Below are 60,948 nucleotides of genomic sequence, written 5' to 3' on the forward strand. Positions count from 1 at the left end.
GCCACGGGTTTCAGAGCCGCATCTTGAATATTTTAAAGAATATTGAAGTTCAAAGTCGGTCATTTTTGACCAACAGAACAGCAGGGTTAAGGTGGATGATGATGGTGGGGAGTCACTGGAGGATGGGCGACTGGAGATGACTAGCCAATTTAAGTACCTTGGAATATGGGTATCTATGCCTGTTACTGACTATATACATAGAAATCTGACTCCAATCTTAGGTGTTCTTAAAGCGAAAGCGGATGCTTGGCTTAAACTGCATTTATCTGTGGTAGGTAGGGTGAATCTTATTAAAATGATTTTGATGCCAAAAATACTGTATATTTTTCATAATGCGCCAGTTTGGATCCCACGTGGGAGATTTAGACAGATTAAGTCTCTGTTCAGGAATTTGATATGGGGGAGACAGCATCCGCGTATCAAACTGGAGACACTTCAGCGACCCAAGGAAGATGGGGGATTGGCATTGCCTAACCCTGAAATATATTTTCCTGCAGCCCAGAGTCAGCATTTAAAAGGCTGGGCGCATGAAGGGTCATCTGGGGCGGTACAGCGGCTGATGGAGGTGGTGACAAAAAGAAGGCCAGTGGTACAATGTTTGGAGGATGGATCCCTGGGGGCTCTGGGAAAATTATACCCGACTGTGTTGTTGATACGCAGGCTGTGGGGTAGGCTGAGACATATACGGGGGGTTACGGATTTGACTAGATTCTCACCGCTATGGCATAACAGCAACTTACAGGAGTTTGAGGCACTGGGGGTACTGACAGAATGGCAAGTCAAAGGGATTCAATACGTGTATCAAATAATTGAGCAAGGTGAATTGAAATCATTTTCCCAATTACAGGCGGAATTTGGTCTTGGGACTGTGGGGGAATTTCAGTATTTGCGGATGAGGCATGCTTTTGGAGCTCAGAGTAGAAACGGAGGTATTGGAATTCAGAGGGATATAGTACTGGAGTATGTGTGTAATGAAGGCACTACTGGGGGAGTCATATCTACTTTGTATAAAGATCTGTTGCACACTTTCCTATTGGGGTTTCCAATAATGGCGAGAGCTAAGTGGGAGAGGGATCTGCGTCCAATGGAGAATGAGACTTGGGAGTCGGTGTTGGAATGGGTCCCACGATTGTCACTGAGCGAACCGTATAGACTGTCACAGCTCTATGTGATACACAGGGTTTATAAGTCATCGATGGTGCTATATAAGGCTAGTTTGCGTGATGATTCTGAATGCCCGAGGTGTAAAACTGCAGATGCTGATATACTCCATATGATGTGGACGTGTCCGAGACTGGCTGCTTTTTGGGTGGTAGTTTTGAGTCGTATGGAAGGTGCGTATGGCTGTAAGGTGCCAAGGGATCCTATAGTGTGCTTGTTGGGATGTGTGGATGAGATTGGAGTGGATAACAACCTAAAGATAGCTATTGCCAGATTGTTATACATGGCTAGGAAGGTAATAGCTCGAAATTGGATTAGGGAAGAACCGCCGTCAAGAGGAGAGTTCCTCCAGTATGTGAAGCAGGGCCTGACACTAGAAAAGGGGTTTTATAAAAAAAGAGGGAAAATCGAAATGTTCAATAAAATGTGGTCTCCGCGGATTGCTATGGGATAGGGGTATTATAGAGGGAGAGTTAATTAAGGTTCCTAATTAATGGTAATGTTAAATGTGGCTTATATTATTGGCCGAGGGATTAGATAGTATATTGGTCTAATGATGGAAGTGCTAAGCAAGGTGAGCTGCTTTGTTGGGTGGGGTTGGGGGGTGGTGGGATTGAAGGGGAATGTTTGAAGGGGGAGAAAAAAGCTTTGTATTGAAAATGAGAATGTAACATGTCATTTATCTTGTTATTCTTAATAAAAATTTATTTGAATAAAAAAAAGAGGGAGCAGGAGGAGAGGTGGGAGGACAGTTCAAGATGGACATGCTGTTCCAGTAGTTTTGAGGCATAAGGGAGAAGGGATATCGGGCAATAGCTGGACACAGAGGATGGGTCGAGGGAGGGTTTTTTGAGGATAGGTGTGATTGATGTGTGTTTGAAGGATGAGGGGAAGACACCGTTTGTAAGTGAGAGGTTGAAGAGTTGTGTTAGGGTTGGGATGAAGACTTTTGCGAGGTTAGGGATGAGGTGGGACGGGAGCGGGTCAAGGGTGCAAGTGGTGAGATGTGATCTTGATAGAAGGATGGAGAGCTGATCGTCTGTCATGGTGGAGGAGCTGGCTTTGGAACAGGGCTGAGAAGTCAAGAGGAGGGGCATTGGGGGCTGCGGGCCAAAGCTTTGTCTGATGTTATCCATCTTCTGCTTAAAGAAAGAGGCCAATTCTTCAGCTGAAATGAGAGGGGAGGGAGGAGATGCTGGGGGACGGAGTAGAGAATTGAAAGTGTTGAAGAGCTGTTTAGGGCTGTGAGTCAGGGAGGATATGAGAGATGAGAAGTTTGTTTTGCGGCAGTGAGCGCGGACTTGAAGCTGGCAAGGGACTGCTTGTATGCAGTGAAGTGCTCAGCAGAACGAGATCTCTTCCATCGCCGTTCAGCGATCCTGGAAGCCCGTCTCAGTTCTTTGGCCAGGCTGGTCAGCCAAGGCTGCCTGTTAATTCTACGTGTTTTGCTATGCATGAGTGTTGCTGTTATTGTGGTGTTATAAAATCGATCATCCGAAAGCTACACACAGTGGTACAGTACTGCTATGAATAGCGAAAATCATGGTCTCCTGTGAACGGTCAGCTACAGGCAGGCTTTCACAGAAGAGCGGTCATGACAGGCAAATGTACGAGAAGAAGAAAAGATGGCTGACAGCACTCACAGGCAAATGTACGATTCTCGGAAGAAAAGGAAAATAAATAAAGCCAGTCATGAGGTAGTTATAAAGGATATAAAATGCCACCAATACTTACTAATGCAGTTGATTAGCTTTATTACCATGGTCCTATGGACATCTTTTTGCCGCTGCATTATGAAAATGAACCCAGACCCCTGCATGTACAGTATGCAAATGACCTAATTGGAGTCATGGAGGCGGAGACTGTTGCCTGAGTAGTCACAGGACATGCTCCCTACACACGCCTCATTTTCCAGAGGACGATGCACTGTCCTGAGGCTGGAAGATGTAAGGCAGTGGTGGGATTTAGTCTCCCTTAAGGAACCCAATTTCCGGCAGGTTATTAATTTTTGCCTCTCACTGACAGCGGCTGAACTGCACATGGTTTGTCACTTTTTACCATCCACATCCTTAAGCACATCGATCCTTCGAAAGTCCTGAGTGAACAGATTCGTAGTGAGCACGCGCGACCACTGCTCTGGCTGTAGGAACGCATGTCGCCCACAATCACGAGCACCCCGTTCACACAGGAGGATGGCGGCCTTCGTTCTCAAAATTGTGGGAGAAGGGTCTCACCATGTGGATATACATGGTTTATTGAGGCAGTTCCATATCAGTTGCCAAACCTTTAAAACCTCACAATCTGTCGCTGAACAGCCCTTAACCATAGAGATGTGGACACCACACGGCCTGTGGGGGGCGCCCTGTTAGTATCGGATACAAAACGTTCGCAGCAGATGCGGTAAGTATGCTCAGTGCGGCCCCCATGGATCGACACGTCTTCCCAACACATCCCAAAGATGACCGACCAGATTGAAATCTGGGGATTCAGAGACCTTGATCTGTGTCACCTTGCTGGGCAGTTTTTGCAATGTGGCCGGGGGGCAGCCTCCTGCTAAATGGGCACTGCCATTAGTGACTTCGTGGATTACCAGGTCTATAGCATGGTTATGTAGGTGGAACATGCCACGACAAGGTTTTGCAGCACAACGATGACATCACTCTACCACCACCGGCAAGGTCTTCTTCTCATACTGCATCCTGGTGCCATCTGTACACAAGGTCATACAGCCCTCCACGTATGAAGACATGATTCATCAGACCAGGCTGCCCCTTCTGTTTCTCCATGGTCCAGGTCTGGTGTCCATTGTAGGCACCTTCGGCCGATAGCAGCAGGGTGCGATACGTTACGTGTTCTGTCAATTTTCCATCAAACACTGCAGGAACAGTTTCAGCAATGTTTGCGACAGTAGCTTTTTTATGGGTTCAGACCGGACAGGTTAAATCCTCACTTTGGGCACCCACGCCATTACTGTCCGGTCACCAGTTGACCTTCCTCGGACCACTTTTGGTAGGCACGAGTCAGGACGGCTGTACAAGCTCTGATTGAGCCATCATGTCTCTTGTTAGTCCCTCAAATCCTGACATTTCCTCATTTTTCCAGCTTCCGACACCTCAAGCTCAAGAAGTGACAATGCCCGTTCTGCTCCCGGGAGCCATCGGCACGAGATAATCAATGTCAGGCCAGGAGGGCGCCGCAGAATCGCGTTTATCTTCTTATTCTCCATTCACATCCATCACTGAGTCGTAGAAAGCGACGTATCAGAAGATCAGATTCCTGACACGTCACGTTTAGTGCAAGGAGGGGGCTCCGGAGCCGATACGGTGGGCGACCGTTGCGTCTCATAACAGTCACCGCAGTTGGTGCTCACCGGTTTAACCCCTTTTGCAGCAGTGGAATCAAAGCCAACCCCCCCATCTGAATAAATAGGCGTTGATGCCTTGTCATCGCAGCTGGGGATCTAGTGAAGACCCCCATCCTCCACATTTCTTACATTTTCTGCTGCCTTTTACAGTTCTTGAAAAATATGCTGAAGAACTCAAAATAAAAAAAGAGGGAACATGGCCTAAAACAAACTCAAACTAAGATTTGGTATTGCCTCAGCCGTGCTCATCCCCAGAATATCAGGTGGAGGAAAAAAAAAAAGAAACAAACAAAAGAATGATTAAAAAAAAATTATTTTAATTTTTTTTTTTCATTGCACCCCACAAATAATTTATTTTCTGCATTTCAGTACAGGATTTGGTAAATTAAAAACTTCAACTTAATGAAAAAAAAAAAAAAAAAGAATTAAAATAAATAAAAACAAACAAAAAAAAAAAAACAGTTTGGGTATGTGCACACGTGATGTATTTGCAGCAGAAATTTCAGCATCTCTAGGCAGAAAAAAGTGCAGAGTAAAATACGTGCGTTTTTTTTGTGCAGATTGTTGCCCACTTGCTGGTAGGGGTGAAATCAGCAGAAAAAACGAGGAAAAGAATTAACATTTAAATATGCAAGGAAAAAAAAAATAAGCAAAGTGCGCATGGGACTGCAGGAATCACATTCACTTTGCTGGAGCTATGAAATCCTTCGGGTTTGGTGACAGAAGTAAAACTAAAAACGCAGCGTGTGCGCACGGCCTTGTAGTTGGAGAAATACAAAGCTAGGATTCCTGAAAAAGGAAATAAATAAAAACCTGGCTGCGGAGGTAAGGGGTGATAGTGACTCTAGTTTTGGACACGACCGGATGCATGATCACGAAGACATGACTGACAGCCGCGCCGGAGGAATCCATCCACGGCTCTGCATCGAGCCGGTAAAGCCCAGCGATTCAAAGCAAAAAAATCGGAATCTGCAGCTTTGGATGTGACTAGAGGATAAGACACAATATAAGGCAACATCAATATGTGACACCCTCTCCAATGTTCCTTTCTATGGGGAAAAAAAAAAGATGAACACTACAACTGCTGCATGGCAGAGCGGTGACCATCTGCAGTCCGCGGAGGCCGGATGGTACCGGAAAGTCCAATTAAATATGGTTTTAATAAACAAATCTCAGGTTGTTGTTTTTTTTTTTTTATTCCTTAACAACGTTGGAAGGAACAGTTTTGTGATCTGCAGTCCGACCCCATCTGCTGACACAGGAGCCTGCAGAGCCTCGCACAGGAGTGAGTCCGCCCTGCGCCCAAGTGAAGGATCTACTGATGTAAATCATCGCCGCCCCTTTAAGAACACTTTGCTGACGTCGCTCCCCTTTTGGCAGGGAGATTACAAGATTTGAGATGGAGGCGGCGGCGCCGTGTCAGCAGTCTCTCTCTCTCTCTCTCCTGTGTTGTCGGATTTTCTGTAAAAGTTCACAGTTCATAAAGTTATAAAGAAAAGATTTAAAAAAAAGAAAAAAAGTTCAGTATCACATGGGGGACCTCATTGGTCGCCCAACCGAAATCCTTGACCCCAGTTGTGTCGTCCCCCGCCTCCTGCTTGATCGTCTGCTGCTCGTCTGGCACTTGCTGGTGGCACGCCGAATCCCGAGACGCCGCCTCTCCGGCTGGGGAACCAACGGTATCTGAGAAAAAGAACAAAAGATCGGTCATCCTGTAATTAATGTGACTGTCGATCACAGACTCTCCGGATCCCGACTGCGTGGCTGTGACTGCACGAGCAGGGATGACGCTCCGCTGCCTGCAGTCTGGCCGTGTGTGACATCCCGGACCTCACGTGATCATCAGGACGGATAGAGCCCACAAGGGGCGCTAAGGGGTTAAGAAGGATTACGCTTCTACTTTCAGTTTCATTTTTAGCGGATAATTAATGAAGGCTGAATTTTAGGTGAAGGTAGCGAGTTAACTCACAAAAACTGCGGTGTGGAGAGGAAGCTCCTGCCCCCGAGGTCCATTGGATATTTGAACATTAAGAAAAAGAAAAGATGTCCGACCAAATTCCCGATCAGCTCATTGACGATCCTGCAACAGAGAAGGAAAAACAACAGATTCTTGTTACTAGGAGCTGCACTCCATTATGGTCGGTTCACATCTAGGACATCCCTGCCACGTCTAACAAATCCTCCTCATCATTTATGTCTGGGGTGAGTGAGAATCACCGGAGGAACCTGTGCAGAGAAAAGCTGGGAGATTTCAGCTCCGAGGTCTGCAGAACAGAGAGCACAGCTCAGGATTACAAGACAGGATGTAACTCAGGATCAGTAATGTAATGTATGTACACAGTGATTGCACCAGCAGAATAGTGAGTGCAGCTCTGGAGTATAATACAGGATGTAACTCAGGATCAGTAATGTAATGTATGTACTCAGTGACTGCACCAGCAGAATTGTGAGTGCAGCTCTGGGGTATAATACAGGATGTAACTCAGGATCAGTAATGTAATGTATGTACACAGTGACTACACCAGCAGAATAGTGAGTGCAGCTCTGGGGTATAATACAGGATGTAACTCAGGATCAGTAATGTAATGTATGTACTCAGTGACTGCACCAGCAGAATTGTGAGTGCAGCTCTGGGGTATAATACAGGATGTAACTCAGGATCAGTAATGTAATGTATGTACACAGTGACTGCACCAGCAGAATAGTGAGTGCAGCTCTGGGGTATAATACAGGATGTAACTCAGGATCAGTAATGTAATGTATGTACACAGTGACTGCACCAGCAGAATAGTGAGTGCAGCTCTGGGGTATAATACAGGATGTAACTGAGGATCAGTAATGTAATGTATGTACACAGTGACTGCACCAGCAGAATAGTGAGTGCAACTCTGGAGTATAATACAGGATGTAACTCAGGCTCAGTAATGTAATGTATGTACACAGTGACTGCACCAGCAGAATAGTGAGTGCAGCTCTGGGGTATAATACAGGATGTAACTCAGGATCAGTAATGTAATGTATGTACACAGTGACTGCACCAGCAGAATAGTGAGTGCGGCTCTGGGGTATAATACAGGATGTAACTCAGGATCAGTAATGTAATGTATGTACACAGTGACTGCACCAGCAGAATAGTGAGTGCAGCTCTGGAGTATAATGCAGGATGTAACTCAGGATCAGTAATGTAATGTATGTACACAGTGACTGCACCAGCAGAATAGTGAGTGCAGCTCTGGAGTATAATGCAGGATGTAACTCAGGATCAGTAATGTAATGTATGTACACAGTGACTGCACCAGCAGAATAGTGAGTGCAGCTCTGGGGTATAATACAGGATGTAACTCAGGATCAGTAATGTAATGTATGTACACAGTGACTGCACCAGCAGAATAGTGAGTGCAGCTCTGGAGTATAATGCAGGATGTAACTCAGGATCAGTAATGTAATGTATGTACACAGTGACTGCACCAGCAGAATAGTGAGTGCAGCTCTGGGGTATAATACAGGATGTAACTCAGGATCAGTAATGTAATGTATGTACACAGTGACTGCACCAGCAGAATAGTGAGTGCAGCTCTGGAGTATAATGCAGGATGTAACTGAGGATCAGTAATGTAATGTATGTACACAGTGACTGCACCAGCAGAATAGTGAGTACAGCTCTGGGGTATAATACAGGATGTAACTCAGGATCAGTAATGTAATGTATGTACACAGTGACTGCACCAGCAGAATAGTGAGTGCAGCTCTGGAGTATAATACAGGATGTAACTCAGGATCAGTAATGTAATGTATGTACACAGTGACTGCACCAGCAGAATAGTGAGTGCAGCTCTGGAGTATAATGCAGGATGTAACTCAGGATCAGTAATGTAATGTATGTACACAGTGACTGCACCAGCAGAATAGTGAGTGCAGCTCTGGGGTATAATACAGGATATAACTCAGGATCAGTAATGTAATGTATGTACACAGTGACTGCACCAGCAGAATAGTGAGTGCAGCTCTGGAGTATAATGCAGGATGTAACTCAGGATCAGTAATGTAATGTATGTACACAGTGACTGCACCAGCAGAATAGTGAGTGCAGCTCTGGAGTATAATACAGGATGTAACTCAGGATCAGTAATGTAATGTATGTACACAGTGACTGCACCAGCAGAATAGTGAGTGCAGCTCTGGAGTATAATGCAGGATGTAACTCAGGATCAGTAATGTAATGTATGTACACAGTGACTGCACCAGCAGAATAGTGAGTGCAGCTCTGGGGTATAATACAGGATGTAACTCAGGATCAGTAATGTAATGTATGTACACAGTGACTGCACCAGCAGAATAGTGAGTGCAGCTCTGGGGTATAATACAGGATGTAACTCAGGATCAGTAATGTATGTACACAGTGACTGCACCAGCAGAATAGTGAGTGCAGCTCTGGGGTATAATACAGGATGTAACTCAGGATCAGTAATGTAATGTATGTACACAGTAACTGCACCAGCAGAATAGTGAGTGCAGCTCTGGGGTATAATACAGGATGTAACTCAGGATCAGTAATGTAATGTATGTACATAGTGACTGCACCAGCAGAATAGTGAGTGCAGCTCTGGGGTATAATACAGGATGTAACTCAGGATCAGTAATGTAATGTATGTACACAGTGACTGCACCAGCAGAATAGTGAGTGCAGCTCTGGGGTATAATACAGGATGTAACTCAGGATCAGTAATGTAATGTATGTACACAGTGACTGCACCAGCAGAATAGTGAGTGCAGCTCTGGGGTATAATACAGGATGTAACTCCCTATTAGCTTAGAATAAAACAAAAATGTGTCCACATACAATTTCCTTTACAGACCAGGAGAGCATGATGTGATACTTACGATCCTCCAATAATGTAGTTGAATCCAAGTATGACCCAGGGTAGATAGCACGCCTAAGATACAGACACACAGTGTGAGCAGTGCGGTGAGATTCCTCCATTACATCTGCATTTGTGTGTGTCGCCGGAATCACACTTGCAGGTGCAATGCGAGAAACTTGCGCATCAATACCCGGCACTGCCGCAGACACTCGGGACTGGAGTGTGCGGAGTACATAGAAACACATGCAGCTGAACGTGTCGGTCCTGAGTGTCTGCGGCAGTGCCGGGTGTTGATGCGCAAGTTTCTTGCATTGCACCTGCAAGTGTGACCCCGGCCTTAACGAGAGGACAATGGGCACAACATATACACTAATAAGAAGGAATATTCCTTACAGTAACACCTATTTGAATAATTGTTTTTTTTTTTTTATTTGAAGATCTAACTTTTAGGGTTGTGGTCTGTATGTTTAGGGGGCTTGTTATAGGGTCTTTGTATTTTTGTGGATCTGGGGTCTTAATTCAACAAATGGTTGAAAAAAAAAAAAATTATATATCTATATATCTATCTCTCGGGCAATTCATTTTGAGTTTTATTTTACAGCATTGAGTGATTCTCCAGGTCGATACGATGACGGCGGAACTATATAAGCGTTCTTTTTGTTTTTACATGATGAGAAAAATTCTAACCTTTGTAATAATTTGGTTTGTGTTCCCATTTTCTAGCGCAACTGTTTTATTTTGCCGGTCGATGGAGCCGTGTGAAAGCTTGGGGTTTTTTTTTTTTTCTGTTGCAAGGCGAGCCGTAGCTTTTATTTCTGCATTATTGGGGATAGATTGTGCGTTTTGATCGCTGTTTGTTGTATTTTCTAGGAGGGAGGGGGACGATGAGGTAATGGAAAAACGGCAATTGCAGCAGTTGGATTTTTTTTTTCATGACGCCATTTACCAAAAGGGTTCATTTAATAATTTTTGGATCAGACACATAAATTCTAAATAAAGTTTTAAATTTTTTATTTTTTTTGTATTGTTTATCATTTCTTTATTTTCACGTTGGAAAAGAGCAGAGGGGATTTATTTATTTTTTTATTATTCTCTTATTATTTTTAACTCCCCTTGGAGGACTTTAATTGGCGATCATTTGATTACTTGTACTGAATATGGCAAATAATGTCATGGCAGCACATCTGCCCCTCATTGGAATAGGGGTGGAGGTTATAAAGGCATGAAAAAAAAAAAAAAACAGAAAAAAAAAGCCCAACATAAAAACCTCTGACAGAGACCGACGGTGGCTAAACAGCAGTGATTGGAGCCGGCTCTGATTGCTGCGGTTAGAAACAGATGCCGGCTGTATACTACAACTGGAGTCGGCTTATCTCCTAATCCCGCATACCAGTATATCCTTCACAGGAAGGGGTTACCGTATTTTGCGGACTATAAGACGCACCCCAAATTTTGAGAAGGAAAATGGGGAAAAAATTCATGCATCAAATGGGGGTCCGTCTTACAGGCCTGAATTCAGCTTACTGGGAAGGGGGGGGGGGGAAATCGGCAGTGCTGGTGGAGCGTGGTCACAGGGGGTGTTTGGTGGTCTGGCGATATGGCCCAGACTGGTGCGCAGGTTCAACGGTGTGGGGGGCTATGGCAACATTTTCTGAAAGCCCAGAGGGCCCCCACTTCTATTATCTCTATGCTGTGGCCTCGAAATCTCGGAGCTGTGATGTCAATCTGCGCATGCGCCGTCTCCGGCTGCCATTTTCCTGGAGACCACAGTATCGAGGCATTAAAAGTGCGGGGACTCCAGGATTTCACAAAATGTCGCAACACCGAGCACCGCCAAACCTGCCGCACCAGGATGGGAGTGAGATCATCGCCCTGCAGCGTCGGACCACCGGAAGAGTCGCCCGACTCCTGCTGCCGTCACGCTAACGGTAAGTACATTCCGACTGTAAGACGCATCCCCCGTTTTCCCCCCAAAAATGGGGAAAGAAGTGCATCTTATAGTCCGAAAAATGGTAATAAAAAAAAAAAAAAAATTCTGAACCAAACACATCTGTAAAGTAAGGCAGACACAGATCATTAATTATATGGCCGCCTGCAGATAGATCTACAACCCACGTACCTTGAATCTTGTGCCGAACCAAAAAGACACGATCATATCCCGATTCAGCTGCGACCAGACGTACAGGACGGACATGATCAGGGGGATCATCAGCAGCTGGAAGGCAAAAGGGACGGTTACATTTTACTTGCAGCTTCCCATTTACTGAAAACAATTGTTTTCTTAGATGAGGCGTATAGCAAAACATTGCAAAAAAATAATCATTATTTAAAATAATAAATATATATATTTAAAAATTATTATTAAAATTAGTTATAAATTATATAGAATTGTGTGTTTATAAACACATATACATATTATTCTTAAAAACACAGCGTAAGGCTCTGATCTTACCTGCATGTCCATTATTACTCCCGTTATCTACCAAAGCGAATGTTAAGAAAATTCGGCTTAGAGAAGGTTTCATCAGTCACTTCCCTTTTAAATCAAATCTGTTCTGAAAGAGAGGAGGCCGACCAGAAGAAGGAATTTACTGCATTTACAGCTACTTCCATGCCGGCATCATTCACAGACTCAGGAGCATCTGAACGTCCAACTTTACTTATAAATCCACTTAGAAGAGACATCCAGACGCGCTCGCTGAGGGATCCCCCGGTGACTCCTCCAGCAGTCTGCCATGTACTGTGGTAAGTTTAGACTGCAGAGCAGCCAAATGAGCAAAGATTCTGGATGAAAACTGCAAACATTATTTCTAACCAAAAATACAGTAAATTAAAAGAAAACCAAATAAGTAAAAAAAAAAAGCGCCAATAAATGTCAAAACCTGAGTCTGCATTACTGATGGCAGATCCGCTGCGGATTCCTGTCCAGCGCAAAGTCATCATGGAGATAGATCCAAACCATCATCCACATTGATATTCCCACAGGGCGCTGTCTATGCTCCGCATCAATCCCCCTCCCCAGGTCCAGCACTGATTCCCCACCAGTCTTGGTTTGTCTACAATGCTGATGCCACGATTAAAGCGCTGCAGCCAATCGCGCCGCTTAGTAATCTGCCTGTGTAGACTCAGGGCTTGGCCCGGGGAGGGTGATTAACACTCAATGTGCTTTTATTTTCTGCCGCAGTTTTCTGAAAGTGGACAAGCCCTTTAACACATTTAATAGGGATAACTCAATTTCAATCCGTACTCCCAGGATCAGCGGGGGTCCAACAATGGAGAGGTTTCTCTATTTTCCCCCCATGGGGCAGAGCACATCGCCATCTAAATGCAGAGCCCTATGCACAACCCAGGACACGTCGGAGTGTGGGACACAAATGGTGCACTGCGCCTTTAAAGGATACAACAATACAGATCCAGTTGAAGAGGAGCATGAACACATAATCTGCGGGCCGCCCGTCAAAGGCACCTGGAAGATACAAGTGGAAAAAGGAGAAAAAAAGACATTAGATGGAGTTCCTACATCACAGAGTGGTATAGCAATTACGTGACATTGCTACTGGGGGCCACCACTACAGACCACGGCTCCGGTGCCACATGCCCCCTCCACCAGGGCGCGCCCCCTCCACCAGGGCGCGCCCCCTCCACCAGGACGCGCCCCCTCCACCAGGACGCGCCCCCTCCACCAGGACGCGCCCCCTCCACCAGGACGCGCCCCCTCCACCAGGACGCGCCCCCTCCACCAGGACGCGCCCCCTCCACCAGGACGCGCCCCCTCCACCAGGGCGCGCCCCCTCCACCAGGGCGCGCCCCCTCCACCAGGGCGCGCCCCCTCCACCAGGGCGCGCCCCCTCCACCAGGACGCGCCCCCTCCACCAGGACGCGCCCCCTCCACCAGGACGCGCCCCCTCCACCGGTCACGCACCCCCCCTCCACCAGGACGCGCCCCCTCCACCAGGACGCGCCCCCTCCACCAGGACGCGCCCCCTCCACCGGTCACGCACCCCCCTCCACCAGGACGCGCCCCCTCCACCAGGGCGCGCCCCCCTCCACCAGGGCGCGCCCCCTCCACCAGGGCGCGCCCCCTCCACCAGGGCGCGCCCCCTCCACCAGGACGCGCCCCCTCCACCAGGACGCGCCCCCTCCACCAGGACGCGCCCCCTCCACCGGTCACGCACCCCCCTCCACCAGGACGCGCCCCCTCCACCAGGACGCGCCCCCTCCACCAGGACGCGCCCCCTCCACCGGTCACGCACCCCCCTCCACCAGGACGCGCCCCCTCCACCGGTCACACACCCCCCTCCACCAGGACGCGCCCCCTCCACCAGGACGCGCCCCCTCCACCAGGACGCGCCCCCTCCACCAGGACGCGCCCCCTCCACCAGGACGCGCCCCCACCACCGGACACGCACCCCCCTCCACCAGGACGTGCTTCTTACCTGTCTCCAGTCTGCTGGAATACTGATATAGGAAATACAGGTTCACCATGTAGAGGAATCCAGAGCCGGGACCGACCGGGAAATAAAACGTGGCGGTGACCGGTCTCCATATCTGTGCAAATAAAGAGATTATACCTCGTATACCGCTCCCCGGATGTCCGCGAGAACCACCAACACCACGATACGGGGCCCGGGCCACACAGTCTGGCTCCACAGTCCCCCCAGTAGTCAGAACAGCCGCCCCTCTAACGGTGATGTGGTGTCACCCGTGTAGGCCTCTCGCATGTGCCCCATCAATATCTCCCCAGTAGTAACAGCAGTTCACACATCCACAAGAATAAGAGCAGTCCTCCCCCCAGCAGTCACAACAGAGCTCATCTTGTACCCCATTAGTCACATTACATCTCTCCCTACTTTCCATACTCAAAGCAGCTCTCCCACCTCCCTAAGAATCAGAGCAGTCTTCCCCCTAGCAGTCATAGCAGATCTCATCTTGTACCTTATTAATCACAGAACTACTTTCCCAGTAGTCACAGTAGCTCACCACATCCTTAAAGAGGAACCCTCCACTAATCAAAAGTCGGCCTAACATGTAGCCCAACTAATAGAGGAGGCCTCTACGACAACCCTGTGTGACATCTCTCCAGCGACGCTGCAGCGATCGGGATCGTTGTCTAGATCGCTGCAGCGTCGCTAAATGTGACGGTACCTTAAGAGTCAGAGTCGGCAGCCACCCCACCCCCCCAAGGATTTCCAGTAAATCTCACCTTCATGTCCCAGTAATCAGAGCAGGTCACTTCCCCTTGTTTCCACTAGTCACAGCAACTCCCCACATCTGCCAGCAGTTAATTTCCCTTAGTAGTCATAGCAGGCTGCAAGTGACGACCCCCAATAATCACAGCAGGTCTCTACCTACTTTCCAACTATTCACATCAGCCTTTGCAAACCTGAAGAGTCAGAGATGAACCCCAGAATCTCCTCCTCACTAGTCACAGCAGGAGCTCCCCTCTACCCCAGCAGGTATTTACTTTTTTCCCCCAGTGGTCATAGCTTCCCCAGATCCTCAAGAGTCGGAGCATGCTACCCTTTCCCCCAGCAGTCAAAGCAGGATTGTAGACCCTTCCCAACAGTAACAACAAGACATCCCAAGCCAACCCCCCAGTGGTCACAGCAGGATCTCCCCCTGATGTATTGTGCTTCCTGCACTGACGTCTATCGACAGAAACAACCGCTGACGGTCAGGGCCCTGAACATTCACTTCTAGAATAAAGTCACCATATGAAGACAGTGTCAGCAAATCTCTGCCATCAAGAAAGAAGAACGTTCACATTTACATCCAGAAACCCTGATTTGTCACAGCTGAGGGTTTGGTACACTTGCAGCCAGTCTGGAGAATCCTAATCACCATCAGCACAAATCACTTTCCTGTCCTGACAGTTTGCTACAATGTATCAGGACCGTTAGGTAACGACTTTCACCACTATGTCCTCGTCCAGCTCAGGGGGCAGGGGTGACCAATAAGTTCCCAAATCATCCAAACTATTAAGAGTCTAGAAAAATCGCCTTCCCCCAGCTACAGAAGACTCCTCATTCTATTGGATGTTGGAATCGCAACAAGCTGTAAAGAAAGTCTTACTTTCCAAGACAAATTATCTGCCAGACTGACATCTAGTGGTCAGAATGAAAACTGCACTGTATGATGATTCACAAAAACACAGAATTATTATTTTTTCTTTTATGGATGTCTCTTTTAAAATGATCGTTTTCCTTTAGAGAAAACATAAAAATGATTTTTTTTTTTTAATTGTACAGTAAGTGACATCACCTGCTGCCCTGCGGCCCCCTGGGAGCTTTGCGGAGAGAAGCATCGCAGGTGCAGGCTTCCAGATATGCAAATCACCGGGGGAGGGGGCTGCGTCACATGTCCTCGTATCCGGAATTATAATACAGGGATACCGAACAGTTGTGACGGTCCGTCCACTCCTGTGCTGCCCCCTGCTTATGCTGCGGGGAGGATCACATACCTGTAACCCTTAAAGGGGCGCTCCGAGGGAGAAAAAAAATAACAATGGTTTCTAAACCAACAGAAATTGATAAAAAATAATAATTAACTTCTATTAAAAATCCTCGATTATTCTAGAGGTTTGTATCCTGCCAGCAGCCGGAGACGCAGGACTGAGCTGCCACTGCACCATGTGAACCAGCCCCTGTACGCCCCGGCCCCCCACAAGACGCCCGCTGCAGTCATGTGACTACGAGATGTGTCTAATGGGGGGGGGGGGGGGAATCGTCAAGGATAATGTATAAAAGGACTGCCAGCGATGGCGGCGGGAGCTATGGACGCCTGGGCACATGGTACCGCAAAATATGTATTTACGGACGCCTGGAAATCCAATGGAGCCATCTTGCGTCTGGTTGCCATGTCAACCCACGGTCACTGTGCGGGCTGGTGGCCATGGGCACTGAAGAGGATGCCCGGGAAGGATGGAGACACGTAAATGCTGCTGAAAGCGACGGACGCTGGCATGTAAGTGGTTAAACAGCAGCGATCGGAGGAAACTCTGATTACAACTGTTAAAGTGGCGCCTGCCCCCGTACAATGCAACCAGCACCGCCCCTGGTTAAAGATCACTGTCAGCTGCTACTCCCTGCATCGCCCCTTTAAAGCTCTAGTCACATGATCGCCATAAGGAAGAAACGCTCAGGGCGAGCTCAATACAAGGTCTATGGCGGCGGGGGTCTTCAGTGTGCGCCGTGCGTTCAGCCCCCGGATCTCACTGGTCTCCATTATCTGCACTTTCTCCATTTACTACGTATTAACGTTTGCTCCGTTCCTGAGATAGTAGCACATTCCATCATAGCTCGTTGCCTAGGAGACCGACCACCGCCGACATGTGGCTTGTACGCACCGCAGCAGAAACGGGCCGGGATTAGGGGGCAACAACGTGCAGATCTATAGAAAATAGCTCATCAGCACACGTTCTCACATGACAGGAGGTGGTCGGTCTCCAAGGCAACGAGCTGTAAACAAAACAGGAGCTAATGTCTCAAGAACGGCTGGAAATGCGAATAGGAAGCAAACAGCGAAACCCTGTACGTGGGACCACGTGACCAGGTTTCCATGGAAACGGGAAATGTGTCCAATGAAGTGATACAATGTAACAAAGCGATGGACGGGCTCACAGTCCGGGGGGAGGCAGGGGACACCCCTATAGTATGGAGCAGCCAGGCACTCGGGGCATGCTGGGAGTTGTAGTTCCCACGGGTCACTGCGGGCGGCAGCGGGGACGTTACCTGGAACTTGTGCAGGAAATACTCCGGCCACAGGATCAGGTACATGGGGTTGATGAGGCCGAGCTTCCCCAGTAAGGGAACAGCTATAGAGGTGGCGAACCAGTACCGGGTGATGAGCGGGATGCTCCGGAACCAGTCCCCGAGGTCCGACATGGTGAGAACGGCGGCAGCAGAGACACCGGGCCCGGTACCTGCGCCCAGCACTGACGTGTCCGCTCACAGTTCGCCTGCCGAGTGACGTCACCGCCGTTTCCTGTCAGCTGTCATCGCCAGACCACGCCCAGACGGCAGTTCTCGGAGCGAGTCGTCACGTGGTGTTTCAGGCGCCTCACGTGACCAGATCAGACTGAAAGAGTCACGTGCTGGTTGCGGGGCCTCCTGGGAGTTGTAGTTTATTATTATTACTTCTCAGATGTCTCCGCACTAGAGAAGAGCAGACAAGGAAAGAAAGCGTCAGCTTCACCCCCAGGTCACTGACACCAGCCTCACACTACGATGCTGAAGTTGGTTTCTTATTCAGCAGTTTCTTATTCGGCTATTTTTTATTTTCTGTTTTTTTCAGGTTTTGGTATAAAAATAAACCATTCTGAGTATATAATAATATTCGGTCATGTGTCCTTTTGTGAATACACTTAAAAACAGCTACAAAATTTAGAAGGCTGGCACAAAAATGGGCATCAAAGTGGGCACTGAGGTATGGTATTGAAGGGGTTAAATGCCTTTGTGCCACTAATCTAACACCTGATTTACATACCTAGTGATGCCCCACATCAAAGTCAAATCACTTCAGCCTGGCACAAATGGGTTCTGGGCATCAAAACTGGCATCAAAGGGGGCAAATCGCCCATTTTCACAGATTTGAATAAGTAACAGCTATTTTTAAGGGGTTAAATGCCTTTGTGCCACTGATATAACACCTGATTTACATACCTATTGATGCCCCACATGAAATCCATGTCACTCGAGCCTGGCACAAATGGGTTCTGGGCATCAGAACTGGCATCAAAGTGGGCAAATCGCACATTTTCACAGATTTGAATAAGTAACTGATGTTTTTAAGGGGTTAAATGCCTTTGGGCCACTGATAAGACACATAAAATACACAGATATTGATGTCCTGCATCAAACCCAGGTCCTTTCAGCCTGGCAGAAATGGGTTCTGGGCACCAGAACTGGCATCAAAGTGGGCAAACAGCCCATTTTCACATATTTGAATAAGTAACTGATGTTTTTAAGGGGTTAAATGCCTTTGGGCCACTGATATGACACTTAAAATACACATAAAGTGATGCCCTGCATCAAACCCAGGTCCAATCAGCCTGGCCCAAATGGGTTCTGGGCACCAGAACTGACATCAAAGTGGGCAAACAGCCCATTTCCACAGATTTGAATAAGTAACTGATGTTTTTAAGGGGTTAAATGCCTTTGGGCCACTGATACAACACGTAAAACTCACAGACAGTGATACCCTGCATCAAACCCAGGTCCCTTCAGCCTGGCCCAAATGGGTTCTGGGCACCAGAACTGGCATCAAAGTGGGCAAACAGCCCATTGTCACAGATTTGAATAAGTAACTGATGTTTTTATGGGGTTAAATGCCTTTGGGCCACTGATATGACACTTACAATACACAGAAAGTGATGCCCTGCATCAAACCCAGATCCCTTTAGCCTGGCCCAAATGGGTTCTGGGCACCAGAACTGGCATCAAAGTGGGCAAACAGCCAATTGTCACAGATTTGAATAAGTAACTGATGTTTTTAAGGGGTTAAATGCCTTTGGGCCACTGATACGACACTTAAAATACACACATAGTGATGCCCTGCATCAAACCCAGGTCCTTTCAGCCTGGCCCAAATGAGTTCTGGGCACCAGAACTGTCATCAAAGTGGGCAAACAGCCCATTTTCACAGATTTGAATAAGTAACTGATATTTTTAAGGGGGTTAAATGCCTTTGAGCCACTGATACCACAGTGCATATGTCAGGAAACAGGAAGAAGTCCTGATTACTTCAATTACACATACAGCGCTCTGAGCTGCAATTTCCTCTGCCTGCCCACACAAGGCTGGAATTCTAAGCCACTCTTTCTCCCTCCCCCCCGCTATACAGCCGTAATGTACGACGAGCCTGCCAGCGTCATTGAAGAATTTATATGGCCCTGTGCTGCTGTCACGATGATGCCAAAAAATGTCTTATTGTGAGTGTAGTTTCAGAAGGACATGGCTAACTACACACACACACTCACAATGCAGCTGCGACCCCTTTCTCTTCCCCCCACCCCTCAGCTTCACTCCTACCCGAAACAAAGCCTATGATAGAGACTGGGCAACCTGATACTAATGGTGGGCAGGGTGTGGCTTTAAACTGCAGGTGACCAATCCGGCAAAGCCACCCGTTGTCCCTCCCCTCTCACTCAGGAATGCCTTTGTCTGAGACCTTGGAATAAGGTAAAGAACTGTCCGATCAGTGCATATCATTAACCAGCCCTTTAGTGATGTCACAAGCTCAGAAGTATAAGTCACTATACTCTTAGACCAGCCATCAGTCTTGGTCGGGAAGCGATCTACCACAGCTTGGCAAAGCTGTTCCATGCATCTGGATGTATTTATCCTCCTAAGGCTCCTTTCACACTAGCGTCGTTTTGGAGAAAAAACGCATTCTGCAAAGTTGTCTGCAGGATGCGTTTTTTCCCCATAAACTAACATTACCGACGTATTGCCACACGTCGCAACCGTCGTGCGACGGTTGTGCCGTGTTTTGGCGGATCGCCGGCACAAAAAAACGTTCAAAGTAACTTTTTTTGTGCGTTGTGTCCGCCATTTTCGGCCGCGCATTCGTGGCCGAAGCCACGCCCCTCCTCGCCGCAACTCACAATGGGGCAGCGGATGCGTGGAAAAAATGCATCCGCTGCCCCCGTTGTGCGGCGCTTCCACAGCATGCGTCGGTACCTGGGCCCGATGCTCTGCGACAGGCCGAGCCCGACGCTAATGTGAAAGTAGCCTAAGCCACAGGCCAGCCAAGATGATACCATGACATAACCTGTAAGTTCTCTTTTCAACATTAATCCTTTTTTATTTTGTAATCTGTAATGTACCGTATTTTCCGGTGTATAAGACGAATTTTTAACCCCTGCAAAGCATCTCAAAAGTCGGGGGTCGTCTTATATGCCGGGTCCGGCATGTGCAGGGAGCGGTCCTGTATGGTTCCCAGAATCTAAAGGAGAGTAGACTCTCCTTCAGGCCCTGGGGTCCATATTCATGTAAAAAAAAAGAATAAAAATAAAAAATATGGGATATACTTACCCTCTGACGGCCCGCGGCTCTCAGCGGCGCAAGAGGCTGCCTCCGTTCCTAAGGATGCATTGAACGAAGGACCTTTGATGACGTCGCGGTCGCGTGACCGGTCGGGTGACCGTGACGTCACCGAAGGTCCTTCGATCAATGCATCCTTAGGAACGGAGGCAGCCTCTTGCACCGATGAGAGCCGCGGGCCGTCAGAGGGTAAGTATATCCCATATTTTTTATTTTTATTCTTTTTTTTTAACATGAATATGGATCCCAGGGCCTGAAGGAGAGTCTACTCTCCTTTAGATTCTGGGAACCATACAGGACCGATCCCTGCACATGCCGGACCCGGCATAGAAGACGACCCCCGACTATTGAGATGCTTTGCAGGGGTTAAAAAGTCGTCTTATACGCCGGAAAATACGGTACATTACAGATTACAAAATAAAAAAGGATTAACGTTGAAAAGAGAACTTACAGGTTATGTCATGGTATCATCTTGGCTGGCCTGTGGCTTAGGCTACTTTCACATTAGCGTCGGGCTCGGCCTGTCGCAGAGCGTCGGGCCCAGGTACCGACGCATGCTGTGGAAGCGCCGCACAACGGGGGCAGCGGATGCATTTTTTCCACGCATCCGCTGCCCCATTGTGAGTTGCGGCGAGGAGGGGCGTGGCTTCGGCCACGAATGCGCGGCCGAAAATGGCGGACACAACGCACAAAAAAAGTTACTTTGAACGTTTTTTTGTGCCGGCGATCCGCCAAAACACGGCACAACCGTCGCACGACGGTTGCGACGTGTGGCAATACGTCGGTAATGTTAGTTTATGGGGAAAAAACGCATCCTGCAGACAACTTTGCAGAATGCGTTTTTTCTCCAAAACGACGCTAGTGTGAAAGGAGCCTTAGGAGGATAAATACATCCAGATGCATGGAACAGCTTTGCCAAGCTGTGGTAGATCGTTTCCCGACCAAGACTGATGGCTGGTCTAAGAGTATAGTGACTTATACTTCTGAGCTTGTGACATCACTAAAGGGCTGGTTAATGATATGCACTGATCGGACAGTTCTTTACCTTATTCCAAGGTCTCAGACAAAGGCATTCCTGAGTGAGAGGGGAGGGACAACGGGTGGCTTTGCCGGATTGGTCACCTGCAGTTTAAAGCCACACCCTGCCCACCATTAGTATCAGGTTGCCCAGTCTCTATCATAGGCTTTGTTTCGGGTAGGAGTGAAGCTGAGGGGTGGGGGGAAGAGAAAGGGGTCGCAGCGCATTGTGAGTGTGTGTGTGTAGTTAGCCATGTCCTTCTGAAACTACACTCACAATAAGACATTTTTTGGCATCATCGTGACAGCAGCACAGGGCCATATAAATTCTTCAATGATGCTGGCAGGCTCGTCGTACATTACGGCTGTATAGCGGGGGGAGGGAGAAAGAGTGGCTTAGAATTCCAGCCTTGTGTGGGCAGGCAGAGGAAATTGCAGCTCAGAGCGCTGTATGTGTAATTGAAGTAATCAGGACTTCTTCCTGTTTCCTGACATATGCACTGTGGTATCAGTGGCTCAAAGGCATTTAACCCCCTTTAAAATATCAGTTACTTATTCAAATCTGTGAAAATGGGCTGTTTGCCCACTTTGATGACAGTTCTGGTGCCCAGAACTCATTTGGGCCAGGCTGAAAGGACCTGGGTTTGATGCAGGGCATCACTATGTGTGTATTTTAAGTGTCGTATCAGTGGCCCAAAGGCATTTAACCCCTTAAAAACATCAGTTACTTATTCAAATCTGTGAAAATTGGCTGTTTGCCCACTTTGATGCCAGTTCTGGTGCCCAGAACCCATTTGGGCCAGGCTGAAGGGACCTGGGTTTGATGCAGGGTATCACTGTCTGTGAATTTTACGTGTTGTATCAGTGGCCCAAAGGCATTTAACCCCTTAAAAGCATCAGTTACTTATTCAAATCTGTGAAAATGGGCTGTTTGCCCACTTTGATGCCAGGTCTGGTGCCCAGAACCCATTTGGGCCAGGCTGATTGGACCTGGGTTTGATGCAGGGCATCACTTTATGTGTATTGTAAGTGTCATATCAGTGGCCCAAAGGCATTTAACCCCTTAAAAACATCAGTTACTTATTCAAATCTGTGAAAATGGGCTGTTTGCCCACTTTGATGCCAGTTCTGATGCCCAGAAACCATTTGTGCCAGGCTGGAGTGACATTGATTTCATGTGGGGCATCAGTAGGTATGTAAATCAGGTGTTAGATTAGTGGCACAAAGGCATTTAACCCCTTAAAAATAGCTGTTACTTATTCGCATGTGTGAAAATTGGTTCTCTGCCCTCTTTGATGCCAGTTTTGATGCCCAGAACCCATTTGTGCCAGGCTGGAGTGACATGGATTTCATGTGGGGCATCAGTAAATATGTAAATCAGGTGTTAAATCAGTGGCACAAAGGCATTTAACCCCTTCAATACCATACCTCAGTGCCCACTTTGATGCCCATTTTTGTGCCAGCCTTCTAAATTTTGTATCTGTTTTTAAGTGTATTCACAAAAGGACACATGACCGAATATTATTATATACTCAGAATGGTTTATTTTTATACCAAAACCTGAAAAAAACAGAAAATAAAAAATAGCCGAATAAGAAACTGCTGAATAAGAAACCAACTTCAGCCCGAATAAGAAACTGAACGAATAAGAAACCAACTTCAGCATCGTCCTCACACTGTGGTCTGTGCACCGTAGGCAGCGTGAGGTCACAGTGCGACACCGCCGGGTACCGGAGAGCGTATGAGCCCGACTCTAGCCGTAAGTTGCCAGGTAGCAGCGACACGCGGCAATATTTGGTGACAGTCTGTGAACGTTTCGCCACACTGCGGCTTCCTCAGGGGCCTCTGCGCAGGTCCAGTCTGTGAACGTTTCGCCACACTGCGGCTTCCTCAGGGGCCTCTGCGCAGGTCCGGTCTGTGAACATTTCGCCACACTGCGGCTTCCTCAGGGGCCTCTGCGCAGGTCCGGTCTGTGAACATTTCGCCACACTGCGGCTTCCTCAGGGGCCTCTGCGCAGGTCCGGTCTGTGAACATTTCGCCACACTGCGGCTTCCTCAGGGGCCTCTGCGCAGGTCCGGTCTGTGAACATTTCGCCACACTGCGGCTTCCTCAGGGGCCTCTGCGCAGGTCCGGTCTGTGAACATTTCGCCACACTGCGGCTTCCTCAGGGGCCTCTGCGCAGGTCCGGTCTGTGAACATTTCGCCACACTGCGGCTTCCTCAGGGGCCTCTGCGCAGGTCTGTCTGTGAACGTTTCGCCACACTGCGGCTTCCTCAGGGGCCTCTGCGCAGGTCTGTCTGTGAACATTTCGCCACACTGCGGCTTCCTCAGGGGCCTCTGCGCGGGTCCGGTCTGTGAACGTTTTGCCACACTGTGGCTTCCTCAGGGGCCTCTGCGCAGGTCCGGTCTGTGAACATTTTGCCACACTGCAGCTTCCTCAGGGGCCTCTGCGCAAGTCTGTCTGTGGACATTTCGCCACACTGCGGCTTCCTCAGGGGCCTTTGCGCAGGTCTGTCTGTGAACATTTCGCCACACTGCGGCTTCCTCAGGGGCCTCTGCGCAGGTCCAGTCTGTGAACGTTTCGCCACACTGCAGCTTCCTCAGGGGCCTCTGCACAAGTCTGTCTGTGAACATTTCGCCACACTGCGGCTTCCTCAGGGGCCTCTGCGCAAGTCTGTCTGTGGACATTTCGCCACACTGCGGCTTCCTCAGGGGCCTTTGCGCAGGTCTGTCTGTGAACATTTCGCCACACTGCGGCTTCCTCAGGGGCCTCTGCGCAGGTCCGGTCTGTGAACATTTTGCCACACTGCAGCTTCCTCAGGGGCCTCTGCGCAAGTCTGTCTGTGGACATTTCGCCACACTGCGGCTTCCTCAGGGGCCTTTGCGCAGGTCTGTCTGTGAACATTTCGCCACACTGCGGCTTCCTCAGGGGCCTCTGCGCAGGTCCAGTCTGTGAACGTTTCGCCACACTGCAGCTTCCTCAGGGGCCTCTGCGCAAGTCTGTCTGTGAACATTTCGCCACACTGCGGCTTCCTCAGGGGCCTCTGCGCAAGTCTGGTCTGTGAACGTTTCGCCACACTGCGGCTTCCTCAGGGGCCTCTGCGCAGGTCCGGTCTGTGAACGTTTCGCCACACTGCGGCTTCCTCAGGGGCCTCTGCGCAGGTCTGTCTGTGAACATTTCGCCACACTGCGGCTTCCTCAGGGGCCTCTGCGCGGGTCCGGTCTGTGAACGTTTTGCCACACTGTGGCTTCCTCAGGGCCCTCTGCGCAGGTCCGGTCTGTGAACATTTCGCCACACTGCAGCTTCCTCAGGGGCCTCTGCGCAAGTCTGTCTGTGAACATTTCGCCACACTGCGGCTTCCTCAGGGGCCTTTGCGCAGGTCTGTCTGTGAACATTTCGCCACACTGCGGCTTCCTCAGGGGCCTCTGCGCAGGTCCGGTCTGTGAACGTTTCGCCACACTGCAGCTTCCTCAGGGGCCTCTGTGCAGGTCCGGTCTGTGAACGTTTCGCCACACTGCGGCTTCCTCAGGGGCCTCTGCGCAGGTCTCTATTACATGTCAGGCACTGATTGCTGCAAAGTGTCTAACTATTCATATACCACAACCGTTATTAATTCACCTGTCAATTTTTGACTTTATAAATCCTTTTGTGGCTGTGTTTCAATAAAAACTTCATTCATGTGTACAGGGCATGTTTCTCTTTCTATATGGTTTGATTTGAACGCGCCATAGGCTGAGGCCATTCATTGGTTTACACATATTTGCCAGAAGCACCGCAGGCGCCAGGTCTGGGGCGGCTCCGCTACCTCTGCACCACCTGAGGTATACAGAGCCATTCATTCCACAGCGCAATCCAGCCACAAAACATGGAGCTCAGCGAGAGTTACACAGCGACCATAGTGTTACATCAGGAAGCCCGTAAGGGGCACAACTAGAGGCCTATGGGCCCCATCCTGTCCCTGCAGCTGAAAAACCCCCCATAGCATAATGCTGCCACCACCATGTTTCACTGTTGGGATTGTACTGGGCAGGTGATGAGCAGCGCCTGGTTTTCTCCACACTTACCGCTTAGGGTATGTGCACACGCTGCGGATTCTCTGCGGATCCACAGCGTTTTTTGCGGTGCAGAAACGCTGCAGATCCGCAATTGATTTACAGTACAATGTAAATCAATGAGAGAAAAAAAATGCTGTGCACACTTTGCAGAAAATCCGCTGCGGAAACACTGCGGTTTAAAAGAAGTAGCATGTCACTTCTTTTTTGTGAATCTGCAACGGTTTTGTACCCATTCCATTATAGAAAACCTCAGGGGTAAAAAAGCAGCAAATCCGCAAGGAAAACCGCAGCAAAAAACACTGCGGAACCGCACAAAAAACACTGCGGAACCGCACAAAAAACACGACAAATCCGCAGGTGCATTTTCTGCCAGGAGAGGCAGAATCCGCAACAGAAATTGCTAAGCCTAATCCGCAACGTGTGCACATAGCCTAAGAATTATCACCAAAAAGGTCTATCTTCGTCTCATCAGACCAGAGAATCTTACTTCTCATAGTCTGGGAGCCTTCATGTGTTTTTTAGCAAACTATGCGGCTTTCATATGTCTTGCACTGAGGAGAGGCTTCCATCAGGCCACTCTGCCATAAAGGCCTGACTGGTGGAGGGCTGCAGTGATAGTTGACTTTGTGGAACTTTCTCCCTTCTCCCTGCTGCATCTCTGGAGCTCAGCCACAGTGATCTTGGGGTTCTTCTTTACCTCTCACCAAGGCTCTTCTCCCACGATTGCTCAGTTTGGCTGGATGGCCAGGTCTAGGAAGACTTCTGGTGGTCCCAAACTTCTTCCATTTAAGGATTATGGAGGCCACTGTGCTCTTAGGAACCTTCAGTACTGCAGAAGTTCTGTTGTAACCTTGGCCAGATCTGAGCCTTGCCACAATTCTGTCTCTGAGCTCCTTGGCCAGTTCCTTTGACCTCATGATTCTCATGTGGTCTGACATGCACTGTGAGCTGTGAGGTCTTATACAGACAGGTGTGCGCCTTTCCAAATCAAGTCCTATCAGTTTAATTACACACAGCTGGCCTCCAATGAAGGAGTAACATAGTAACATAGTAAGGCCGAAAAAAGACATTTGTCCATCCAGTTCAGCCTATATTCCATCATAATAAATCCCCAGATCTACGTCCTTCTACAGAACCTAATAATTGTATGATACAATATTGTTCTGCTCCAGGAAGTAGAACCATCTCAAGGAGGATCACAAGGAAATGGACGGCATGTGACTTAAATATGAGTGTCTGAGCAAAGGGTCTGAATACTAACGACCATGTGATATTTCAGTTTTTCTTTTTAAATACATTTTCAAAAATTTCTACACTTATTCAGTCAAGATGTGGTGCAGAGTGTACATTAATGAGAAAAAAATGAACTTTTGAATTTACAAAATGGCTGCAATGAAACAAAGAGTGAAAAATGTAAAGGGTTCTGAATACTTTCCATACCTACTGTATTATATAGTCATTACAGAGTGATCTATTTCAAGTGTTTATTTCTGTTAATGTTGATGATTATGGCTTACAGCCAATGAAAACCCAAACGTCATTTTCTCAGTAAATTAGAATAGTTTATAACACGAGCTTGAAAAATGATTTTAAAATCCGAAATGTTGTCCTACTGAAATGTATGTTCAGTAAATGCACTCAACACTTGGTCGGGGCTCCTTCTGCATCAATTACTGCATTAGTGCGGCGTGGCATGGAAGCGATCAGCCTGTGACACTGCTGAGGGGTTATGGAAGCCCAGGTTGCTTTGATAGCAGCCTTCAGCTCGTCTGCATTGTTGGGTCTGGGGTCTCATCTTCCTCTTGACAATACTCCATAGATTCTCTTGGTCAGGCGAGTTTGATGACAATCAAGCACAGCGATACTGTTGTTGGGTAGCGGTTATCCACCTATGCAGTATAGTTAGGTACTAGTAACCTTGAGACCGCGATTTTTGCACTAGCACTGCATCTACCTTCCTCTGTCCCTTATAACATTATAACTTACACATTACACCTATATGGGACGTGTGTTGTGGTCTTCCTACTAGCTCCATGCAACAAGATGATATCACTAGTGAATTGGTTTTATATTTTCTTTTATGTCATCTGATTTATATGTAATAAAATATTATTGTTTCATGTATCTCCATGTACTAGGACTATTTATGGTCGTTTTTTTTTTTCTATTGTATATTTTTGCCAACTGTACATTTGATAAATTCAGGTCCAGTGTCGTTTGTGGAAACATATTATATATACTTCTAAGTTTAATAATACTACATGGTAATCCTACACCAAGAACCAATCCCTTGTTCCCCCTCTTTAAGAATTTAACCCAAATACTAGTACCTGTATTGCTCCTGATTGGCTCCACCCTACTTAAACCTTGCATTGCACTTCCTTTTTTGCGAGATTATTGAGCTCCCAGCCTTTGGTCAAGGGCTCCGTTCACCTGCTGCTTCAGCCTTTTCTTGCTGCTCCCGTGTACCGACCTCTGGCTATTCCTGACTATTTTACCTACCCCTAGTGGTTGCAACATCACTACTCGAACCCAGGTCAGTCCTGAACAGTTCTAATGAAGCTTCACCCACCCATCCTGATTGACAGCCCCTTAATGTCCCTCTTCCCTGCTGCTGAATCTCCAACTTCATTGCCTGATTGATGGCTCATGTTCCTTCCTCACGGCTTCTGAATCTCTACCCTCCTAGCCTGATTGATGGCTACTCAGTGTCCCTCCTCCCTGCTGTGACTCTCCTCCCTACTAGCCTGATTGATGGCTCCTCAGTGTCCCTCCTCCCTGCTGTATCTCCACCCTCAGAGCCTGATTGATGGCTCCTCAGTAGTGATGAGCGAGTATACTCGTTGCTCGGGTGGTCTCCGAGTATTTGTGACTGCTCGGAGATTTAGTTTTCCTTGCCGCATGATTTACAACTACTTGACTGCTTGATTACATGTGGTGATTCCCAGGCAACCCCCAAATGTACTCAGGCTGGCTAGTAGCTGTAAATTATACAGCTGAGTCAACAAAAACTAAATCTCTGAGCAGTCACAAATACTCGGAGACCACCCGAGCAACGAGTATACTCGCTCATCACTACTCCTCAGTGTCCCTCCTCCCTGCTGTGAGTCTTCACCCTCCTAGCCGGATTGATGGCTCCTCAGTGTCCCTCCTCCCTGCTGTGAGTCTCCACCCTCCTAGCCGGATTGATGGCTCCTCAGTGTCCCTCCTCCCTGCTGCGAGTCTTCACCCTCCTAGCCGGATTGATGGCTCCTCAGTGTCCCTCCTTCCCTGCTGCGAGTCTTCACCCTCCTAGCCGGATTGATGGCTCCTCAGTGTCCCTCCTCCCTGCTGCGAGTCTTCACCCTCCTAACCGGATTGATGGCTCCTCAGTGTCCCTCCTCCCTGCTGCGAGTCTTCACCCTCCTAGCCGGATTGATGGCTCCTCAGTGTCCCTCCTCCCTGCTGCGAGTCTTCACCCTCCTAGCCGGATTGATGGCTCCTCAGTGTCCCTCCTCCCTGCTGCGAGTCTTCACCCTCCTAGCCGGATTGATGGCTCCTCAGTGTCCCTCCTCCCTGCTGCGAGTCTTCACCCTCCTAGCCGGATTGATGGCTCCTCAGTGTCCCTCCTCCCTGCTGCGAGTCTTCACCCTCCTAGCCGGATTGATGGCTCCTCAGTGTCCCTCCTCCCTGCTGCGAGTCTTCACCCTCCTAGCCGGATTGATGGCTCCTCAGTGTCCCTCCTCCCTGCTGCGAGTTTCCACCCTCCTAGCCGGATTGATGGCTCCTCAGTGTCCCTCCTCCCTGCTGCGAGTCTCCACCCTCCTAGCCGGATTGATGGCTCCTCAGTGTCCCTCCTCCCTGCTGCGAGTCTCCACCCTCCTAGCCGGATTGATGGCTCCTCAGTGTCCCTCCTCCCTGCTGCGAGTCTTCACCCTCCTAGCCGGATTGATGGCTCCTCAGTGTCCCTCCTCCCTGCTGCGAGTCTCCACCCTCCTAGCCGGATTGATGGCTCCTCAGTGTCCCTCCTCCCTGCTGTTCTATAGTAGAAAATATTCATTTTAATATCAGGATTATAAATCAATTTTGACCTTGCTTTTTCTTAGTAAGTACACCATCCTCATCAAGACGAAGACATATAGTAATGTATGACTCGTGTATTGTGAAAGGTAGTAACAGATCAGTTTTAGTGGGATTGTCAGGCCACCTTTATTCTGTGACGAGTAGTTCTGCAGCATCATGAAGCGCCTTCCCCAAGGCCTCAACATGAAGACGAGAGAAAAGGATGTAGAACAGCAAAGGAAGGAGGAATGAAAAAAGTGGGACGCAGCGTAGGACCAGACCGTGGGCTGCGGCAGGATCGGGCAGGGGAGTATCTTTTAGTTTTCTACAAATCAGAAAAATTGTGGCCGGCCTTGCACTTTGTAAAATTTAGATTCAGGAGTATCTGGATTTTTTCATTTATAGTATTTGAGACAAATTCAATGTCTCAAATGAATTAATTTATCTCTTGTGACAACCATTATATTACAGATCTACGTCATCCCCAAATAATCAGCGGCTCACAGGCCGTCCACTGCTAGGAAACATCAGCTGTAATCTGCCATGGATGTCTCTACAGCGCCACCACAGGGGACATCAAGCATTACACAAGTCGCACTTCGTGGATCTTGCAGGAAGAATGCGACTGTAGCTGCTCTCCTCTCTGTCCCAAATACAGGACCCCGCTGTTAATGTAGAATTTTCCCATGGGTATAAGAATATTAAGGCTGCATGTATTAGGGATATGGTCACCCTCCTAACCCCTTACACGATTACTGAGGTTTCAAGAAAATTATACCAAGTTGTGAACAATACAGTGACTAGCAAAACTGAAAAATAACTTAATTTTGGGAAAATAAAGTTTCAACCCAAATCTCCCTTTCCTCCACAAAAGTGCCCTTCTGTATAAAGTTGCTGTTAACAGCAGGCAGTGAAGTGTAATCCGTCTCTAGCAGCAGAGAGATGGATTATATAGAAAGCCTGGGTGGCGGACCCCCCGCTTCGCCACAGGAAGCCTGGGTGGCGGACCCCCCGCTTCGCCACAGGAAGCCTGGGTGGCGGACCCCCCGCTTCGCCACAGGAAGCCTGGGTGGCGGACCCCCCGCTTCGCCACAGGAAGCCTGGGTGGCGGACTTCCCGCTTCGCCACAGGAAGCCTGGGTGGCGGACCCCCCGCTTCGCCACAGGAATCCTGGGTGGCGGACCCCCCGCTTCGCCACAGGAAGCCTGGGTAAAGGACAAAAGCTTCACTACAGGGGTTGGGAGGGTCTCGGACTCTACTCCTGCATTTTTGTATGCAGGGGCTTTCAGTTCCGAGCAGACATGTCATTGAGCATTGGCAGGCAATGCAAGCTGAGAAATGAAGGGAAAGGAAGTGTCCGCACCTATAGTGCTGGCAGAATGTTTGCGAAAATGAACTGCCCACAAAGAAAAAGAATGGATGGCAAGCTACAAAGTATCAGAGCATTTACCTTGCTGTGGGGGATAATCGGTTTCTGCATACAGGTTTTGTGTGAATGGACAGGTCCGCTTTAAGTGGGATTTGAAAACTAAACAAAACACACGAGTCAAGTATTCCTCCTTTATACAGGGTCAATTTAATAAACTATTACACTTTTAGATTTACAGTGTCGTTCAATAAAAATAATGTGCCTCCTTGTGGATGTGACTCTCGGCTGCTCATCCACCTCGGCGTCATGTCCAGAAAACCGTATTGGGGGGAAGAAGTGGAATCTCACAAGTACTGGCAATAAAATTACAAAGTCAGAGAAATGGTCACGTCGATTTCATTCACACTGGAGGATTTGCTTCCTAATGTCTAAAAATATTTATACTAATAATGCGGATCGGAGTTTATTATTATTATTACGATTTCTTTTTTCCTTTTGTGCAGAGACGATTTTCCATCTGAACTTTTTGCACCTTCAATAAATAACATCGAGTTCAGATTTTCACAAAATCTTAAGAGTTAATGGGGGTGGGGGGAACAAAAAAAAAAGTTTTGGTCCCAGATAAAGTTGCATCTATTGAACTAAGTGGTTATTTTTATTATTTTATTTTATTTTTTTTAACATTTTTTTTTTTCCCAAAAAATTTTGCAAAGCGTCCAGGAACCTGCAAGAGACCACACGGGTGTCCATAGTGCTTACTATCACGTGATCGTGTCTGTTCGAAGGAACATAATGCCGCCATACGCTGCGGCGTTCGGTTCTGTGCAGTCACACAACTAGAGGCATCACAGCACGAAAAAGAAAAATTGGCTGGGAATTTTTTTTTTTTTTTTAGCCACCATTTTTCTTGCATGCTCGTGATCTTTTTGAAAAAGCTGGACAAGTCCTTTTTTTTTTTTTTCTCGGATGATTTCTTGCTATGTTCGCCTCTAAAATCTACGACAGGCGCGGTAGGAATGTAGAAGAAATGCAGGATATTTGTCACAGGACACAAGAGTGACCGGCAGCCACGGACTCTATGCGCTGCTAAAACAGAACCCACACAGCAGCAATAAATACTAACACCGACAGGGCAGGAGGTTCAGGGTTAGCTGGGTTGCATGCTCGGTGTCAGGCCTGCTCGCTAGCTATGTGCACGTGGTGAGCGGAGACCCGCGCCCGACCGTTCCACTCAGAAAGGATGCCGTTTTGGAATATCAGGTTCTTTGAAGGCAGAGGCACCCCGATGTCCGAAGAGCCTGGCTGTGCCATCGCGCTCGACGTGCCGGTCTCAAACATGTGTTCACCTGCACAGTTGATTTCCTAAAACAGATGAGCAAAAGGGTTAAAAAAAAAAAAAAGAAAATTTACATCCAATCTATTATTTTTAATGTCTCCACCCACTTTCCATTAAAAAGTTCCTGCCTGAAAAATACTGCCCCCCGCCGGAGTATGGAGGGAGAAAGCAGATGACCGGAGTCATGCACGATACAGTGAAGAGACAGGTGACAATGGATCGATTTCAGCTTCAACAGTGCAGTCCGCTACGTGAAGGAGTTACACAGGCTCTACAACAGACACAATTACAGGACATTCTATTGAAGACTATTTAGAAATTTGCCCAATTTGCATTTTACAAATAAAAAAAAAAAAAATCAGTGCAAAGGTGTCTACAGACTTTAACTCCTTTCCCAGCATAGGATTTACTGTCCTGTTAACTGCTGGTGTATTTAGCTGTGCCCGCTCTGCTAGAAGGCAGGTGCCAGCTGCGTTATACAGGTAGCACCAATCGTTGCTGTGTGAACACTTAAGATTATGGTCAATCTCGAATGGTAGCTTTTAAAGGGGTTGTCTCTCGAGTAGCTCACAGGTCTGCAGTCACCTTCCTGGTTGCTTGGGGCAGGGGGAGCTCATCCTTGAGCGAGTTCTGGTGAGTAGCTTTGTCCCACTACAACAGATTACCCAGCTGTCATTTTTATGAAGGCTACAAGGTTATCACTAAATTTACATATAGAGATAACAGAGTATTTGAGCACCCACAGGGCTCAGGAAAGTGATAGCAGTGATTAGGAGAGCTGCTCTGGAAACTGCCAGCCTGTGGGAAGTGAAGTGGATTGTGATTATGCAGGAGTGATAAGAGAAGCTTGGTCAGTAGCTGAGAAGAAGGGGTAGTGAGGTGAGAAGACAACTGCTGTATACAAATCAATGGGCTGGAGAGAAGTGGCTGGGATCTTAGGAGTTAACTCCTCTCCCAGAATGTTACTACTACACACACTTAGCCAGAGTCTCAGCAGACACTAGTTTCCGAGCTCCATGGAAACTAACTGTACATTATATAAGATGAAAGCTCTCAAGGCAGAAGAATGAGGGCAGATAAACAAATTTGCAATTGCCTTGCTTTTTCTATTTTTTATGCAGCCTAATTAAAGCAATGTAATAATATGAGAAAGTAATGTAACGCCAATGGAGCATCCGTTTTGGCACCCAAGCAGGGACTGCGTAACCAACAGCCGCACCAATGAACGGATTTCCTGTTTAACAGGCACGAGACATGCAGCTGTGGAGACTCAAACATCTTTTTCGAGCACGCTGAAGACATCACTAATGAGGACTGTGAAAAGTGACCTTTACAGAGACGTTACCTGGAATGATTGCACAAAGCTGAGAACCTGGAGGGAAAGCTTCCGGCTGGAGTGCAGGAGATGATGAAGGCTACAGGAGAAGAGGGAGGGTGACCGGTTAGTATGGCTTTCCGCTGACCCAAGTGTGTAGTCTGGGTCCATATCCACTACACAGACTCACTGGGTCCTGAATATGGAGACAATGTAAGTCTATGGTGCAATTCACACATCTTTATGTGTCCTCTACGGCCAGATACTTACATACATTTCACATTATTGTGACGCGTCTCATGTGATGGTTGTATTTTCTTTCAATTGAGCAAAGAAAAAAAAAATCCATATGCTTAAATGCCACAAAGTAATGGATTTTTTTTTTTTTTAGAATTTAGAATCCATATCCAGTCACGCAGAGACTTTTTTTTTTCAAGACTCAATTTCTTTTGTTTTAGGAAACGCACATGTACATTTGCAGCAATGAACAAGTTCTGACTAGTGATGAGCGAGTGTACTCATTGCTCGGGTTTTCCTGAGCACGCTCGGATGATCTCCGAGTATTTATGACTGTTCGGAGATTTCGTTTTCATCGCCTCAGCTGAATGATTTAAGCTACTAGCCAGCTTGGTTACACGTGGGATTCCCTAGCAACCAGGCAACTCCCACATGTACTCAGCCTGGCTAGTAGCTGTAAATCATTCAGCTGCCACGATGAAAACTAAATCTCCGAACACTAACAAATACTCGGAGGTCACCCAAGCGTGCTCTGGAAAACCCGAGCAATGAGCATACTCGCTCATCACTAGGTCTGACCCTATCTTTTTATACTGAAGCACCTAATGAGCGTGTGAAAAGGAAGAAGTGAGCTATTGTGATTGGTGGATCCTGTGTTATGAGCCATATATACAGGTGTTACCAGTCACTGTAATTCTGCCACTGATAAGGAGCCTGCTGAAAACTCTTCCAAGAACTAGAATAGTGATGATACTGAAGACTGATGCCGGCTATGGGGGTAATCACCTCTCTTTTCCACATAGTCCATGGGCAGCGATTTTTTTGCACACCGTCTGGTTGAGTTCAGAGCCAAACAGTGGGATACCATAGCAAAGTTCCAGGGGGACCCAGTCTTTCTCCACCGATGGCGCTGTAACAGACAGGGCAGGACGTTAACACAAACTCCAGAGTCTATGTAAGAATGCATGCAGACGGCCGTAAAAGTCTGATAATGGATTGCAATGCACGGACCGGCCGCGGGGTCTCCCGAGGCTGTTACGTTTTGGGTAAAAAAAAAAAAAAAAAAAAAACACATTGCAACTCATGCTTGGAAAGAGTTTCATGTACGCCTGCATGAGACCTAACAAAGCAAAAATTGATTAAAAAAAATAATACTATGGGATGAGGTACGAGTTAAATAAATATGACCGCACTGGACTGTACCTTCGCTGGCCTTCTGTCCCGCTTCCACCGCAAACTCTTCAACCACGAGCTCAAAAGACTCGGTGCTGCCATTAACTTCAGAGCCCAACGCCAGACACGACTCGTCTGTACGGAGCAATGAACAGCGAATCGATCAGTCCTGGACGAATTATACGCTCAGTAGGAAAGTCGCCCAAACGGGATCTTAACCCTTTCCCTCTGCGCCATTTACAGTTTCCATTATTTCCTCCCCTTCTTCTAAGAGCCATAACTTTTTCATTTTTCACAACAATATGGCTGTATGAGGAATTGTTTTTTTTGCTTGACAAATTCTACTTTTGAATGACACCATTCAATTTATCACACAGTAAAAAAATTAAAAGTGTGTTTAAATTGCAAAAAAAAAAATAATTTCACAACGGTTTTTTTTTTTTAAATTTACCATGTTCATTATACGGTAACACTGACCCGGCAATATAATTCTCCAGGTCAGTACGAGTATTTTATTGTCACTTTTACTGTATTTAATAGTCCCCCTTAGGGGACTTGAAGCTGCAATCATCCGATTGCTTGTACTGTACATAGCAGGACTTCAGCACTTATGTATAGAGAAAATCACTATCTACGAATGTCGGCTAAACGCCGGCTTTCACAGGATGATCATAATGACCGGCATGGGGGTCATCAGCAGACCCTCGGCAGTCATGGCCACCTGTCAGAACTGCACAATTGCACCCATGGGTTGTAGAATGACGCACCCCGTTGCGTCGCTCCAGAGGGGATGTACATAGGATCCGGACCGGCCGTCGCCGCCAGCACAGCTCACCTTTCCCATCAGAGGCATCGCTCAGTCGCCTCTGGTTGACATGATGAATGCTGGGGTTCAGCATCGTGATGTACCCACAGAAGTGCTCCAGGTCCATCCTCTCCCGTAACACCTGTAAAGCTTTGTGGGCGCTCATACTGTGACTGGAGAACTCTGCAGATAAGTAAGAGACGACATGTTTTCTTTTATCGCTATGACGACACTGGATTAGAATCACAAAATTATCAGAAACCATCCGAACTCTGCTATGATTCTAAGAAGCCAACCATCACAATGCATCTAAAATAGAAAAAAAAAAATCTTTCTACAGCTCCTATGCAGAGCCATGTGTCTCCATGGTAACAGACAGCAAGCACATGCTATGTAGTCAGATCCTGCAGGCAAAAATTCTTCCTCATGCTAATGCACATTGGTAAGGTAGAGGAGAAAGCGGAGTGTGACCGTAGTAATATCAGACTACGCAGCTTGTTTGTTGTCTGTTGCCATAGAGACACATAGGTCTGCAGAGGAGCTGGAGAAATAAAAACAGGACATTTTTGCTGTACAATTATTAGAAAGCGGACTTGTTATTTAATCCTAGATTTATTGTAATAAAAAAAAATGTAATTGTACAGGTGGATATCGTCTTTAAAATACAGTAAGGCAAGGAGGAAGCCTGACTGAAGGTCACACGGAAAGTGGAAGCAGCAACATACACTCGTTTCTTGTGTCCCCCCCAAAAGTTTCCTAGGCGGACATATTTCCAGGACTGTGGACTACCAGGAAATTTCCTAAGGCAAAGTTCAGACAACAACTTATGGAAAAAACACATTTCCAGTTTTCAACTCCATTCTGCGAATTAGTTTGATGGTTTACAAGTCCACAGAAGAAAATTACTGCAGCCTAATGTCTATCTTACATGATTAAAGGGGATCAGTCATCAGAATTCACAGTACAAACTGCGTACATTATTACATAGATCTATTACACCTGCTGGGGCTGTTGTACTTAAAAAAAAACAAAAAACCAACACATTTCACACTGGCTGTGTAGTCCGGATATTACGATGAAAATTTTATGAGTCCAGCTAAAGTGTTAGAGAACTCATGAGTCCAAGTGTACTCCATCTCTGCCCATGTAGCCTAATAGCTGCAGCTTGTACTGAGCAGTGTCGAATCTCAGCAGCAGCAGGGAGGAGGGACACTGAGGAGCAGCCAATAAGACTAGGTGGGAGGAGATTCAGCAGCAGGGAGGAGGAACACTGAGGAGTAGCCAATAAGACTAGGTGGGAAAAGATTCAGCAGCAGGAAGGAGGAACACTGAGGAGCTATCAATAAGACTAGGTGGGAGGACAATCAGCAGCAGGAAGGAGGAACTATGAAGAGCAGCCAATAAGGCTAGGTGGGAGGAGATTCAGCAGCAGGTAGGAGGAACACTGAGGAGCTGTCAGTCATGCTAGGTGGGAGGAAATTCAGCAGCTGAGAGGAGGAACACAGTAGCAGCCAATAAGGCTAGGTGGTAGGAGATTCAGCAGCAGGGAGGAGGAACACTGAGGAGCTATCAATGAGGCAAGGCGGGAAGAGATACAGTAGGAGAAAAGGAACATCGAGGAACTATGAATAAGGCTAGGAGAGGGAGGGAATTCATCAACAGGGAGGAGGAACACTGAAGAGCAGCCAATAAGGCTAGGTGGGAGGAGATTCAGCAGCAGGAAGGAGGAACACTGGAGCTGTCAGTCAGACCTTCTGGGCGGAGAACGGAGTAAAACATCTATAGGATTACACAGCCATATTAACATAGATGAGGATTGATTTTATTTCTTTGATGACTTTCGTTTCCGTATTGACACCATGGTATGGTGTTTCACTGCCAACGCCATAAAGGAAAATAATTAAATAAGTTGTTACCTGCTTGTAGTTCTGACTCATCAAAGGGGAAAGGAACATGTGCAGTTTCTCCCATACCATGCATCCCGTGACCCTGTAAATCGGAAATCTACAATTAGGTGAAGGGGATTTGGGGTGGCATATGAGCCCATTAAGGCTACTTGATTTTCTCATTCCCACAATCTACATGTTCCTGTAAGTAATATCACATACATAGACTGTCTGAAGCGCTGATAATGACATTGGGAAAGGCCTGAACAGGGACGGAAAAAGCAAGAGGGTGGTGGTGGAGGGTCAAACTTAGTACTGGACCATTTGTGACTACAGCTTAGGCCTCTTTCACACTTCAGTCTTTTGGCGTCAGTCACTACCGACATAGTGACGGATTGACGGATCCGTCACAATTGTTGCGAAAACGGTTCTAACGGATCCGTTTTTTTGACGGATCCGTTACTTGGGGGTTGTCTGGGAGAAGTATCTACTTTTTGGAGCATGCGCAATTGAAAAAACGGATTGGGGCGACGGATCCGCCGAAAAAACGGTTGCGGCGGATCCGTCGCCCATAGGCGCCCATTCTATGGAATGGCGGACGCGACGGATCCGTCGCGATCCGCCATTTCGGCGTTGACAAAAAACGTTCCAATGTCCGTCTATTTTCAGAAAACGTCCGCCAAATGTCGACAGATCCGTCGCATGGCGGATGGAACGGACGACCATCCGTCACAATCCGTCACTAATGCAAGTCTATGGGAAAATAACGGATCCGTCAAAAAAAATGACGGATCCGTTATTTGAGGAAAATGGCGGTTTTAGACTGACGCCAAATAACTGAAGTGTGAAAGAGGCCTTAGCTAGTGTCTACAGGGAGTCTGAGGTAGTCTAAGACACACCTCCTGCCTCATCATTGGTTCACACTCTCTCCCTGTAGCTCTACCTCTTCTGATTGGCTGTTGTAGATAAACCCAAAAATATAACAGACTAGTCGGGAAGTCAGTGGAGACAGTGGATTACTACTCCTATACCTGCCACACATACATATACCAAGGGGGATGAGCTCCCATAAGGTGTACGAGGATGGACATTTACCGTTAAGTCATAAGTAGCAAAAAACTCAGCGCACGTACCTGAATGAGAACAGCCGAGTGCGTCAGAGCATCGTTCAGCATCACCAGGACGTTAGATGTCGGGACCACGCCGGGATCATGTCCCCAGGATGTAATAAGTAACCGATCGTAGGCCTAGAAAACACATCTGATCAGACGGAGTCACACAGAGCCACGGCGGACGGGGATGTGTGGGGCTGGGTGTCGCTCTCCGACAAAACGTCAGGGAGGAGCAAGAGGTTTTATTCTAGATGTGGATTAACGTCTAATACTCACCAGGAAAACATCTGGTAACTTGCGGAGTCTGGTTCCCTTAGACAGCAAGAGCGATGGGGGTCCGTAGCCAGAAACGTGGTATATGTAGAGCTTAAACCAGATGGAGCTGACCTCAGGGATGGCAGGTCCGATGTGCTACAAGGAAAAATAAAAATAGAGACAAATTATGCATCCGGTGGGTAAACGCTTTTTTTTCCCTTTAATAAATCTTTAGCATGCTAAGCATTAATTTCCCAACACAGAACTGTAAATGTTGTGACTCGGACTGTTCCGGATCAGTGTTTGTCATGTGATGGGGGATTAGGGAATCCCACTGCCATGCAAAGTAATATTTGGTCTGTACAATGGTTACATGATGCCAGGGCCCAAGGTTCCGAGTAAAATAAAGCCCTAATCACACAGTCCCCCCGGCTCATCTTCATCCCATTGTGAACCTGGTGCCATCTCTTGGTCGAATTAGTGACGCAGACTCACCTGCTCGTTCACATGATGACAAAGAAAAGCCATTCATAAGACCAGAACGCTTTCTTACATTCACTCTCGGACCATTTCTGATGCTCATGTGCCCATTGTAGACGCTTTAACTTTTGCGCAGGGGTCAGCATTGGCGCTCTGACCGGACTGACTATACAGCCCTATGTACAACATGTTAAGTTGTTCTTTATATATGCCGTTAACGCTAATGACCTAGCGTCTCTACAGAGTTTATTAAATTCTTGTGCTGATTTGCAGAAAAGATAAAAATCTATTGGTACCTGCAAAGTAGTCTAATGAAAATAAAAAAGATTAAAAAAAAAAAACAAAACCAACTCTCCCCTTGGCTTTTGAGCAATGCAGTTATCACTCGCTATACTGTGAGCGGCGGCTGCACGTGGCACTGTGATTGACAGCCGACATGGCAGTGATGCTGTGACGTGGCAGGGCGTGCTCACAGCCGCAGCTCACAGCAGAGTGTGTGGTGCAGCGAGCCATGACTAACTGCTCTCTGCACCGCTCCTATCGCTGAAGCTTTATTTTCTCTCGATAGCTGCACCGTCCGGACACCATTTACCTGCAGATTAACCCTATATCTTCAGGTATATAGTGTTTTGTTTTTTTTTTCCAAAGTGACAGGTTCCCAAGAGCCAACAGATCCATAAATCCCACCTGGGGTGTGCAGCTGCTGATCGGCCGGATCTCGTTGGTGAGGGGCGCCATTGACACCAGGAGGGAGTAATTTTTGTTTAAGACTCGGCTGCAGGTGGCGGGATCCAGGCCGAGGAGACTTTCACATCGAAGAAGATCCAGAGGTAAACCTGCACACAGAACCAGCATTTCATGATACTTTTCAACACTTTATCCTTGGGAGAACCTGTCATTTTAGGACGCCGATGTATATACCAGGGGTAAGAAGAGACTTGGATGCTGCAGGGTCTCCTACTTTCACTGCTAAAGTATATATGGAGGACCCAAAAGGTAGAAATGTATAATATTGAGATCAGTGGACCAGATTGTACACCCTCGGGACAGTGGAGGAGAGAGGACTCGTTCCTTACCTGCCGGCGATTGCTCAGGAAGTGCAATGAGCTCCTTGTTGTGGCGCAGGAAGAGGATGGTATTTCGTAAAGTGAGTGCGTGATCAAAGTACCTCTGAGCCTCTCCTTCCCCCGTGCTTTGTACCTGCAATAGACAGATAAAGGCGTTAGCGACAGGATATGGTGCAACGCATCGAAATTAAAGAATGCAACAACCTTGATTAAAGATATTCTGTGTTTTGTGTACACAGCTCCGATGCACCCGAGATGGCTACAGACCAGTAATCTACTCCGCGCAGTCTCTTCTTTTAGACCATTGTTATTCTCTATCGGATCCCCCCTAAAAATAAGTCAGAGGTACGAGAACAACGCCCCCAACTACAGAATTAGACTGCGCTGGTTTATAATCTGTCACCGGGGACTCGCATCGGTCTGTGCGGGAGACGAAGACTAAAAAGAGGAGCAGATATTTCGTTGCATTGTAGATGCGCTGGGAGTATGGAAACGATGGTTGCGAATGTCTACAATAATTAAGTAATAATATTATATTATTAATAATATTTATTAATTCGCACATTCTCGTCAGATTTTGAGAAACCAGAGTTGGATCTCGGCGGGTGGTGGTTTTGCTACACAACCAGACCCATAACACAGAACTGGACAGATGAACTATACGAGCAGCGCACCTTTTCTAGTTCCACCAAGAAACTGTCCAGGGTCTCGTCTGACAACTTGCCCACTTCAAACATGGTCACCGCGTGGCTCTTCAGATTCTGTAATGCACAAAAAGGAAAGAGCGGTAAAATGTAAGTGACGCTACACGATGTGCAAAGCCGGCATTAAAGGGGATGTTTGGTTTATGCTGAAAATGACAAAAGCAGCATTACTGACCCATTGAAGCCCCTGCCGCACCCCAGTGCCGTCCTCACCGCCCTCTGGACACTGCGCTGCAGCAGTGACATCAAAAATACGAAATGTGATCGCTCCGGTCATAATATTTCTATGCAGGAAAGATGTAGCCGAAGGCCACGAGAGCCAGGAATGAGCACTCCGATACAGGACAGACATCGCAATTACATCACCGGCTTTTCGCCTCCAGGCTAAATACACCAATGTGACAATCCCCACGTGTCGGCATATTAAAAAAAATGAAAACCATTTTCAGGCTGTGTGCACACGTTCAGGATTTCTCGCAGAAAATTCCTGAAAAAAACTGGACATTTTCTGCAAGAAATCCACAAAAAAAAAAAAAAACGCATGCGTTTTTTGCTGCGTTTTTTTCCGGACACTTCCCAATGCATTTTGTAGTGGGAAATCCACAAAAAAAAAACCGCAAAATTAATGAACATGCTGCGGTTTTTACCGCGACGCGTTTTTTTCCGCGAAAAAAACACGCGGAATTCATCCTAAATGATGGGATGCTTATTGTATGCAGGTTTTTTTGCGGTTTTATAGCGTTTTTATCAGGAAAAACCGCGAAAAAAAACGCAACGTGTGCACACAGCCTCAAGGTGCGGCTACCCCCCAAAAAAATATTATATATATATATATATATTTTTTTTCTGATTTTAATGCAGCTTTTACGCGGGGTGACTTCCGTGAGGTTCTTTGAAGTCATGGTTGCAGAAAAAAAAACAGCATTTTTGTCGTGATTTTGGTGCAGTTTTCTAGCCTCTATTCGGCTCCTCTGCCCCGTACCCCTGCACAGTGGCCTCGGGAGCACAATGTGGAGCCTAAAGCATTCCTGCTTCGCTGTGTTGTGGGATTAGAACAAGGAGACATCTTGGAAGGAGCAAAACGCCAGGCAAGGACGTCGGCAGGTATGGTGACTGTTTTGTGGGGGTTTTTTGAGGGCAAAGGAGTTATATATAAAACAATTATATATTTTTTTGTCACAATGTGAAGTTAGCCTTACCGGTGACAAGTTACCCATCATGAGGAAGGCCGTGAGAGTGGAGTCAAACAAGAAGGCGATGCGCTTGGTGTGTCCGCTTGTTAGGTTCAGGCTGCTCACACTGGATGTCTCCGCTATCAAACAAGATTAAAAAAAGGGGGAGCGAGATTATACATAGAGAAGTCTGTCACGGTAGCGGATCTCCCAATTTAGAACTAAAAGGAGTTGTCCCCAACTTGCTGATCGGGGGGGTCCGACTGCTGGGAACCACACCGATTCTGAGAAGGGGACATTAAAATTGAGCGGTGACAATACGTGCAAAACATGGCTCCATTCACTGTCTATGGGACTATTCGCCTCCACCTCCGGCAGTACTATAGACAATGAATCATGATCATAATATCTCCCCCAGCAAATGATCACTTCCTCAGTATACAGCTGATAGGGTGGCTGTCCCAGGACTGCTAGTTGTTTTTTTTTTTGTTGTTTTTTTTTTTAGATCTCTGCTTGCATCCAGTGAATCGAACCAACCATTTTGCTCTGTGACTGTCTGACATTATGGGAAAGACTATGCAACATTAAATGATACCTGTAGAAAGTAGGTTATCATCGGGTAAGGTTTTCAGCTTCTGGATGTGAAGTCTAAAGTTTCAAATCACAGATACATAGCAGAGATCTTACAAAAACAATGGTGGGTGACTTAAAGAAAAAAAAAAAGATTTAGGAAGTTGCACAACTTTTCACACAGTTTTAGTCCAAAACTTTCTCTAAATTCTGCATTGTGTCGTTCCTCTGATATTTTAACTAGAAGACAACCGGGTGTTCGTATTTTGGGGTGTCCCTATCCATTCGAGACTCACCCCATTAAGGAGACTAGTAAAGCCCAGTAGGAGGGCCCTGGTAGTAAGCGGTCTAGCAGCGGGGGGGGGGACCCAGCCATTGGGGTCCACCCATATATTGTGACGAGTGTATGAAGGCACTTTATTCAGAGGTCACATAATAAAAGCCTTCGTCCTTCCATACGGGCGACATCTTACCTGCGTCGTCCTGGCTGTTGGTGTCGGTGTCAGTAGCTGAAGACGCCAGGTCTTGTACGGGGCTTTTGCTTTCTGTGCTCTCCCAGGAAAGAAGCATTTTCTGTGGATCCAATGTACTCCTTCACGTCAGAAAGCACACATATATTAGGACCAGTCTTACGCCGTAAAAACAAAACCCTAAAACAATGGCGGAATTGGATTTTTTCTTTCCCCACCATGTCCTCACAATTGGAATGTTTGTACAGCGTTTCATTTTAATATATGGTCAAAATCAATGACAACATGCAAGAGTACAACTCGTCTCACACAAAAAAAAAAAAAAAACACTGGAAAAATAACAAAGTTATGGCTTTTAAATGAATGCAAGGAAGAAATGAAATCTGAAAAAAAAAAAAGTCCTTAAAGGGTTAAAAATATATATATATATATATATATATATATATATATATATATATATATATATATATATATATATATATAATTTTTTTTTTTTTTAAAAAGGGACTGTTCCATGAAATTATCACCTTTGGTAATAACGCTGTTTTCACAGGACAATCCCTTTAAAATGATAAAACTTTTGCTGCCCGCAGTCACCACTAGAGGGGGCTCAAAACCTATTGAATCATTTACACCTACTAGTTAAAGGCAACCTGTCACCAGGTTTGGCCGATATAAAAGGCGGCCACCGCCTTTCAGGGCTGATATACAGCATTCTATAATGCTGTATATACAAGCCCCAACCTGACCGGCAAGAACTGAAAAAACTTTGATTATATTCACCTGTGGGGCGATCTGGTCCGTGGGGTGATCTGGTCCGTGGGGTGTCGCTCTTCTTGATCCATCACCTCCCGTCTTCTTGCGATGCCGTCCTTTCTTGGTTCGGGTGGATGACGTGTCCCTGCATCATCCACATAAAGCAAGAAAGAGGACAGCGATCGCAAGAAGATGGGAGGTGACGGATCAAGAAGAGGGACACCCATCAAACCGGGCCGCAGGTGAGTATAATAAAACTTATTTTTCTTCTCTTGCAGGCCGTGTTGGAGGCAGATGTACAGCATCATAGAATGCTGAACATCAGCCCTGAAAGGCGGTGGCCGTAGCGCGTATGGGCCAAGCCCGGTGACAGGTTCCCTTTAAATAATAAATCTGTTTGACCTGAGCGCCACCTAGTGGAGATTGCAGGAAGTCAGGATTTTACCATTTAACTCCAAGCACAGAATTAAAGACCCTACAACAGATAGAGAAATACTACAAAAGCTGACATCTTTAAAAAGTAAAGAAAAGTCTGAGCAGAATTACTTCAGTCGGTTCACAGACGGCACGTTCCTCCATGACGGGTGCAGCTGATCGGGATTGATCACTTGTCCCTTTTTAATGGCAAATCCCAAACGGCAATACATGGACACCGCGTTCTGGAGACAGAAAAAAAAAAGGAAGACATGTCACATCTGTTGGATCGATTTGATAGCTGATCTCTTTAGGGCCATGCAACTACACTTATTGCAACAACTTTTCCATAAGTTACAGCCGGAAGAGCAGCTACGGAGCACAAGCTGCAGCTGTAACAGCTCCGCGCCTCCTGCACTTTTGGCTGCGGATGGGCCTCATGTTACAGCTCACTTCCATTCACGAGAGCTGTAAAACCAGGCACCAAAAGAGTCGTCCCCCCCCCCGCTGATCTGATATTATAATTCATGGTGGTTCCCGTACCTTTACTAAAGACAAGTCGATCTCCAAGACATTGGCAAGCTGAAAAAGAAAAGTAAAGGGTAAGATGGGTGCAGCGGAGCTCGGGCATCTATGGGATGGCAGTACAGTAGCGACGGGTCCGGCTCCATATAATGGACATGTTATAGGGTCATCAGTGCGGCTGTGGACCACCAGGAATATAGCATATACAGAATGGGAGGAATAGGGCTGAGCAACAGCACGTGTGAAAAAGACTTGGGCATACTAATAGATCACAGACTGAACATGAGTCAACAGTGTGATGCAGCAGCAAAAACAGGATTTTTGGTTGCTTACCGTAAAATCTGTTTCTCGGAGCCTTCATTGGGGGACACAGGAACCATGGGTGTATGCTGCTGCCACTAGGAGGCTGACACTATGCAAATAAAAAAGTTAGCTCCTCCTCTGCAGTATACACCCTACCGACAGGAAGTAGGATATTCAGTTAGTGAGAAAGCAGTAGGAGAAGCAACGTGTAAAAGAGAACTATAATAATAATATAATAATAATAAACTTTATTTATATATATAGCGCCGACAAATTCCACGGCGCTCCACAGATTAACAGTTTCAAACACTCAAAGAGTGTTCAAAGAACACAAACGTAAATAGTAAACAGAGCTGTTCAACTTGGGAGGGAGCTGTGTCCCCCAATGAAGGCTCCGAGAAACAGATTTTACGGTAAGCAACCAAAAATCCTGTTTTCTCTATCGCCTTTCATTGGGGGGACACAGGAACCATGGGACGTCCCAAAGCAGTCTCTGGGGTGGGGAAAACAGACTTCCATCAGGTCCGAGGACTCACCACTGCTGCCTGCAGGATCCTTCTGCCCAGGCTGGAGTCCGCCGTAGTTTGGCGAAACGTGTGGATGGAAGATCAGGTTGCCGCTTGCAAAGCCATCAGCGATAACCCCGTGGCATACCGCACTGGAAGCGCCGATTGCCCGGGTAGAGTGAGCCTTATCTCAGGAGGCACTCTTGTTCTTGACCCGGAAGCTTCCAAAATTGCCATTCTGATAGAGCGAGCAATAGTCGCCTTGGAAGCCGGCAGGCCTCTACGCACGCCATCAGGGATGGCGAAAAGAGAATCCATCTTTCGGAAAGCGGCTGTGCTAGCCAGGGAGATCCTCACTGCCCTGACGAGACCCAGCCTGTTCAACGATCACTCCAGAGTCGGAGCTGGACAAAAGGAAAGGTATAACGATGTCCTCGTTGAGGTGGAAAGATGAAAACCACCTCGAGAAAGGAAGGAAGGCAGAGGTCTGCGACCACCTTGTCCTGGATTAAAATCAAGAAAGGAGGTCGGCAAGAAATGGCCGCCAACTTAAAAATGCGGCGGATCGAAGAGATGGACCTGAGAAAAACCACCTTCCGAGATAGAACTGACAGGGAAAAAACTCCCTGAGAGGCTCAAAAGGGGGAACCCCTAAGCACCACCAACCCAACCTTTAAATCCCATGAATCCAGAGGCCCTGTACGGGAGGGACAGCGTGGGCCACTCATTGAAGGGAGGTCTTAACCTGTGGCTGAGAAGATAACGTCTTCTTAAAGGGAAGAAGAGCGTAGGAACCTGGCCCTATAGGGAACTGAGAGCGAAGCCCGAATCCCGTCCTGCCTGAAGGAAAACCAAATGGAAGGCAGGGAAAAAAGAACATAGCTGAAAAGCGGTTGGACTCGCAACAACGAAAGTAAGCCTACCAGGTGCGATAGTAGATCCTGAAAGAAGACGAAGGCATCTCAGCCTGGACTATAGAGTGACCCATCTGGGCCGAAAGGCCGGACGCTCTTAGAACTGTGGAGTTCACAGCCACGCCGTTAAACTGGGCGACCGATAATTCGGGTGAAAAATCGAACCCTGAGACAGCAGATCGGGTCCGCCTGGAAGACACCAGGGGTGTCCGCGAGAGGATTGACGATGTCTGCAATCTAGGACCTCCTGGGCCAATCCGGGACGATCAGAATGACCGGCACCCATCCAGCCTTGATCCTTTTTCGACAGCTTGGAAAGCAAGGGAAGGCATGGAAACCAATAGGGGAGCCCGAACTGCGACCGAGGAATGGCCAGAGCGTCAACCCCACTGTGAGAGAAACACGGGACCCTGAGCCGACCCGAGGGACCTCCTGTTCAATCGGGACGCCATGAGGACCACCTCTGGAGTCCCCCATAGAAAAGTAATCCGATAGGAAACCTCCTGAAGTACCATTCCCCTGCCGCGAGGCCCTCGCGGCCGAGGAAGTCGGCGGCCTAAATGTCCACGCCGGGGACATGCACTGCGGAGCTCACCAGGACTGTTGCCTCTGTCCAAAGGAGGATCCTGGAATCTCGGCCGAGGCCAGCGTACGCCGAGTCCACCGCTGGTGGTAGACATATGCCACAGCTGTGTCATTGTCTGTCTGGATTCGAATTGGCAGGCTGCTGAGAATCCTTACCCAGTGAAGGAAAGACAGAAAGATGATCCGGAACTCGAGGACATTGATCGGCAGAGGGTTCCTGCGCCGACCAACCACCCTGAAAGAACAGGAGACAAAGCCCCGTGCCTCCGCGAGCGGACAGGCGTCCGTCGTCGCCACCTGCCAGGGAACTGGAAGGAAGGATATGCTGTGAAGGATCTACTCTGGGATAAGAGAAGTGACCTCGGCCACAAGTCGAGGAACCATTTGACCTGGGAGAAAGCCGGATCGGACGATGCAGGGAGAAGACAGACCTGTCCCCTGCGATAAAATAGCCTGCTGAAGAAGTCTTGAAAGAAACGGGCGAAGGGAAAATTGCTTCCGATGTTGCAACCAAACCTCCTTAGGGTCTTTAAGGCCCATCGGAAAGGAGGGGAGCCGAGAACCCTGGAGCAAGCGAACTTCCTGACAAAGGAGGGATATCCTGTCCTCGGGAAGGAAGACTCTGGTCCGACAAGTGTCGAAGAACATGCCCGGAGATACGAGGCGCTGAACAAGACGTAACTTCTTCCTGTTGACGAGCCACCCGCAACGGTTAGAATGTCGGGAAAGATGGATAGACTTTCGGGAGCCTGAAACCGAAATTCCTGAGCCTCCATGAAAGTGATTACTGAACGAGGGAATATCATCCTGAAGTGTCTCCGACGAAACTTCCTGTTCAGCAAATGGAGATCCGGACTGGGACGAACCTTGTTGTCCTGTGTCAGTACAGAAAGATTCGAAGAGAAGCCTGTGAACCGTTCCTGTTCTGGGACGGGAACCTTTACCCCAGATTTAAGGAGGGAAACAATGGCCGTAAAGAAAACCCGGGACTAGAGCGGGGTCTCTTGGAGGTTGGGATTTGAAGAAAACGATCCCAGGACCGTGAAATGAAGAATTTGTATCTAGAGGATACAAGTGCCCTGGCCCATGCGCCCTCTACTGAGGAGACCCAGACGTCCCTGAGGAACAGGAGACTGTTGCCCAGCCTGAGAAACGGGCTGGGGTCTGGTCGTCGGTCATGCCTAGGTGGAACCTCCAGTCCTGGACCTGGAGAATCCACCTTAGGAGTAGCGGGCACGCCAGAAAAGAGTGAGACGAAGAATACCTTCTTCTCTTAACGTGCCTGTGGCCTCTGCGAAGAGGAATCTGATGCCGCAAAACTACGAAAAAAGTCAAAAAGACCGAAGTAGCCGCCTAAAGGGAAAGTAGGCGAGGTCTGGAGAAGGGGACTGGTGCCGCCAGTGGCGTCCTTAATAAATTTGGTCCAGCTTGGAACCGAAAGGACGTGAACCTTGAAAAGGCAGGCTCGTAAGGGACTTCTTTGATGACTCTTGAGCCAAACAGTGCGACAGCTGGCAACAACATTACTGGGCGCCTGTGCGGCAGAAGACGCGACGTCCAGGGAACAAAATATTCCCCGGCGTGAGTAATCTGGGTGGCAAGTTCCGCCAGCCGGCCTGATGGAGCTCCAGCTTGAATGCCTTAACGGAGTTGTTTAGCCCCTCGGATACAGACTTCGAAACCCAAATAGAAGCCAAGGCTGGGCATTGGGATGATTCGGCAGTTTTGAAAGCCGACTTCACGAAGGATTCCATGGTCCTATCGATGGAATCTTTCAGAGCCGCCCACCGGACAGCGTAAGGACTGTGTTGGTGGCAGGTCTAGCAGCCGACGGATCCACAGGGGGAGAGGTCGTTCTCTAACGCCTCTCATTCCGGTTGGCAATGAGATCCGGAGGAAAGAGATCTGGGACTCCAAGACGCTTGTCTCTTTGAGAACGTCTGGTCGAATTTGCTCTTTCTCTGGCCAGAAGCTCCTCGAATTCAGGATGAGGAGCAAATACCTTGGGAGGTAGATTAGACCGTCTAAACGAAACCGCCTGATCTGCGGGTTTCGTAGAGGAATCTTTGATGCCACAGGTCTGATTGGTCGCTCCAATGAGGCTTTGAACCATATCCCTCATGTTAGCGATTTGGTTCGAAACCGGCCCCAAATTATCCTTCGAAGGCGTATCATAGAAAGCCTCGACACTAAGCTAAACTGGATATCCTACTTCCTGTCGGTAGGGTGTATACTGCAGAGGAGGAGCTAACTTTTTTATTTGCATAGTGTCAGCCTCCTAGTGGCAGCAGCATACACCCATGGTTCCTGTGTCCCCCAATGAAAGGCGATAGAGAAAAAGGCAAATGCAATTCTGGGATGTATTAACAGAAGCATACAGTCTAGATCACATGAAGTCATTATTGCCCTCTACTCCTCTTTGGTCAGACCTCATCTGGAATACTGTGTCCAGTTTTGGGCACCACATTTAAAAAAAAATACATCAACAAACTGGAGCAAGTTCAGAGAAGAGCGACCAGAATGGTGACCGGTCTGCAAACCATGTCCTATGAGGAACGGTTACAAGATTTGGGAATATTTCGCATGCAAAAAAAGACTGAGAGGAGACTTAATACCTGTCTACAAATATCTCAAGGGCTGTCACATTGTAGAAGGATCATCTTTATTCTCATTTGCACAAGGAAAGGCTACAAGCAATGGGATGAAACTGAATGGGAGGAGACACAGATTAGATATTGGAAAAACCTTTTTGACAGTGAGGGCGATCAATGAGTGGAACTGGTGGCCATGAGAGGTGGTGAGTTCTCCTTCAATGGAAGTCTTCAAACAGAGGCTGGACAGACATCTGTCTGAGATGGTTTAGTGAATCCTGCTCTGAGCAGGAGGTTGGACCAGATGACCCAGGAGATCCCTACCAACTCTAATATTCTATGATATTATATATATATTATTATTATTATTATTATTATTATTATTATTTATATATATATATATATATATATATATATATATATATATATATATATATATATATATATATATATATATATATATATATATATATATATATATTATTCTATGATATTATATAATATTATATATTATATATGATATGATATTCTATGATCGTGCTGACGATCTGGCCAATTACTTCAAAGAAAAAATTGACCATATTCGACAGGAAATCATCTCCCAATCTCTTCATACCATGCACTGTCCTCCCTCCCCCACTGCATCTAGTTCACTCTCTGACTTTGAACCAGTTACAGAAGAAGAAGTAAGCAGGCTCCTTGCATCTTCTCGCCCGACCACTTGCACCAGTGACCCCATTCCGTCACATTTCCTCCAGTCCCTTTCCCCGGCTGTCACCTCTCACCTAACAAAAATATTCAACCTTTCCCTCACTTCCGGTATTTTTCCCTCCTCATTTAAGCATGCCATCATACATCCATTACTTAAAAAACCATCCCTCGACCAAAACTGTGCCGCTAATTATAGACCTGTCTCTAATCTTCCCTTCATCTCTAGACTCCTCGAACGCCTGGTCCACTCCCGTCTTACCCGCTATCTCTCAGATAACTCTCTTCTCGACCCTCTTCAATCTGGTTTCCGCTCTTTACACTCTACTGAAACTGCCCTCACTAAAGTCTCTAATGACCTACTAACAGCTAAATCTAATGGTCACTACTCCATGCTAATTCTCTTGGATCTCTCTGCAGCATTTGATACTGTGGATCATCAGCTCCTCCTCACTATGCTCCGCTCCATCGGCCTCAAGGACACCGTTCTCTCCTGGTTCTCCTCCTATCTCTCTGACCGATCCTTCACTGTATGTTTCGCTGGTTCCTCCTCCTCTCACCTTCCCCTTACTGTTGGGGTTCCTCAAGGATCAGTCCTAGGCCCCCTCCTCTTCTCGTTGTATACTGCCCCTATTGGACAAACAATCAGTAGATTTGGCTTCCAGTACCATCTCTATGCTGACGACACCCAACTATACACTTCTGCTCCCGATATCACACCGACCTTTTTAGAAAACACCAGTGATTGTCTTACCGCTGTCTCTAGCATCATGTCCTCCCTCTATCTGAAACTAAACCTGTCAAAAACTGAACTCCTCGTGTTCTCTCCCTCTACTAACCTACCTTTGCCTGACATTGCTATCTCCGTTTGCGGTTCCACCATTACTCCAAAGCAACATGCCCGCTGCCTTGGGGTCATCCTTGATTCTGACCTTTCATTCACCCCCCACATCCGATCACTGGCTCGCTCTTCTTACCTGCATCTCAAAAACATTTCTAGAATTCGCCCTTTTCTTACTTTCGACTCTGCAAAAACTCTTACTGTTTCACTTATTCATTCTCGTCTGGACTATTGTAACTCTCTACTAATCGGCCTCCCTCTTACCAAACTCTCCCCGCTCCAATCTGTCCTGAATGCTGCTGCCAGGATCATATTCCTCACCAACCGTTACACCGATGCCTCTACCTTGTGCCAGTCATTACACTGGTTACCCATCCACTCCAGAATCCAGTACAAAACTACTACCCTCATCCACAAAGCACTCCATGGCTCAGCACCACCCTACATCTCCTCCCTGGTATCAGTCTACCACCCTACCCGTGCCCTCCGCTCCGCTAATGACCTCAGGTTAGCATCCTCAATAATCAGAACCTCCCACTCCCGTCTCCAAGACTTTACACGTGCTGCGCCGATTCTTTGGAATGCACTACCTAGGATAATACGATTAATCCCCAATCCCCACAGTTTTAAGCGTGCCCTAAAAACTCATTTGTTCAGACTGGCCTACCGCCTCAATGCATTAACCTAACGATCCCTGTGTGGCCTATATTAAAAAAAAAAAAAATTAATTAACTGGTTCATGCAGCTTTACATGAACACCCAAGCCTTACACTATGGCTGGTCCGAATAACTAAAGCAATTGTTACCATCCACCTCTCGTGTCTCCCCTTTTCCTCATAGTTTGTAAGCTTACGAGCAGGGCCCTCACTCCTCCTGGTATCTGTTTTGAACTGTATTTCTGTTATGCTGTAATGTCTATTGTATGTACAAGTCCCCTCTATAATTTGTAAAGCGCTGCGGAATATGTTGGCGCTATATAAATAAAAATTATTATTATTATTATTATTATTATTATGATATAGACGTGTTATCAGCCATTGTAAAGCAGGAGGAGGTGAGCTGTGACATCATCTATTGTGAATGGTAGATCCTGTGTTATCTAATGTATATAGAGGTGTTATCACTCATTGTACAGGAGGGGGAGGAGGTGAGCTGTGACATCATCTATTGTGAATAGTGGATCCTGTGTTATCTACTGTATATAGAAGTGTTATCACTCATTGTACAGGAGGAGGAGGTGAGCTGTGACATCACATTGCAAATGGTGGATTCTATGTTAACAGATCTTTACAACCCGCCTACTTCCCGGCCATTCCCTTGTGCCTGTGATCAGTAGGAGTGACATGAAGTGCATCATCACAATGTCGCAAATAATAAAAACCGTCTGTCCACTGAGCGTGATGCACACACAGCACCGCTGACAGCTGCCCCAGCTCCACCACAGACTGACGGCGCTGCGAGTGCTGCATGTTCTTCAATTCTGACATCTGGTCACAGTGAGATCAAGGCTCAGGAGCAGCCGAAATGACACAATCACAAAACAGTGACTCATAAGCCAATATCTATTGTATCTGCATAGGAATTTGGGGGATTTACAAGCTTGTAAATAAATATTCCTAAATTGCATAAACTAAAGATTAGACTTGAGATTTTAATCCTCACTAGTGAGATCCATTGCTTCCATACTAGTCAAGAAGACAGCGCCAGGGGATGCCAATAGGTAGGAGGCGATTTTCAGCGCCCCCCCCATGGGACTGCTGGACTGGAATTCTGTGGATCGACTCTTCTCTACCCAATAGGGATTATCCAGAAGGTTCTAACAATCAGGATAATTTCCCAATTTACCTCCGCCACATTGGTGTGTTCATCTATGGAAACAAAGATCTTGTACAGCAGCGTTTCAAAATAATCTCCTTGCAGCCGATTCATCACGAAACCTTCCAGGGGAGGCACTGAGAGAAGAAGCAAAATGAGGATTATCTTCTGCCGGATACTGATAAGGTGAAGATAAAATCTGATCCACACAAGGTAAATGTCTCATCACTGGAGAAGGCGAAACAAAAAATATATCAAAGTATCATGGAAGGAAGAAATCCGGACGGCATCCTGTCTTCATTGGGATTATCCCTTCGCTTTCTGCCGACCCTGAAAATGGTGGAAATATTCACATACCCGATATGCAGCTGTCATCGGAGATCGGTACGTCCAGATATATAAATCCTTTATTATAAAGGCCTAAAAAATTTTAAAAAAAGAGCAAAGTGATGTTACAAATTAATAAAAAGACAGGAAGAATCAAGGTTTCTCAAAATAACAATGTAAAACAATACTGCTCAAGCCTTCACATTAACAAACTACATTTATGCTGCGGATTTCTTTGCCGGAGCAAATGTGCTCCGTGCGAACGAGCGCTGCACAGGACAATGCCGGACACCGCTCCTCCCGCACCGTCACTTACTATGGACGACGTTGTGCTCCAGAGAACCCGCCAGCTGGGGACCAGAATCAATGATTTTGTCAATAGTTCTTCTCTCGGCATTGCTGCAAATCTAAAAGAGGAGGAAGAAAAATGGAAAATCCTTCAGATGTAAACAATGAATATTTCTATTTTCTTGATGAAAAACTAAAAGAAGATGTCCGATCTTCAGTCCCGGGCTGGATACCTTGATGTCATCTTCAGTGATGTACCCGGCCTGCACCACCCACCAGGCCTCTATGGTGATATCCACCGGCTTCATGGGCAGTAAGTCACGGGCAGTTTTCCTTCTGAAAAATTTCTATAGAGGGGACAAAAGAAAGGAAACCAAATCTTACTGACAGCCGCACGCTCACGTGGATGGAGGGAGCAGAACTCGTCCGCCTGTATAGGACTCAAACGGATCACATACATCCGGCATTTAGGGCAATTTCTTGGCTTTGCCGTCAAAGCTCAAGATACGATAAAGATCCAAGAACTTTTCATTCTGAGATTATTATGCTTCTAACGTAAGAACAACCTCTAAGGATTTTTTTTTTCATTCCAACCCATCCAAGGAGGACGATATCTCGCACTGTCACTACAAGAGGAATAGTAAAATCCCCCTGAGCATCTTCCTCCTTACCTTAGATGATCTACACTGGTTCATCAGATCAATGTACTGGTTCCTTCCGATACCGAGGAGTCTTAGGCCTTCAAAAGAGCAAAGCGTAGAACACTGAATATCTGTATACTTAAAGGGAACCTGTCACCTGAATTTGGCGGGACTGGTTTTGGGTCATATGGGCGGAGTTTTCGGGTGTTTGATTCACCCTTTCCTTACCCGCTGGCTGCAATATTGGATTGAAGTTCATTCTCTGTCCTCCATAGTACACGCCTGCACAAGGCAAGATTGCTTTGCGCAGGCGTGTACTATGGAGGACAGAGAATGAACTTCAATCCAATATTGCAGCCAGCATGCAGCCAGCGGGTAAGGAAAGGGTGAATCAAAAACCTGAAAACTCCGCCCATATGACCCAAAACCAGTCCCGCCAAATTCAGGTGACAGAGTCCCTTTAAAGGAGGTTCTGTATTCATCACCAGTCCACAAGTCGCAATACCCTGTTCTTACTCAGGCTAAGCGCACGGACAGTGATAGAACACCAGTACTCACATGCAACCATGACGCTCCATTCAAATCTTAATGCAAAAGGGACAACGGGATTAACACCCCCTATTCTAGTGATCAGTGGGGGTCTCAGCGATCAGACATTATTTATCTATCCTAATGGTGCATCACATGTCACTTCCCAGGGCCAGTCAGCATTTTAGAAAAGCATCATGTGACCTCCCCGAACTAAGGAGTCACGGAATGTTCAAAGACGTGGACTCGCACCATGTGACCGGGATGTGCCAGAATTCTTTTAGAGCCCCCGCTTTGCATTTTTTGGACACTGGTACCACCCCGCTGAACAGCCCCGTACTCACAGTCTGCGGCGGTGAAGTTCGGCAGGGAGTCGTAGCTTTTTTCACTATTCATTATGTCCTTTTGGGAGAAGAAAAAAAAAATGATTTGCAATAATACGCCGTGCTGAATATTCCGGCTACATCAATTGTTTCCATTTAAGATCTCTGCTTCATACAAATCGGAACCATCAAGTAATAAACCCTGTCTTGGCTCGCATGTGGGGACATGAAGGTGCACTACAACACCCAGCACTGAAAACTGTACTGTAACATGCAATGTGTCCATCACACAACCCGGACATATAAAGAATTAATGTCTATAGTCTCCTGTCCAACTGGTGACCCCCTAAAGGGCAGCAAGGCAGGCACCGTCATGGGGGCAGGGAGGCGGGCAATCAATTGATTGCACAGCGAGCCCCTCTGATGGAGACACAATGCATAGTGGCAGTCAGTAAAACCCAGAATCAGTAAAGTTCCCATGTATCCGGCCAGTCACTTGTATCACAGGAAATCTGGTCCAGAACGGGGGCGCTCTCTGTAAAAAGCTCTCGCCATATACAAACCCCCTGCTATATACCCCTCACCTCCATTATTCCAACATAGTAGGAGAAGGGGGTTATCCGGAGTCCTTTCACCATGATGTCGGACAGGTGGAAGGGGTACAGCATCAGATGGTCCCGGCTGTATTTCAGGAGTTCCTCATAATATCTCCGCTCGTCTTTTTTAACGTGTTTCACTGGAGAGAGAACAAATATATATTACCCATAGGACAGATATATAATGGGGTGACCTACAAGTCTGACATTGATGGCACAGCATCGGTGAGAGATTACACAAGGGGTTGTACACAGGGACTCCGGGTGTCGGACCCCCACTTATCTGAAGGATAGGTAATCAAGGTGATAAATTTGACATCTCCTTTAATGACCATATCTCCTCAAGTATTTTTTTTGATTGCTAAAATAAACGTAAAAAAAAATAAAATAAATAAATCGAGTTTGTAGAGTCTCGATGAAAAAAAAAAAAAAAAGCTACCACCGTTTTGTGTCTGCAGCTCCAATGCGGATGGATCTGACTTGTGTGGTCTGAATCTGCTGTATCCTTCCTTCTTCTCTGCTACCTACCCAGTGCATGCGGGCGGGGGCAGATGGAGAGTCGGATCCGCCGACAGGTGGCACGTTACATGAAGCTCACAGAGCACACGTCCTAGACAGCCGGGGAGCCGAAGTATCGAGCCCTGGAAATACCCGCTGGTCACTGGGGCAGGAACGCTGGCGCTGATGGGCAAAAAGGGGAGATGCTGCCGCTATTTCTAGGAGAGCAGTGCCCCTTCTGGGGTTACTAGTAACATAGGGGGCAGAGCTGCAGGAATTTAGAGAGGTGTCCGCAGTGCAGCGCGCCCGCGGTGTTTGCCCTTGAACATGTTGATTCAGCCTTGAGTAAACTTACTACGGAGCTGCGTCTCCTTCATGTGACCGTCCCGGCCATGGCCGCTGTAGGCAATCCCTCTCCATACAGCAAGACCGGACCCTAAATTAGGTGTGTAATATATATATATATATACACACACAAATTTGACAGCCCCAGGGCCCAGTAGACTGCGGTCAGAGTCCGGCCCCTATAGGGTGACCGCCTCCTGGGTTTTCCAGTTGACAGCTGAGCTTAACACCACCGTACTGTAGCCCAGTGCTATGTGCTGGGCTACAATCTCCCTCTGTCACCGTTACATATAGTGATCAGAACAGAGCAGCCGTATCATTGCCGGCTGCAGCGCGGTGATCACTGTAATTAGTGGTGAGCGAGCAGAGACCGCAAGTCCTGGGTCTGGAGCCACCCAGCTTTCCTAGGAAAAGATTCAAGTAGTAGCAGTTGAAGAACATATCTGAATATATATGAACAGACAAGAAAAAAAATGAGAAGAACTGCAGGAATTTTGGACAAGTATTGGTTGTGCACTTCATGTAACATTAATCTCCTGTATTCTTCATATGTCCGACCTGTGCAGTAAAGTGGCAAAACCGAAGCCTTTTCTTACAAAGAAAAACAACCAAGCCCGGCTATGTTTTGCCAAAACCTACATCACGTCTGTCAACATCATTTGTGAAAATGTGTTATCGTCTGATGAGAACGAGGTTGATGTTTTTTGGCCATAATTCTAAAAGTTATATTTAGCGCAAAGGCAACAATGAACATGATGAAAAAAAAATTTAAAATCACCATACCTACAGTGAAGCATGGTGGAGGGAGTATTGTGCTTTGGGGCCGTTTTGCAGCAGCTGGAACTGGGGATTTAGTCAAGGTGGAGGGAATTATGAACAATTCCAAATATCAGTCAATTTTGCAACAAAAACTTCATTACCTTCAAAAAGGTAAAGGTGAAGCGGAATTTCATCTTTCAGCATGACAACGGCTCCAAGAGACCTCTAAATCAACAGAACAATGGCGTCACCAAAAGATAAAAGGTTTGGAATGACCCAGCCAGAGCCCAGACCTGAATCCTGTTGTAATTCTGTGGGTGACCTGAAGATGGCGCTATACACCTGAGATGCCCTCGCAATCTAACAGATGTGGAGCAAGTAAGAGTAGGCAAACATGTCCAATTCTAGATGTGCCATGCTGATAAGACTCCTACCAAAATCACTGAATGCTGTCATAAATTCACAGGAGACTTCAACAAAATATTAGTTTATTATATCAGTGCAGACTTATGCATTATTTTTCCAATTGATTTGTACAGATTACGGACGACAATAAAGGTGGAAAAACTTTTGAAATGATTCTTGGTATCATTTTTATAATGAAAAAAACCTGGGATTCCAACAGGAGTGTGTAGACTTTTTATATGCAGTATGTGCGCCCCATAATGGTATCAATTAAAAACAAAACACCAAAAAGCCATAACACCTCATCTTAAAGGGGGGTCTCAGACAATGGGGCTATAAATCATTTTTATGCCACAAATAACAGATTTTCGTAAAGAATTTTACATTTTTTATACTATTAAAAATTACATTTTTTGATTAATTAAAACATTAATACTTCACATTTTTTGATGGAAAAATAAATAATAATAATAATTTTGATGACATATGGCTGCTGATAAGCAGCACTGCCACACCGGCTGACAGGTTGTATGTGGTGCTGCAGCTGAGGTACTGTGTGTCCTTACCCAGGTTGTTGCGGTATCTCAGCTGGTTCCGGATGCTGTACAGTACGACCTGCTTCTCATATTCCTTCTGTGAGTTTCCCAGACTCTAAAGAGAAGAAAATTTACAGGAATTACAGCGGCGGCGTCAGATCGCAGGACGAGATTTATATAAAGAAAAGCAACAGGGAGATGGTGAGATCCAGGTCAAAGCGGGGAAGAACTGGTATCTGCAGGAGCCACAACGCTGAGCACTGGGAACGCTGTCGGCGGGAGAGCGCGGTGCACGGGAACGCTGTCGGCAGGAGAGCGCGGTGCGCGGGAACGCTGTCGGCAGGAGAGCGCGGTGCACGGGAACGCTGTCTGTGGGAGAGCACGGCGCACGGGAACGCTGTCGGCGGGAGAGCGCGGTGCACGGGAATGCTGTCTGTGGGAGAGCACGGCGCACGGGAACGCTGTCGGCAGGAGAGCGCAGTGCACGGAAACGCTGTCGGCGGGAGAGCGCGGTGCACGGGAACGCTGTCGGCAGGAGAGCGCATTGCACGGGAACGCTGTCGGCGGGAGAGCGCGGTGCACGGGAACGCTGTCGGCAGGAGAGCGCGGTGCACGGGAACGCTGTCGGCAGGAGAGCGCGGTGCACGGGAACGCTGTCGGCAGGAGAGCGCGGTGCACGGGAACGCTGTCGGCGGGAGAGCGCGGTGCACGGGAACGCTGTCGGCGGGAGAGCGCGGTGCACGGGAATGCTGTCTGTGGGAGAGCACGGCGCACGGGAATGCTGTCTGTGGGAGAGCACGGCGCACGGGAATGCTGTCTGTGGGAGAGCACGGCGCACGGGAATGCTGTCTGTGGGAGAGCGCGGTGCACGGGAATGCTGTCGGCAGGAGAGCGCGGTGCACGGGAATGCTGTCTGTGGGAGAGCGCGGTGCACGGGAATGCTGTCTGTGGGAGAGCACGGCGCACGGGAATGCTGTCTGTGGGAGAGCGCAGCGCACGGGAATGCTGTCTGTGGGAGAGCGCGGTGCACGGGAACGCTGTCGGCGGGAGAGCACGGTGCACGGGAACGCTGTCTGTGGGAGAGCGCGGTGCACGGGAATGCTGTCGGCAGGAGAGCACGGCGCACGGGAATGCTGTCGGCAGGAGAGCGCGGTGCACGGGAATGCTGTCTGTGGGAGAGCACGGCGCACGGGAATGCTGTCTGTGGGAGAGCGCGGTGCACGGGAACGCTGTCGGCGGGAGAGCGCGGTGCACGGGAATGCTGTCTGTGGGAGAGCACGGCGCACGGGAATGCTGTCTGTGGGAGAGCGCGGTGCACGGGAATGCTGTCTGTGGTAGAGCGCGGTGCACGGGAACGCTGTCGGCAGGAGAGCACGGCGCACGGGAACGCTGTCGGCGGGAGAGCGCGGTGCACGGGAATGCTGTCTGTGGTAGAGCACGGCGCACGGGAACGCTGTCGGCAGGAGAGCGCGGTGCACGGGAACGCTGTCGGCAGGAGAGCGCGGTGCACGGGAATGCTGTCGGCAGGAGAGCGCGGTGCACGGGAATGCTGTCGGCAGGAGAGCACGGCGCACGGGAACGCTGTCGGCAGGAGAGCACGGCGCACGGGAACGCTGTCTGTGGGAGAGCGCAGCGCAGGTGGTTATGCTGCCAGGTGAATACAGAGCAGAGGACAGGTGACAGCAGGATCATGTGACACATGGCAGCTCCGGCGTCAGGTGACCGGGCATTACCTGCTTGACGTTGGCCGGTAGTTTGGCCCAGGGGTAATTCTGTCGGATGTGGAACTCCACGTCAATATTCATGGTGACCGCACCTCAGCGCGGAGCCTGCACATCCCCCGTCACCGCCTCATGTCTCCGGCTGTCAGCACTGAGCGCTGCCCGCTCCTCTCTGTCTGCTGGAACTTCTCGGTAGCGAGTTACTTCCTCATTGGACAGCGGCCAGAATGACGACCGTGACGTCACTTCCTGTAGGGGCGGAGAATTCAGCCTTTACGTCACGTACATTTCTTTACTGTAGAGGTAAAATCATTCTCCGTGTTAGTGTCCGCTGCCGCGGGGGCCGCCATGTTTCCGTAGATGTTATTTATAGTCATTGTGTTTGTTCTCACCAAGATGAATGTGGCGTCCCTGTAGATGAGGGTAGATGCCATTACTATAATCTGGCCCTCTCCATAGGGACATTCCCCTCTAGACAATGTTATTATGTCCTCTAGTGCTGAGGCGGCCATGATTCCGGAGACCAAA

At 47.6% G+C, this 60,948-nt stretch overlaps 2 protein-coding genes across 2 annotated transcripts; both read right to left on the reverse strand.

Moving 5' to 3' along the window:
* Nucleotides 1-4,821: 4,821 nt before the first annotated feature.
* Nucleotides 4,822-17,378, reverse strand: DERL1 (derlin 1). The gene is made up of 8 exons (XM_069731847.1): nt 17,118-17,378; nt 13,824-13,935; nt 12,789-12,853; nt 11,840-11,866; nt 11,507-11,602; nt 9,407-9,459; nt 6,495-6,605; nt 4,822-6,208 (listed from the first exon to the last, which is right to left on the reverse strand). The coding sequence occupies exons 1-8, from the start codon at nt 17,268-17,270 to the stop codon at nt 6,067-6,069; spliced, it is 759 nt and encodes a 252-aa protein (XP_069587948.1). The 5' UTR covers nt 17,271-17,378; the 3' UTR covers nt 4,822-6,066.
* A 13,719-nt stretch (nt 17,379-31,097) lies between these two features.
* On the reverse strand, nt 31,098-60,669 carry FAM91A1 (family with sequence similarity 91 member A1). The gene is made up of 24 exons (XM_069731849.1): nt 60,433-60,669; nt 58,730-58,814; nt 56,145-56,296; nt 55,582-55,639; nt 54,740-54,807; nt 54,302-54,415; nt 54,097-54,187; nt 53,811-53,873; nt 53,484-53,590; nt 45,209-45,247; nt 44,798-44,910; nt 43,499-43,617; nt 42,483-42,595; nt 41,254-41,340; nt 40,589-40,712; nt 40,200-40,348; nt 39,054-39,188; nt 38,799-38,912; nt 37,696-37,768; nt 35,810-35,962; nt 35,005-35,109; nt 34,588-34,711; nt 33,595-33,664; nt 31,098-32,275 (listed from the first exon to the last, which is right to left on the reverse strand). Exons 1-24 carry the CDS (start codon nt 60,502-60,504, stop codon nt 32,084-32,086), a joined length of 2,520 nt encoding a protein of 839 aa, XP_069587950.1. The 5' UTR covers nt 60,505-60,669; the 3' UTR covers nt 31,098-32,083.
* Between the last annotated feature and the right edge of the window lie 279 nt (nt 60,670-60,948).

This window comes from Ranitomeya imitator, chromosome 6 (assembly GCF_032444005.1).
Source record: "Ranitomeya imitator isolate aRanImi1 chromosome 6, aRanImi1.pri, whole genome shotgun sequence".
NCBI lineage: Eukaryota > Metazoa > Chordata > Amphibia > Anura > Dendrobatidae > Ranitomeya > Ranitomeya imitator.

Bases quoted from the DNA above. Each gene is read 5' to 3' on its own strand.
- FAM91A1 (XM_069731849.1), bottom strand. From the start codon at position 60,504: ATGAATATTGACGTGGAGTTCCACATCCGACAGAATTACCCCTGGGCC. The intron at 40,713-41,253 runs GTGCGCTGCTCG...TGTCTATTGCAG, and splicing joins TCTTGGTGGAACTAGAAAAG to GTACAAAGCACGGGGGAAGG. The intron at 35,963-37,695 runs GTAACAACTTAT...ACTTATCTGCAG, and splicing joins TGAGTCAGAACTACAAGCAG to AGTTCTCCAGTCACAGTATG.
- DERL1 (XM_069731847.1), bottom strand. From the start codon at position 17,270: ATGTCGGACCTCGGGGACTGGTTCCGGAGCATCCCGCTCATCACCCGG. The intron at 11,867-12,788 runs GTATCCTTTAAA...TCGCTTTGGTAG, and splicing joins TCAACTGGATCTGTATTGTT to ATAACGGGAGTAATAATGGA. The intron at 6,606-9,406 runs GTAAGTATCACA...TCTCTGTTGCAG, and splicing joins AACTACATTATTGGAGGATC to GATCGTCAATGAGCTGATCG.